The sequence below is a fragment of the Mesoplodon bidens genome (assembly GCF_964165515.1).
Source record: "Mesoplodon bidens genome assembly, chromosome: 16".
NCBI classification, from domain to species: Eukaryota; Metazoa; Chordata; class Mammalia; order Artiodactyla; family Ziphiidae; genus Mesoplodon; species Mesoplodon bidens.
The window spans coordinates 57,004,511-57,076,599 of record NC_138173.1 but is presented as its reverse complement, the minus strand read 5'-3'; the positions used below and the strand labels follow the sequence as shown (position 1 = coordinate 57,076,599).

The window sequence follows — 72,089 nt, the reverse complement described above, 5'->3', positions numbered from 1 at the left end:
TGGGCTATCTTGGGTGTGTAGTTTGAGAAATAAATGTAGAAATCCAAAAAGACTAGTGTGTTTGCTTTTTTGAAAGCCTTGATATCTGATTATCCTTTTGATTTATTTCCTTTTTCTAAAAATAGAGTGCATATGTAAGCATCCAGAGGACTAAGAGTTCTGGTATATTGAAATTTTACTGTATCGTTTCTGAGCAGAGATGTGCAGAAGCTTACTTGCCTCAAACAAGAAAAATCTAGTTGTTGGAAGGTACAAAAAATTTCTAGTAACTGTCCAAATACATTTGCTCTTTCATTAGATTAAATGAATTATGAGTATATATGAAATATAGATAACAGTAACTGTTTTTTTATTGACAGAATATATAAAAGCAGATATGCAGGACACTGTATAATTTTAGACTGTCAGTTTATAGTCTGAGAAGAACATCACAGCTTTATTTCCACACTAAATATAAAAGGAGATATGTTTTGAAGGAAATTAAAAGTGCTACTCTAGTGAACATAAGAATGATAAGAAAGGAAAACAGCCTTATTGCTTCCATGGAGAACGTTTTAGTTGTCTGGATAGAAGATCAAAACAACCACAGTGTTCTCTTAAGCCAAAGCCTAATCCAGAGCAAGAACCTAATTCTCTTCAATTCTAAGAAGGCTGAGAGAGGTGAGGAAGCTGCAGAAAAAAGTTTGAAGCTAGCAGAGGTTGGCTCATCAGATATAAGGAAAGAAGCCGTCTCCATAACATAAAAGTACAACATGAAGCAGCAAGTGCTGATGCAGAAGCTGCAGCAAGTTATATAGAATATCTAGCGAAGATCATTAGTGAAGGTGGCTACACTAAACAACGCATTTTCATTGTAAATTAAACAGCCTTATATTGGAAGAAAATGTCATCTAAGACTTTCATAACTAGAGAGGAGAAGTCAATGCTTGGCTCCAGGCTGTGTTAGGGGCTAATGCAGCTGGTGATTTTAAGTTGAAGCCGGAGTTCATTTACCATTCCAAAAATCCTAGGGCCTCTAAGAATTATGCTCAATCTACTCTGCCTGTGCTCTATAAATGGAACAACAAAGCCTGGATGACAGCACATCCAGTAAACATGGTTTACTGGATGTTTTAAGCCCACTGTTGAGAACTAATGCTTAGAAAAAAAGAAAAAAAGATTGCTTTCAAAATATGACTGCTCACTGACAATGCACCTGGTCATGCAAGAGCTCTGATGGAGATGAACAATGAGATTAATGTTGTTTTCATGCCTGCTAATATAACATCCATTCTGCAGCCCATAGGTCTAGGAGTAATTTAGACTTTCAAGTCTTATTATTTAAGAGCTACATTTTGTAAAGCTAACACTACCATAGATAGTGATTCCTCTGATGGATCTGGGAAAAGTATATTGAAAACCTTCTGGAAAGGATTCACCTTTCTAGATGCCATTAAGATCATCCGTGATTCGTGGGAAGAGGTCAAAGCATCAACATTAATAGGAATTTGGAAGAAGTTGATTCCATCCCTCATGGATAACTTTGATGGGTTCAAGACTTCAGTGAAAGAAGTACCTGAAGCTGTGGTAGAAATAGCAGGACAACTAGAATTAGGAGTAGGGCCTGAAGATGTGACTGAATGGCTGCAATCTCATGATAAAACTCTAATGAATGAAGAGTTGCTTTTTATGGGTGAGTAAAAAAGTGGTTTCTTGAGATGGAATTTACTCCTGTTGAAGAAAGATGCTGTGAAGACTGTTGAAATGACAACAAAGGATTTAGAATATAACAAACTTAGTTAATAAAGCAGTGGCAGGGTTTGAGAGGATTGACTCCAATTTTGAAAGAAGTTCTACTGTGGGTAAAATGCTATCAAACAGCATTGCATGCTACAGAGAGATCATTCATGAAAGGAAGAGTCAATTGACGTGGCAGACGTCATTGGCGTCTTGCATTAAGAAACTGTCACAGCCCCCCCAGCCTTCAGCAACCACCACCCTGATCAGTCAGCAGCCATCAGCATCAAGGCAAGACCCTCCGCCAGCAAAAAGATGACAACCCGCTGAAGGCTCAGATGAAAGTTAGCATTTTGTAATTAAGGTGTGCACACTTTTTTCCCGGACATAATGCTATTGCACACTTAATAGACTACAGTGCAGTGTAAACATAACTTTTACATGCACTGGGAAACCAGCAAATCCATGTGACTAGCTTTGTTGGGATATTCACTTTATTGTGGTGGTCTGGAGCTGAACTCACAGTATCTCTGAGGCATGCCTGTAACATTAAACGTTAAAAATATAACATTATGTTTTTAGTAAGGAAAAACCAACTGGTGTGTAAGTGCAACTTATAGCAATGTTCATAGATCAATAGAACCAAGTAAGGTTTATTGGGAGCACATGGGCTTTCTCCATTGGGCAGAAATGGGCCATTTCTTCTGCCAGGAGACTACTTCTACCTGACTTATATCAAGTGGATCAGAAAGAGAACAAGAATTTCTAAAAGAATTATATTACACATTCTTTTACTTCCTTTCTATTGAATGAAGAAATGAAAGGCATTGTTGCTTCCAGTTCATTTACACATCAATATTACTTTTTATGGGATCTCTCCATAAATGAAAAGTTAACAGAGTTACAACAACAGCTGATAGCCTCTGGCAGGGAGAGAATAGAAAAACACTTGAGAAAAGATGATGCATATAAGAGAGGAAAAGAACCAGATATTTTAGATGGACATGAAGATAAGAAGAAACAAGTTGTACTTCAAGTTACAGTTTGTTGTTCTACAAAAAGCACCAAGACTATCAAGTGGACTATCAAGACTATATTAGTCTCTATATAATATTGAAACAGCCTAGCCTCTAAAATCACGTCCACCAACACACACTGAGTTTAATGGGTGTGGAAGTGAGGGGCAGGGCACCAACTTTCATTCATTCAACATTCATTCATTCATTCAAGAAGTATTTTGGAGTATTTATCTGTGTATTAATACTGCCAGATGCTAGTGTGGGCGTTTTTCTTGTTACTCTTGCCTTTTTTGCATTAGATTGTCCCTACTCACTGTTTATTTTCTTCCATCCTTTCAAATCCACATTCAATGAAGAAAAAAGGAATTTCCAAAAAATACTAATCCTGGAAATTAATGTACATGCCTGAAACGACTCCATTGATAAAACAAAACAATAACAACAACATCTCTCTTGCTTTTAAATTAGTGATTAGAGACAAGTTTTCATAGATACCTGGCTTCTTGGTTGAATTATGAATGTCTTTGACTACAGGTACACTCACATTGCTTAGGACAGTAAGTGCTAGGTGTGAACCAAGATGATGAAAAATGAGTAGTACCTGGAGTGGATGCTGCTTGTTTGCTATTTTAGGGTAAAGATTACACAGATATCCACTTTTCAAAGAACTCTTTTTTTAATTACGGAAAAATCTTTTTAAAAAAATATGAAATCAGAATTAGAGGAAGGAAAGTGACTTCTGAGATGTGATTCTTTGAAGAAAGAAAATAATTACTAACCAAAAAAATACACTGATAGAAATACTACGTCTAGAAATTGCAGAACTAGTAACTCAATGACACAAAGTTCTATTACCCTATAGTGGGAAGAAGAACAGTGTGGTGAAGGGAGAAGTGTATTACAAATCTATAGACATGTGCTCTTTACTCTTGGACTTGGATTTGACTTCTCTTTTCCTTGTTAATTTTCTACAAACAGCATTTGCTGCTCCTGAATATTTCTCGGACACTTCCACTGTTCCATGACTTTACACATGCAATTCCTATGCATGGAATATCCTTCTCACCCTGCCAGCAATTCTAGTGAGTCTTCCCCAAATTCCCTAGGCAGGAATAGAACCTCTCTCCATTGTGTGTTCCCACTGCAGTGTCCATAACTCCAACTCTTAGTGCTTTTTATGCTAGACTTTATTTCTTTGTTATCTCCTTTAGTCCATGAGTTTCTGATGCAAACACCTTGTCTTACTTATGGGATCTAGCCCACTGTTCCATAAATACTGTGAGAAGGATGGATGAATGTTAAGCTAAAGACTGACATGTACCCCATCTCCATGGGATTTGAGTGGATTTCAAATACCTAGCAGAGAAAATTGTACATTTATGATTCTAGGAATACAAACTTTAAAAAAAAAATTCAAAGTCATCTATTTGCCTTGTTTCCACTTTAATTATTGTTACTATTACTATTACCTCCTATTGAGAAAATACTGAAAGAAAACATGCCAAGGCACATTGAAGCAGTAACACATAATTTTGAGTACAATGATTGTGGGGTATCAGTGAGCATTATTAATATTTTGCACAATGAGGTAATTAATGATTTTTCTTTCATTCAGTATGTTTTTCTTAATGACAGTGCTTTCTTTTTACATTCAGAAAATAATGAAAGTTTACTTTAAAAGTCAATGTGTGATTAATAATAAAATGGCTATTCACACAAATATATTGAGTTAAGAAGGAAAGATTCCTATGGGTTGTTTCTGTTGCAGTTTCATAAAAGAGAAGGAACTGGAAGGTATAATGGAAAAGTAAACATAAAAGTTCTGATATATGGAAGTGAATACACAGCTTTTTGTAATACACAACTTTTAAACCATGGCATCAAATGAGGCCAGCTCACTTTTGCCAGCAATAAGAAAGTTAACTGAGCCAAGTACAGGAAACAGTAGGAGCCTTGCTCGCTGCTTTCCAGTACCTGGGAGCCCCCTGCTGTCCACAAAAAGACACTGCAACCTCTCCCCAGGCTTATAGGGCAGTGTTCGGCACCTAACGTGCAACCTTAAAAACTTACTTTTACCATTTCATATGCCAGATCGTCATTATCATATGCTTTTATCATCCTTATTCTAAATCAACCAAGTCCTCTTTCTGGGTTTTCAATTTTTCTTAATGGTGCCACCATGATCTTTTACCACCATCCGGGCTCAAACTCTCCCTCCTGCTGCTGCTTCTCTTCTTTTTCAGCAGTATCATTACCATGTATTGAGCTTCTGCTGTGTCTGGCACTGTGCTAAACTCTTCACATGCATTACATATCATTTAATCTCACAATAGCCCTTACGAGGCAGGCAATTATGTTCCTTTTAGTGAAACATAATTTAACAAAAAAACAAAAGATTTCCTTTTAGTGAAAGGAAAACTGAGGCTTAGGATGGTTAAGTAACTTGCCTTACATTTTTGAATGCTTAAACTGTTTTACTAGCAAAATGCATTAGTAAATACATGCTGGTTGAATATAGATTGAACAATTATTCACTTTGTTGAAATTTAACCTAACATCTTTTAAAGGATAATTTCCAACAAAGGACTAGCACACACACTTGAGGAGCATTGTGATTTGCCTTTTTTTTTTTTATTTCTATAAAATATACATTTCAATACACTTGGGTATGCTAAGCTAATTCTCCTTCCTCCATCCCCAAATGACCTTCCCATTCCCATCACGCATACCAGCATGGCTCCAGATGTCTCACACCTAGGCAGGAAGAAGGGATGGGGGATAAGAAAGAAGGGAACAAGTGACGGACAAAGACGGTCTGAGCCTCTCATGTAGCAGACCTCACATAACTTTCCTGGCAGCTGATACAGGTTTGTTTTAGAGGCAGAAACCAACCTGAGAACACCTCACTGATTCTAAGGCTGCTCAAATGTATTATAATGAAATTGCTAGTATTGAGTCTAGCTCTTCCATCTGTGGTTGTCTATTTTAAAGCACCTTTGGTTAAAACTGTATACCTAACTTTTGTTTTCTTATAGACTGACTCCAAAGAAAGAAGACTTGGATGAAGAGAATATTGGACAAGGACCCAGTATACATTTGAAAACTGTATTTGTTTGATGCTTATTATTGAGAAATAACTTCTTGGTGAGTGTGTTGTTGGAATGGGGGCTGGAAGGTAGAACTGAATGTTCCACAAGTTGTAACTTGACTTGAAGCTTAGAGTCAAATATCATATGGTCATTTTTTATCAAAAAAATACATGAAAAACAGCGTGAGCTTTGGGTGATGTTTACTGCTCAGTAGTGATACCTATTCATCATTGAAACCCCATCTACTTCCAGAAAGAGGCAGCTTATGAAGTTGGTGAGTTTCCACCAATAGCACTGTGAGAAATCTCTGATGGTAGTTCAGTGGGTTCTAGGAAAATACAAGGAGGGAGGAAAACTAATGCAAACTGAATGAGGGTCGGGAACTTAGAAGAATTGTGAAGAAAAGTCAAGGCCAGAAGAGTAAGCAGAGGCCAATCATGAAGGCTCTTCTCTACCAAACCAGGAGAGTAACATAAATAAGCAGTATGCAGAAAATGCTTTAATTAATAATCAGAAACCAACTGTGTTTGCCACTTTATTTTTTATTGAAGTATAGTTGATTTACAATGCTGTGTTAGTTTCTGGTGTACAGCAAAGTGATTCAGTTATACATATATATATTCATTTTCATATTATTTTCCATTATGGTTTATTCCAAGATGTTAAATATAGTTCCCTGGGCTATACAATAGGACCTTGTTGTTTATCCATTCTATGTATAATGGATCTTGTTTGGATTTTGATTTTGTTTGCCACTTTGAATAATCCTCAAACCGGCAAGTAGCAAGATAAAAGTATCTCCCAGTGGTCAGAAATGTCTTACTTTCCTAAACGTCCATATTGTGTCCTGATCATGCACGATCAGAAACCTAAGTTTCCACAGGTTCAAGGACCCCCCATCTTCAAAGAATACTAAAGCTGTTTTTATCTGCTCTGCCTGTTAATGTACTTCACCAAGGAGAAGGAAATTGGCTGATATATTTTCAAAAGATCTTCAACAAGGATTTTTGAGTTTTCTAGTTAATTCTAAGTTAACAAAAAATGTTTCAAGGTATCTGGCTACCTTATTTTTCTAGAAGGAGTTCATCAAGGTTTTATTTCAGTGATTCAAGGCTTTAAGCTGAAGCAGTAAATATTCATCTAAGCTAGAATAATGGGGAAGATTCTTCATTACAGGTTTCAGTGATCAAATAATTAGGAAGAAAATGTTATTAAAAAAGAAGTCAAGGTACAGCATGGTGAATATAGTAATAATATTATATATTTGAAAGTTCCTAAGAGAGTAGATCTTTTTTTAATTGAAGTACAGTTGATATACAATATTATATTAGTTTCAGGTGTACAACAGAGTGATTCAACATTTTTATAGATCATACTCCATTTAAAGTTACTACAGAATCATGTCTATATTTCCCTGTGCTGTATAATATATCTTTATTGCTTGTTTATTTTATGCGTAGTAGTTTGCATCCTAGTCCCCTACCCCAGGGGACCCAACCCCTAGGCCATGGACCAATAGCAGTCTGCAGCCTGTTAGGAACTGGGCCGCACAGCAGGAGGTGAGCGGTGAGTGAGTGAAGTGTCATCTGCCGCTCCCCACCTCTCCCCATCGCTCGCATTCCCGCCTGAGCCATCCTCCCACCCCGGCCCGTGGAAAAATTGTCTTCCACAAAACTGGTCCCTGGTGCCAAAATGGTTGGGGACCACTGCCCTGCCCCTCTCTTGTCCCTCTCCTCTCCCCTCTCCCCACTCCCCACTAATAAGTACTAGTTTGTCCTCTGTATCTGTGAGTCTGTTTCTGTTTTGTTACATTCATTCATTTGTTTTATTTTTACTTATTTATTTATTTTTTTAGAAGATGTTGGGGGTAGGAGTTTATTTATTTATTTATTTATTTTTGCTGTGTTGGGTCTTCGTTTCTGTGCGAGGGCTTTCTCTAGTTGTGGCAAGCAGGGGCCACTCTTCATCGCAGTGCACGGGCCTCTCACTATTGCGGCCTCTCTTGTTGCAGAGCACAGGCTCCAGACACGCAGGCTCAGTAGTTGTGGCTCACGGGCCTAGTTGCTCCGCGGCATGTGGGATCTTCCCAGACCAGGGATCAAACCCGTGTCCCCTGCATTGGCAGGCAGATTCTCAACCACTGAGCCACCAGGGAAGTCCCCTGTTTTATTTTTTTAAATTCCACATATAAGTGATAACAGAGACCATTTATATTTCTCTGACTTGTATCAGTAGCATAATATCCTCTAGGTCCATCCATGTTGTTGAAAATGGCAGAATTTCATTCTTTCTTATGACTGAGTAATATTGCATTGTGTGCACGCGTGTGTGTGTATATATACATATATACACACATATACATATACAGAAGTTCTCATCACAAGAAAAAAACTGTAACTAGACTTACTGTGGTGACCATTTTGCAATATATACAAATATCAAATCATTTCGTACATCCGAAACGAATACAATGTTATATATTAATTATACCTCAATTAAAAAAAAGAAAAATTTTTTAAAGTGCAATTTTGCCCCCAGTGCACATTTTGCAATGTCATTTTTGATTGGCACAACTGGGAGGAATGAAGTACTACTGGCATCTAGTGAGTTAGAAGCTGGGGTGCTGCTAAACATCCTACAAAGCACAAGACGATCTCCCACAACAAAGAATTCTGCAGCCCAAAATATCAAAGTGCTGCCATTGAGAAATCCAAGAATGTGTCAGGATTTTTTTTTTTGAACCAAGCCATTCTTAGTCAACATTTAAATAATTTTTTATTATTGTAAGTAACACTGGAATGAAAATCATGGTAGTTCCTATTTGCTGAGGCTGTTTTGTGGTCTGCGTGATAATTTATATTAAGTTGCATCAATATAAGCATCTTGGGGTGTGTGTGCGTGTGTGCATCTGTGTGTAGGCTTGTACGCGAGGGCATAATGCAAATTATCCCTAATCCGCATCCTAGGGACAGTTAAATAGCACTTGAAATGTCCTAAAAAAGATCAACATTTTTAGAGTAGATTATCTGGTACTTAAAGTAGTCTTATTGATATCTACACCAGAGGGTGTGTTAATTAGCATAAGTGACATTAAAAAAATTTTTCCTTGGTCTAATGAGTCATGTTTCCTATAAGTGACTGATAAGGAGTAAGTTAGAAGACACACTGCTCTTGGATGCCAGAAGTGTAGGAATAGGACACAGCCAGGAATCCAATGCCATCAGTAAAGTATTTCAGGTCAAGGTTCCCTTTGATCACTAGTCCCTCCATCCATGACAGACTTTGAAGTCTGTTGGACTCTACACTCACAGTCCTGCCTTCAGGCCATTGTCATGTTAGCCTTTCAAGCAAGTGCTGGTGACCATACATAAAACAAAGAGCTGGCCTCTCCGAGAAGATTGTAGATGGAATGTGTTCAAACTGGTTTGGGGGAAGTATAACTGACATTCAAACCATGATTTCCCTGATATTGTTGGTTGGCACAAAATTACTTTGAAACACACACAGACACAAAGGTAGAACCCAAAAGACTGCTCTTTGTGAAAAAACTGGGCATAGGCAAGGTCATCAGACAGATTTTGCGTTGATCTAGACTCTGCCTTCCTAGATTCATGTCTTGGGGCAAGCTCCTGCTCTGAGCCTCAGTTTCCCTCGTAAAATGAGGATTATATCACCAATCTCAGTAAGTACATTAACTGCGTAGCAGAATAGCTGGCACATTGTGAGCATGCTACAGATGTTTGTATTATTTGCATGTCTTTATACCCAACTCTACTTCATTACTTAGGACAAATTTCTAGAAATGCAATTTCTGGTCAGTATATCACCTTTGAATGTAACGTGATCACCAGTGTTTTCTCAATAAAGCACTCATTGCTTCAGCGATTTAATGATTTTTTCTTTTTTTTTTCCTTCATTTTGTTCTTTTAGGAGAAGAAAAGGCCAGTCTGGTTTGTTCTTCTCTTTTGATGGGAGTCAACTCTTCTATTTGACTTCAAGAATGTATTTTGGGAGGCTGGTATTCCCAGTTGCCTGTCACCCTCCCAGTATTCAAGTACAACCACTCCCACCTGGTGCCCTTCTGCCAGCTTCCTAGGATAGTTCTAGAAAATCTCACACCAAGCCTTGCCCATAGCAGGATTAGAGTTCCTGGGACTAAGAGAAGTGGATCCTCAGAAACGAAACATTATTTGCCTTTTATAACTAGAAAGACAAGACACATTATACAGTTCTTGAAAGTCACGAAGCTAGTAATGAAAATGTTAAGGTATGTAAGTGTATAATAATGTGTCAGTGTAGGTTCATCCATTGTAACAGATGTACTCCTCTAGTAAGGGACAATGATAGTGCGGGAGGCTGTGCATATGTGGGGTAGTGGGGGGGGTAAAGCATATATGGCACCTCTCTGTACCTCCTGCTCCATTTGCTGTGAACCTAAAACTTCTCTAAGAGCTAAAATCTATTTTTTATAAAAGTGAGCAATACTACCTCCATCACAGGCTTTGGGAAAAATTGAATGCGATTAAATATGGGCAAAACTCTTAGCATAACGCCAAGCATGTAACTGCTCAAGCAGTGTTTATCACTGTTGTAAGAGAAAACATAAACGATGGCAGGAATTGCTTTAATCTCTACATCTGTTTCCCCATAATAATAATGAAACCATCTATATACTTGTTTTTAAAAAAAAAAAAAGAAGGGGAAGGAGAGGGCACCACGTGGAGTACTTGGTACTAGAACTCACACGCCCTGCCTTTAAATGCCTCTATCCTGTAACTAGTGTTCTTCATTCAGTAGACATTTGTGGCCTCCCTGCAATGTCTAAGACACCCTGCCCGGTACTTGGGAATACAAAGATGAGTGAGACCTAACCAGCCCACAAGGCAAACGCGTATGGGTAATCAAGAGTCACAGGGAGGGGCGTCTATATTAGGTCAACTACATGTTCAGAGACTAATCATTTTAAAATATCAAGGGAGAAAAGATCTGATTCAAGTAACTTAGTAAGAAAGGGGGAGAAAGCTCTGATACTTTACTAAGAGATATAAAAGAAGACAAGTGCATGGCCATCAGCACTCCCTAAATTAATCCGTAAAGTCGATGTAATCCAATTAAAATATGCCCAGTGGATTGGGTTATTTTTAACTAAACCAGTTTTCAAGTTCAAATGGAATCATAAACCTGTGAAATGTCTAGAAAAAATTAAAACAAGCATTGAGATAAGTTTAGCTTTTATTAAATATACACTGTATTCCATTAAAAAAAAAAGGCTGAAGCCACATGGATGTAGCCATGTGGATTTATGCACTGTCTTGATTGTCTTGATTAATCTTTAAAGCAGACTTCCTAGTTTGTTTTCTCTTTTTACCCTAGGGGCATTGCAACATAGTATGATTTGGAATGGATGGAAAATATGCCTCTCTGACTTCCCTGGTGGCTCAGTGGATAAGAATCTGTCTGCAAATGCAGGGGACATGGGTTCGAGCCCTGGTTAGGGAAGATCCCACATGCTGCGGAGCAACTAAGCCCGTGCGCCACAACTACTGAGCCTGCGCTCTAGAGCCCGCGAGCCATGACTACTGAGCCTGCGTGCCGCACCTACTGAAGCCTGAGCGTCTAGAGCCCATGCTCCACAGCAAGAGAAGCCACCGCAATGAGAAGCCCACACACTTCAACGAAGAGTAGCCCCCACTTGCCACAACTAGAGAAAGCCCACGTGCAGCAACGAAGACCCAACGCAGCCAAAATTAAATAAAATTAAATCTTTAAAAAAAAAAAAGAAAAGAAAAATATGCCTCTCTCTTCCCCCTTCCCACTCCTCCCCCTCCTCCTTCCTCTAATGTAGAAGTATTATTTTGAACTTGGGCATGTTATCCAGAAGATCGGCTTGAGGATCTGGACTCTGACCATCAATAAATGTTCCCCAGTTTGAAGACTGTTAACTTAGATGAAAAAGAGGCTGCTGTGCCAAGCAAAGGGATTTTCAATTTATCCCATTTACAAAGGTTTCTGAAACCCCACACTATTGACATTTTGGAAATTGGGGGAAATTCTCTGTTGTTTGGGGAGGTCATCCTCTGCACCGCAGTAAAGAATGTTCAGCAGCATCCCTAGACTTTAACCACTAGATGTCAGTAGCAGCGCTCCACCCCCTCCGGTTGCAACAACCAAAATGCCTCCAGATATTGCCAGATTTCCCCTGGGGGACAGGATCGCCCCTAGTTGAGCATCACTGCCCTAGACAAAAGGTAAGTCATTGAAGGGCTTGAAGCAATAAGACACAACCAAAATTGCAAGATTATTTTTATTGCTTTTAGAAGTGATTGCAATGTTAATATGGGGGAAGGCCTAATAAACTTTTTATAGACCTGGTGAAAAAGGAGGAATCTTTGGGGACATTTGCCTGTCCAATATCAAAACACACTCTAAAGCTTTGTTATTTAAACTGTGGTACTTGTGTAGGAATTGATAAAGAGATCTAAGAAATGGAGCAAACAGTCCAGAAATAGACTAATGTTAGAAAGAAGAGTGAAATAAGCACTCTCACACAATATGATGGTGTCATATGGTGTAAATTAGTACAATCCTTGGAAAGCTATTTGTTTATATGTATCAAGTTGAGAAAATTTTTTATATCTTTTGGGACTGTATACACTTGTCAGAATACTGTGAACTTGTTAAGAATTATGTTTATGGGGCTTCCCTGGTGGCGCAGTGGTTGAGAGTCCGCCTGCCACTGCAGGGGACACGGGTTCGTGCCCTGGTCTGGGAGGACCCCACATGCCATGGAGTGGCTGGGCCCGTGAGCCATGGCCGCTGAGCCTGCGCGTCCGGAGCCTGTGCTCCGCAACGGGAGAGGCCACAATAGTGAGAGGCCTGCGTACCGCAAAAAAAAAAAAAAAAAAGAATTATCTTTATCAAGAGTGTGTTATAACATGCAAGCATGCTTATGTTATACTAAGTGAATAAATATATAGATGACAATATGCATATATACATATATATTGAATACAGAATACAATATACATTTTGAATGTATCTTCAATGTAGGCACAATTAAGTTAAAAAACAATATAAGTTTAAGAGGGTGTAGAATAACAGTGCTTTTCTCTAAGTAGTAAACGTTTCACAGGCTACTTTTCTGCTTTTGATTTCTATTTATTTTAATTTTTTTCTGTAATAAGCAAATAATTTCCCCTTATTAATTAAGGGAAAATTTTGCAAAATATTTGAAATAAATTGTAATTTAAAATTGAATGAAAAAAATTAAATAAAAATAGCCCAGTGTAATTTTTTGGCTTTCATTGAATGTATCTTTTGACAATTTACCATTACTACCATAGCCTGCTTGGAGAGACATTAGTTTTCTGTTGGAAAAACCCCATGTTTACTGACAATTGAAAATTGAAAAATATATAACACACAGTTTACTTCAGCCTGATTATGAGTCAGTGTTTTGAGGATGCTGGTGATGTGCATTAATTTTAGACTGAATTTGTCTTCTTTTCCCTCACATGCATGGCATCCTATCCTAGGAGGAGCGTCCTGATGGTTTAATTCATCTTCCATTGTCATTCTTGACAGTATTCATCATGAAATGGAGACATACTGCTGCAGCTCAGGGTAAGAAAAAGTCTAAATTGAAATTTGTTCGTTTTGAAGTTAAGTCTAGTAATAGTTATGAGTTTAAAACTTTCTTTATCTGGATCTCAACTCTATTCATCCACCTTGCTAGATGTAGAATGCAATTCCTCTTCTTTATTTGACGTTCATATTTTTTTTCAACCCATGTCATTTATTTTTATGTTTGGCATCTGGTTAGATTAATTTTTTTCATTTACTCTCAGATGTGTTAATGCTTACACATAACTATTATTTCCTGCCTTGACATAGTACAATTTATACCTAATTAATGAAATATCCTACCTAGGCTAAATGATATTCATAGAGAATTATAATAAAAGTATCAGAGAAATGAAATATATCAAGAGTTATTTTTAGCAAGTGAATCAAGATAAATTTTAGTCATGAAAAGCATTATTTTATATATCCACCTCATCCTTAATAATACTGTCTGATTCCTATTACTATTCAACATGTCACTACAATGTCTCTTAATTAATATAATAAATTTTTTCTACTGGAATTCATAATCTCAAGTAGTTATTAGAAAGACAAAATTTGATTCCATAGTCCAGAACCATAAATATCTACTGAAAGATGCTTAGTAATTAAAATAACTCCTAGAAGAATATCTTTGGCTTTTAGCTTTTCTGTTTAAGTAGAAATGTTCCCATTCTGGTGAAAATGTTTAAAATATAAAATAGAGCCTTTTATAATGCTGGCAGTGGAAGAAAGACTCACAATTAATAAGTTTAGGTATCATGTTTAGAGAGAGATGCTGTACAAAAGGAAATTTATGTGATCCTCAAACTGATTCCATAAAATAGGAGCCACATTTTTGCTTTCTGATTTGATAAACCGAAAGAGTCACCTGTTAATTTGCAATAAGAAATAGAACCATCAAGCCAATTAGAATGTTCTTATCAGTTAATTTGTCATTTTCCAAGAAGAAAAAAGTCTCACCAGGAAACCAAACTATCAGATTTTTTCTACCCCACACGGCAGCCTTGTAGTGAGGTTTTAAGAGTCCAGTAAATGACACTACTTTCTTCCAACTCTTGAGCTTGGCGCCCACTAAGAGACAGGATTACTGACAAAAACTTTATTGGAGGACAAGGCTTGGAAGTGCAGCCACGATGATCTTTCTTAAACTGCACTTTTCAGTGCTCACAAGCACCCTATAAGGTAGTCACTATTACTCCCCTCATTTCATAGATGAGGAAACTGAAGCAGAGAGAAGTCAGGAAATCTGCTCATGTTCAAAGATGTACCAGTTGGTGGGCTGTAAATGTGAAGCCAGGCATTTTGACTCTAGAACCTACATTTAAAACTACTGTCTGCCTCACTTCACAATCTTTTCTTGGTGTGACGGGGTTTCCATTGGCTTGAGAACAGAGGTACAAGCATTAAGTTCTTCCATCGCGCCACAGAGTCTCAGACATTTTGACAGTTGACATTTCCTCTGAGAGAGTCACTTTCATTCAGTGGTAACAACTCAAGCCAGAAATTAAGAGAGCCACGAGGTCTAAATTGACCACGTTACGACCATAGCCATCTGTGACTCTGGCTACATGTTTGTACAGGTTCCTTTCCCTTAATCTGGACTGAACCCTCCTCCCTTGTGTACCTCACAGCTCTCAACCCTTCAAGACTCAGTTTAAGAGGATCCAGGGCTTCCCTGGTGGCACAGTGGTTGAGAGTCCCCCTGCCGATGCAGGGGACACGGGTTCGTGCCCCGGTCCGGGAAGATCCCACACGCCGTGGAACGGCTAGGCCCGTGAGCCGTGGCCGCTGAGCCTGCGCATCCAGAGCCTGTGCTCTGCAACAGGAGAAACCACAACAGTGAGAGGCCCGCGTACCACAAAAAAAAAAAAAAAAAAAAAAGAGGATCCAATTGCCTATTTTTTAAAGCATGCTCTGATCCTCTTGGGAGATGAAATGTGTCACACCATCCACTTGACTCCATAGAACTCCAGGAACTTCCCTCATCGAGCACTCACTACATGTATTTTAGACGATATACCTACTTGCCTACATATAAGCTCCATGGAGATAATACTGGCATTTTGTTTATCTTGCTCTTCCTAGGATTTAGCCAGTTATGAACCTTAAAAGAATGTAGGCTCTATAATAAATGTTGTAGAATCATAAAATCTAGTCCAGTCTTTTTCTGTTTGAATTCCTTCTACAGCTCTACAATTCTCGTGTATCTCTTGCAAGCTAAGTGTGGGCTTAGGGTTTGGAGATTAGGTATTTTGCTTTGGGTATGAGAAAACTTAGGAACTGAAAAGCAACTAAAATTCAGGTGTAAGATAGTTTTACAAATTTTTATAGAAAAAGTAATGTAGTCTAGCTGTAGAAAAATATAAAAATCATAAAACACAACTTTAATTGCATCACCTTGCTTTAACATCAATATATTCCTCTAATCTTAGCAGCTGTTGTTAAGCCATTAAAAAATAGAAAAGGGAGAGTAATATAGAAAGTATCAATAAAATATTTTAGTTTTTTTTTTTTTTTGCGGTATGTGGGCCTCTCATTGTTGTGGTCTCTCCCGTTGCGAAGCACAGGCTCCGGACGCGCAGGCTCAGCAGCCATGGCTCACGGGCCCAACCGCTCCGCGGCATGTGGGATCTTCCCGGACTGGGGCACGAACCCGTGTCCCCTGCATCGGCAGGCGGACTCTCAACCACTGCGCCACCAGGGAAGCCCTCAATAAAATATTTTAGTTAAAATGATATATTAAAAAGAGAACAGGAAATGTAAAATGTTACCACACCTGAAACAAGAATAAGGAATGTTAGATTTAAATCAGCAAAAAAGTATTGAGTGGTAACTAAAGATAAGACAAATACAGTAATAGTGATGCAACTCCCTTTGTGACCTCAGAATCCTCGTCTCTCAGATGGTGACCAACAGATAATTCTATTCATTCATTCACTCATTCATCAAAGGACTCGGCACAGTAGCACATACTGGTTAGCCCCTAATAGATCAAACAGACCTGCAGAACACATTTTATCCTTTATCTGGTAAGTTCACCCAACAAAAAAATTCCAACTGCCTACTAAGTAAAAACAAATTAAGCGTGATCCTGGCCCTGCATAGTAATATCTTGTCAACCTTGGGGTCTACCTCCCTGAAAAGTCTTACTTAATCAAACTGTAGGTTGGCACAAATTAAGGTCTCAGAGTTAAAATGATTTAAATGTCATTAAATATATTTTTAAAAGAATAAATAAATATTCCAAAAGAAATCTTCTTCTAAAACAAATCAGATTCATAGAATTAAAACCCAGTTATATTGGATAACCCTTCATATTAATTGCCTTCTTCTGTGGTTCAGGATACATTGCTGGGGTATTGTTTTCTTAAGGCAAAATTGATTTCCCCACAGTTTTAATATGGTGCAGGTCTTTCAGGTCTTCGTATTTTTGAACTAGTCCTTACTGGCTTGAAATGTAATGCTATTAACACTTGCATTCTTTCTGTTTTGTTTCAACATGCTCCATAACACCTGCTTTGTCATAAATCACAGTGCTTGAGTCTTCCTGATCTTGATTCCATAGATAGAAAGGGTGTAGCATCCACACACACACAAATTCTCTCTCTGTAATATCCTCATAAATACATACCTGTGATCTCCAAGAGTGGGGAGCTAAATTTGGGTTCATTAACAAGACTGAACCAAACCACATATTTTTTTTTAATCAGGGTTGTTTATATATACAAGACCCCATTATGTCTGTAAAAAAAAAATTGTCCAAAACCTGGTATGGTACAGAACCCTATTTTGTTATATTATTCCAAGCCTTCGTCTGGGAAGAAATTAGCCCTCCTGATAAAATGCATAAACAATTTTAGGGCTTAAAGGGTTTAATACTGAGAAACCAGTCATCTACCCTCCCAGCTGACTCTCACTTGGTGATTGTTATGAAACATTATTTTCTATAGTTCAACAAATATTAGACAGCCATCCTCTTTTCCTATAAGTGTTCTTGCCAAGAGTGAATCTTTGAACTGGCCTTCTAGAGGCCTTTTTGCTTGCATCAAGCTCATAATTAAATCCTTCAAAACCTTTTTTATTAACGTCTCAGAACCTCCATTAGCAAGTCAGAGTTTACAGAAGATTCTTCTAGTAAGGAAGAGAGCAAAATAAGTTGATAATTACAGTGCAGTATAATAAATTCCACTTCGTAGGTATACCCAGCGTGCCATGAGGATGGAGCAAAACTGTTGAAAGCAGACTGGGACCAGCTTACCACAAGAGAAATTGAAGGTAGGAGAATTTTTGTGAATATTTTATGAACAAGTTTTCATTCAGTGTGTTTATTTTGTTTAATTATTAGTTTTAAGACAGCTACCATTTCCTATCTGTTTTTGCTAAAAGTACATTGTTTTATCCACATTACAGCTCAAACAAGTTTTATTGGAATATCTGGGAATTTAACCACCATGATAATATCATTACTAGGGGAAAATAGGTTACAAATTCTAACCAAAATAATCCCAAATTGACATATGATACACAACCAATTGGTAAATCAAGATTTCTTGATAATCTATGTGGGTGAATACAAAAAGATGAAATAATTCTTAGGTAAGTTCAGCTTGATTTAGCTCTGAAAGATCATTCTCAGAAAGCTTTTTTCTGGTTATTGAGTTGGAGTCCCAGATATCTTGACAATAGGAAGAAGAATTTCAGCTGGTGGATATGATGATAACCTTAGTCACAGCAGTTAAATCTTCTGTTACAGATCAATCCCTTGGCTTTCTGGGGTATGAATTAGTCTTTTGTTAGAAAAGTGTACATCAATGCTAAAGTTGAGTCCATGTAAATATACACATGGTAACAGAATCAATCCAACTGCTCTAACTATATATTGACTCTGTCCTTGGTGCTGGCTGGTTAATATTTATATGCTTCATTGTTTATTGTTAATGACTTGGATAAAGTTATACCCCCAAAATTTCCAGATGACACTGTTAACAAAATCAAAACTAAAAAATATCTCCATGTACTAAGATGAACCAAAAATACACCAATAAGAAATTAACTAAGGATAAATGTAAGAAACAATTGCACAAATATAGGAAGATGTGACTTAGCAGCAGCAGGTATAATAATAATTTTTTTAAAATCAGAAGGGCTTTTATTGACAGTAAGCTTAGTGTGGGTTAGAAGTGGTCCAAAAAACTAATATGAACTCAACCTATTTTCAAATCCAATTAACATTCAGTCAGTTCTTATTTTTCACTATGTTTGGGTCTTCCGTATCATCATTAAAGATTTATAATGAGAGAGGGGATCAATAAGGTTTATTCTGTGAAGGTTGGACCCCATCTGGAAAACCGTGCTATGTTTAGAACAAAAGGGAACAGTTTTGTATGTTGGAGTTGCATGTTTGGGCTTGCAAGTTTTTAGTGAAATAAATTTTCCACAGAAAATTTTTAACAGAGTATATATTATAGAAAGTTTTTAATCGAGAATTTCACATTTACCATTTGTTTTGAATTCTAAAATGTGAAATTGTAATATAAAGGAAAGAACTCATGGAACATTGTTCAATTTTTACCATCTGAAGAGTGCTCTTGAAAAGTATCTCTTAATCTCGGTCACTTCAGCCTGGCAGTCTAATGACTGGATCAACAATCTCTGATATTAGCTAATAACTAATTCTTGTCTGCATCATATCTCTGTTAAAAAAACATTCAGTTCGGGCTTCCCTGGTGGCACAGTGGTTGAGAGTCCGCCTGCCGATGCAGGGGACACGGGTTCGTGCCCCGGTCCGGGAGGATCCCACATGCTGCAGAGCGGCTGGGCCTGTGAGCCATGGCCGCTGAGCCTGCGCGTCCGGAGCCTGTGCTCCGCCATGGGAGAGGCCACAGCAGTGAGAGGCCCACGTACTGCAAAAACAAAACAAAACAAAACAAAAAAAACATTCACTTCATCCCATAGAGACATCATCTTAAAGTAAAACAGAATGAGAATCACCTAATTAAATCAATGTGCAAAATGCAGTCTTGGGCAAAACCAATCTCAGCACAGCAGTGAAAGTTTTTTCATCAGAGAGAAGGAGTTTCATTCTACCGTGAATTTAGGACAAACTCTACAGTGCATGGAATTCCATGAACTATTAATTTAACAGATAAGAACTAACTCCCAGATGTTTCTTGCTATTTAAAGTGAAAGATTCATTTGCCTCTGAGCTACACTCAGAAAACTAGGTAGTAAAAGGCTCCTCAACTGAAATGAGCTAAGAAAATTACGTCAAAGTCAATTTGCTTTCCTACTTGGAAACTTCTGATTTCTGAGATGAAGAAAATGAGTATAATTTTCTATAAATGTATGGATTCAACTCTATGAATGCAAGCACCAATAATACATCTTAATGGAAACGTGGGAAGTTATTGCTGGCATCCTCCACTTCCCCATTAGAAAACCAAAAGTCGCCTCCTGCTATCCCATATTTCATGAAGCAGACTACTTGGTCTCTGTGGCCTGTATTTAAAACAAGAGTAATAAATGCAATCTGGGATGGGTTGAACAATTTAAAGGAGACATTGGGATTTTGATCCTATCTTTGGACTCAGGCAAAGAGTTGTTTTATTTCCCTTTCTTAGAAGGACCTGCAGGATGCAGCAGAGACCACTGGCAAAACTAAATTTCCAAAAGTTAAGTAAGTTATTAGCTGACAGTTGAACCCATGGGCTAGGGAGTCACACAGACCTCTGTTCAAAGAGTGCGTCTGCCACTTACTAGCAGATACTAAACCTCCCTAAGTCTTAGTTTCTCCATCTGTGAAATGGGATAAAAAATATTACCTAGGGCTTCCCTGGTGGCGCAGTGGTTGAGAGTCCGCCTGCCGATGCAGGGGACACGGGTTTGTGCCCTGGTCTGGGAAGATCCCACATGCCGCGGAGCGGCTGGGCCCGTGAGCCATGGCTGCTGAGCCTGCGCGTCCGGAGCCTGTGCTTCGCAACGGGAGAGGCCACAACAATGAGAGGCCCACATACCGCAAAAAAAAAATATATATATATATATTACCTAGAGCATAATAAATAATATCTGTGCAAATATAATATAATATTTATTTCTAGAAATTAAATGGTACCATGCCTAGTTTCACTCACCACCTATCAAAATGCCTTTAATATAGCAAATGCTCAAGAAATAGCAGTGATTACCCATATCATTATTATAATTATTGGCAAGAATTACCAACATTAGCCCAGCAGTTAAAAGTACAGTCTACATGGGACTTCCATGGTGCTGCAGTGCTTAAGAATCCGCCTGCCAGTGAGGGGGACACAGGTTCAAACCCTGGTCCAGGAAGATCCCACATGCTGTGGAGCAACTAAACCCATGCGCCACAACTACTGAGCCTGTGCTCTAGAGCCCACGAGCCACAACTACTGAAGCCCGTGCACCTAGAGCCTGTGCTCCACAATGAGAGAAGCCACCGCAATGAGAAGCCCACGCACTGCAATGAAGAGTAGCCCTGGCTCACCGCAACTAGAGAAAGCCCACCTACAGCAACGAAGACCCACCGCAGCCAAAAAAAAAAAAAAAGTACAGTCTTCAAAGCTAGACTTTCAGGGTTTAAATATAACTTCTGAGACTTCCCTGAAGGTCCAGCGGTTAAGACTCCGCACTCCCAATGCAGGGGGCCCAGGTTCGATCCCTGGTCAGGGAACTAGATACCCTATGCCACAACTAAGAGTCCACATGCTGCAGCGAAGATCCTGCATGTGTTAACGAAGATCCCACATGCTGCAACTAAGACCTGGCGCAGCCAAGTGAATAAATAAATAAAACTTTTTAAATAAATAAATAAGTATATATAAAAATAAATAAATATAAATTCTACCCTTTCCTAGTGATCTTGGATATTACTAAGCCTCTCTGCTGTCAATTTTCACCATTCAGCAAATGGTTCTGGAACAACTGGATACTGTATCCACATGCCAAAAAAAAAAAAAAGTTAAGTTAGACAGACCTCACAGTCTCCACAAAAATTAACTCAAAATGGATCACAGACTTAAATGCAAAACACAAAACTATGAAACTCCTGGAAGATAACATAGAAGAAAATTAAATGACCTTAGGTTTGCTGATGACTTTTTAAAGATTTATTTATTATTTTATTTAGTTAGTTAGTTTTTAAATTTTTGGCTGCGTCGGGTCTTAGTTGTGGCATACCAGATCTTCGTTGAGGCATGTGGGATCTTTCTTTGCAGTGCGTGGGCTTCTCTCTAGTTGTGGCATGTGGGTTTTCTCTTCTCTGTCTGTGGCACGCAGGTGCCAGGGCACATGGGCTCTGTAGTTGTGGCGCTCGGGTTCCAGAGCGCGTGGGCTCTGTAGTTTGTGGCACATGGGTTCTAGTTGAGGCGCATGAGCTCAATAGTTGTGGTGCGCAGGCTTAGTTGCCCCGTGGCTTGTGGGATCTTAGTTCCCCGACCAGGGATCGAACCCGTGTCCCCTGCATTCTAAGGCATATTCTTCACCACTGGACCACCAGGGAAGTCTGGTGATGACTTTTTAGATAAAGCAACAAAGCACAATCCATAAAAGAAATAATCGATAAGCTGGACTTCATTAAAATTAAAAATTTCTGCTCTGCAAAAGATATTATTAAGAAAATAAAGAAGACTAGGAGAAAATGCTAGCAAAATACATATCTGATAAAGGGCTTTTATCCAAAACATACAAAGAACTTTAAACTCAAAAATAAGAAAACAACTCAATTAGAAAATGAGCCAAAGACCTTAACAGATACCTCACCAAAGATATATAGATGGCAAATAAGCATATGAAAAAATGCTCCACATCATATGTCATCAGGAAAATGCAAATTAAAACACCAGTGAGACACCACTACACACCTATTAGAATGGCCAAAATCTACAACATTGACCTCACCAAATGCTGGTGAGGATGTGGATCAACAGGAACTTTCATTGCTGATAGGAATGCAAAATGGTACACCCACTTTGGAAGACAGTTTGGCAACTTCTTACAAAACTAAACACATTCTACCATATGATCCAGAAATCCTACTCCCCTGGTATTTACTCAAAAGAGTTAAAAACTTATGTCTATACAGAAACTTGTACACATGTTAAACTAATGGTTATTACCAATAATTATTTAACTGGAGTTGCAAATCATACTAAAATTGCCTCTAAGATTTAATTTTAAATTCTTTACGTCTCCGTTCAGTGAGTCCTTTTTTTTTTTTTTTGCGGTACGCGGGCCTCTCACTGTTGTGGCCTCTCCTGTTGCGGAGCACAGGCTCCAGATGCGCAGGCTCAGCGGCCATGGCTCACAGGCCTAGCCGCTCCGCGGCATGTGGGATCTTCCCGGATCCGGGGCATGAACCCGTGTCCCCTGCATCAGCAGGTGGACTCTCAACCACTGTGCCACCACGGAAGCCCCAGTGAGTCCTTTTGTTCCCAGATCCGTAGGTGGAGCTGTCTCTTCCAGATTTCAAGCTCAGATCAGTTTTTTAAGTTGTTTCACTCTTCTGATTCTAAGTCAGTGGTCCTCAATCTGGAGACTTTTTGGGTTGTCACATAAAGAGGAGGAGGGAGATGTTACTAGTAGACAGAGGCCAGAGATGCTGCTAAATATCCTGGATACCGGACAGCTGCCACAAATGGCACAATGATAATTATGCCAAGTTTGAGAAACCGTGCCCTAACACCTTCAGTCTCTTAGACGTCTTTTGTGTAGTTTTCTCCTCAGCCCACCTTCCATGTGTTCCTCTAAATCCCTAGGGTAACACATGATTATAATGGCAGTGCAATGGTTTTTACAATAAGATCAGTTGTGTCTCAGACAAAAACCAGTATTCTTAGAATATGCAAATTAGTTGTGAGGGTAAAGTATTTTGTCAAAGGAAGGTAAATATAAGTTGCTATCTCCCACAGAAATGAGTTTATTTTGTTCACTTTCAGCCTTCCATTGAAAAGAAGTATTTGTCAAAGCCAGCCTACTCATTATTCTCCATCCTTAAGAAGTGTTTCAGTGATGCATCTGACAACTTATACTCAGATTTTCTTTTGGATGTAATAGTTGTACTATAATAAAGATGAAGCCTATTGTAAGAATCTTCCAAAAGGTAGAATTCAATCATGTAACTCATTAGTTCTTCACACAAACATGTTGCATCAAAGACAGATACGTGTTTTTAAATATTTTATGATGATAAAAATCTAAAAAATGTAAAGAAACAATGCCAAACTAGATATGACATCTTTAATAGCACAGAATATTATTTGAAAGCAGTAGCTTCAAATATATTAGTATTAATCTATTCTTTCATTTCAAGAAGCATGTATTAGTTTAAATTCTATTCAAGTCTTTGAATATCCTAGTTCAAAATATATACATGGTCTATATAGCAAACCAATCAATAAATTACTTAAGAAACCTCTTAAGAAATTTGTACTTTGGAATAAGTGTAACCTCTGATAGAGGGCTCATCCTCTAACTGACTCCACTTCAGCCAAGTGGATCTCCTTTCTGTTCCTTGAAACTTCCAGGGAACCTCTTGTCTCAGAGCCTTTGTACTTTCTGTTCCCTCTCCCAGACACTTCTTCCCTAGGGACTCACAGGGCTCATCCTCTGGTTTCCTTCAGATCTTCACATAAATACCATTTTCTCAGGGAGACTTCCTTCACCCCCTCAATACTCTCTACTCCCATCCTGTACACTATTTTTCTCCATGGCAGTTGTCACCTTCTAATGTACTATATATTTTACTCATTTGTTGTATTAAGTACTCAGCAAATATGTGTTGTGTTCATTTAGTAAATAAAAGGAAGGAAAGGTGGGGATGCCAATAACATGGTTTTGCTGGAGTGGACTTAGTAGGCATGGTCTGTCTCTGGAGCTCTAATGCTGGTGGACGCTTCTAACACCCGTCCATAGCTAAGGTAGTGTGATTCTGGAACAAAGTGTACCAACAATGCCTTCCTGAGTCCCCAGCTTCCTGACAGTTGCAGAGGTGGCCCTTTCTTTAGAAGGTGGCTCTCAGTTGATATTCTGGAGTCTCTCCTGGAGACCCAGAGAGAGTCAGCTCTTCTTCACAATCTATCTCATTCATCTTAGTTTACCCAAATGTTTCCTATTATCTACAACTGAGCCCTGACTATACCCCCATTTTACATCAAGAAAACTGATCACCAGGAACACTAAATGACAGCAATAAGTCAAGCCTGAGTTTATATGATCCCACAAACTAAATGAACAATTCTAGATTCCTCTTCCAATGACTCAGAAACACCTACACAGTTCTAGAAATTTCTCCTCCTAATCCCTCAGAAAGATAGATTTCTGGAACTGATGAAAAAATATATTCTTTCCAGCCCAACCCTCTGCCTGGAATAGTTTGCACCTGGTACGGATGACTGTTAAGACTGCTCCCAAGAGGCAAGAAAATCTTGCATCTCAGTATTTGAGCATTTTGCATAATATATTCTGTATGATATTTTTGTGCAATTTTCAAGATATGTTGTACCGGGAAACTCAAATTAAGTCACAAAAATCGGCTGTTTGGTTATAAACCATCCATTGTGGGCTTACAGTGCATATTATGGATTCAAATCTTCTTTCAACTAAAAATGGCTTGTTTTCCTTTTCTGATTACTCAGTTGATGACTTGTGTGATTTCGGACAATCAGAGCCTGAGAATCTGGCTGTTGCTTCCTGTCTTTTGCACATTCTGTTGAAGCAGCTAAACTCTGTGTCTAGTTGGGTTTTTTTTTTTTTTTGTACATCTGTGGAGTTTGTTTTTGAAACTGAAAACATTTTTCAAAGAGAAAACCATCTCAGAAAAACATCATAGAGGGAAAATCCTCTCCATTATTTGTATAATATTATATAGGCAAGCCAAGGACAGGCTACTCCTCTGAAAAGACAAACCTGGTAAGAGGAGATTCCATAATATAGAAAGCAGATGAAGCTGAAGGGATCAGAGGATGAAAAGGACCAACATATTTTCAGGGGTATGAAAGTTAGTAATACAAAGCTATTAAATAACCTGTGAGTTAATTATATTGCACTTTTTTTTTCTTTATATATTGCACTTTTAACACACTGTGGGTTTTTTTCCATTTATTTAAAGAGTTATTCCATGAATTTTTAAGAATTGGTTCATTGGTTCCCAGGGAATTCCTGAGTGGTCCAGTGGTTAGGACTCGGCGCTTTCACTGCCAAGGGCCCAGGTTCAATCCCTGGTTGGGGAACTAAGAACCCACAAGTCACATGGTGTGGCCAAAAAAAAAAAAAAAAAAAGAATTGGGTCCCAAAACGTACAGAAGGAACTGTCCCTTCCAAAGTTGTAAGTTAGATCATGAGAAATTGTCAATATTATTGAAAGTTATTTTTAAAAAGAGAGTTTCTCTCTTGGTTGTCAAAGTCAGTACATTTCCCACTACTCAGATGGAAATCAGACCTTTACCACAAAGAGAATGCTCCTTAAGAATGGCGGTCTCATAGCATCTAACATAATAGCTTATTAGGTTTAAAAGAAAGAAGAAGAGAGAAAGAGGGAAAGAGAGAATAAATACCTTGACTACCATCAATAAAAATTATATCTTTAAAAAAGGTTTTATATTAGAGAATTCTGTCACAAAACACCGTTAGATAAAATATTATCCTAAACATATGATATTGTAAGTATAAATAAATAGGGTAACTCCCAGAATGTACCAGGTGGACTCAGGGCAGAGGAACTACAGCGAGCGTGCAGGGGTTGGAGAAAGCTTCTCCTTTGTGAAGAGTCAGGTATGAGCATTATGGAAAAGAAAACCCTAGGAAGGAGAAGTCTCATATTTGAGTCTATAGGATTTGCTAAAGGGCCCGGAGTATACATTTTTTTTATTAATCATTAAATTCCACAGCCTGACACATTGCCACACACATGATGGTTCAATAAATATTTGTCAAGCAGTTTGATACCAATGATGTCTGTTGAGCACGTACGTAGATGTCAACTCCTTTCTTACTGCTTCTTGTCTTAAATGGTGAAATGATACCTAGAGCAACAGGCATCATGTTCCAACCATGAAGCCAGTATTCCAAGGATGATAGGACAGGAAATGTAAAAAATGTTGGTCTTTGAGGTTATCAAGGAGCTGTTTCCTCCAGATGTTTTGTTATGTGAGTACTTAAATGTTTTATTCCCCCCTTTTTTTTTCCTTTTGAGTGCAAATTTATATTTGGGTTTTTTTCCCTCTTTTTATTGAAGTATAGTTGCTGTACAATATTACATGTTACAGGTGTACAATATAGTGATTCACAAATTTTAAGGGTTATACTTCCTTTATAGTTATTATAGTTTTATAATATATTATAAAATATTGACTCTATTCTCTATGTTGTACAGTATATCCTTGTAGCTTATTTTATACCTAACAGTTTGTGCCCCTTAATTCCCTACCCCTATGTTGCCCTTCCCCTCTTCCCTCTCCCCATTGGTAAGCACTAATTTGTTCTCTATATTTGTGAGTCTGCTTCTTTTTTGTTATATTCACTATTTTGTTGTATTTTTTAGATTCCACATATAAGTGATATCACACAGTATTTATCTTTCTCTGAGTTATTTCACTAAGCATAAAGTCCATCCATGTTGCTTCAAATGGCAAAATTACATTCTTTTTTATGGCTGAGTAGTATTCCATTGTGTGTGTGTGTGTGTGTGTGTGTGTGTGTGTGTGACATCTTTTTATCCATTCATCTGTTGATGGACACTTAGGTTGCTTCCATATCTTTTTATAGCAACTATAAAATAGTGCTGCTATGAACATTGGGGTGCATATATCTTTTTGAAATACTGTTTTTGGTTTTTTTGGATGTATACCCAGGAGTGGAATTTCTGGGTCATATGGTAGTTCTATTTTTTGTCTTTTAAGAAACCTCCATACTGTTTTTCACAGTGGCTGCACCAATTTACATTCCTACCAACATCATACAAGTTTTCCTTCTCCACATTCTCACCAACATTTGTTATTTGTAGACTTTTTTATGATAGCCATTCTGACAGGGATGATTTGATATCTCATTGTGATTTTGATTTGTATTTCCCTGCTAATTAGCGATGTTGAGCACCTTTTCATGTGCCTGTTAGCCATCTACATTTCTTCTTTGGAAAAATATCTATTCAGTTCTTCTGCCCAATTTTTAATTGGGTTGTTTGTTTTTTTGATGTTGAGCTGTATGAGCAGCGGAGGTAAAAGACCTGTACTCAGAAAACTGTAAGACACTGATAAAGGAAATTGAAGACGATACAAATAGATAGAAAGACATACCATGCTCTTGCACTGGAAAAATCAGTATTATTCAAATGACCATACCACCCAAGGCAATCTACAGATTCAGTGCAATCCCTATCAAAATACCAATGGCATTTTTCACAGAACTAGAACAAATAATTTTAAAATTTGTATGGAAACACAGAAGACCCCGAATAGCCAAAACAATCTTGAGAAAGCAGAACAGATCTGAAGAAATCACACTTCCTGGCTTCAGACTATACTAGAAAACTACAGCAATCAAAACAGTATGGTACTGGAACAAAAACAAACACATAGATCAATGGAACAGGATAGAGAGCCCCCAAAAATAAACCCACATACTTATGGTCAATTAATCTACGGCTAAGGAGGCAAGAATACACAATGGAGAAAAGACAGACCCTTCAACATGTGAGCTGGGAAAATGGGACAGCTACATGTAAAAGAATGAAATTAGAACATTCTATACCACCATATACAAAAATAAATTCAAAATGGATTAAAGACCTAAATGTAAGACCAGATACTATAAACTCCTAGAGGAAAACATAGGCAGAACACTCTTTGACATAAATTGTAGCAATATTTTTTTGGATCCATCTCTTAAAGCAAAGGAAATAAAAACAAAAATAAACAAATGGGACCTAATTAAATTTAAAAGCTTTTATGCAACAAAGGAAACCATCAGCAAAATGAAAAGACAAAATACTGAATGGGGAGAAAATATTTGCAAATGATATGACCCATAAGGGATTAATATCCAACATAAATGTTTTATTCTTTGTCCCTGAAACCACTGTTATTTATTACTTGTAGAAAAAAAAAAGGTTATTTATTACGTGCAGAAAAAAGCATTCTTCATTGATACACCCCTAAAAGGAAAACTGTATCTTTTTTCCAGGTCCTGAAAAATAGGCCTGGTCTGATTTCACAGCAGCACCCCCAGATAAACAAACAAACAAACAAACAAAATCACCTGTTTGCTGATATCTGCAATTCTTCATGCAACAGAACACTTTATCTAGAACATGTGATATTGACTCATACTTAATTGTATAGCACCTGCTTTTGGCATTGTCTTTGGGTCTGCTCCAGGAGAGAATTTCCTGTTTTAGGAATTTCTGGGCTCGCAAATTCAGATAACCCTCAACATATCTATTTTTCAGTTATTACAGGTTTCCTGGTTCAACCATTGCTAAGCTTTTGTTCTCAAACTAATCACTCTGCTTCTTTGTATTACATAAATAACCACCTCTAAAACTTTCCCTCATAAACCATAAACCTGGGTTCTTCCCTCAAATAGTCATAGATCACCATCTGTGCCAGTTATCAATTTATTGTCTCTGAGCTCCAAGTTCACCTTTGTTTTGCTTTGTGATACAGGAGCTGGACCATGCAAATATTTCCCCTTGTCAGCTAGTGCAATGTTAGGTTTTGTCAGCAGGGGGCGTGGAACAGAAAGCAGCATATGGGACACCCAGTGGCACTCATGCACCAACAAGTTTAGCCAGCACCATGCAGAATCTCACTGGCAGCTCAGAAGGTGACTTACCAGTGAGCTTCACCAGCATTCCAGAGGGCTGATTCCCAACTAGATTTACTAGGGCCCCAACAGATGGTTTCCAGCCAGACCTGGCTGGTGGCACTTCAGTAAATTCTCTGTTATTAAGTAGGCCACAGCCACACTCTCTCCAACAGGGTCTGGATATCAGTGTTGGCCTCCTTCCAAGTCTTTTCCTTCCATGGGTATTAGACTCAGCTGTAGAATTAGTAGCTCCTCCCTACCTCTGCTATTCTTGTGTTCTGTTGAGTTCACTTTATTGCTAAGCTGTAATCTCCTGTTATTTAGTTTACTATTAATTATTTATCCCTTAGTAGTTACTCCCTGCTATTAGTTCATTATTAGATAATAATTCTTTATATTGAAATGTTCCACTCAATTAACTGAGCGATTTCTGTCTCCTGGCTAGACCCTGACTGACACATCTTCTTTAGGTCATTCATAGAAATTCTGCATGGGCTATCTTTTTTTGACAAAAATGGCAGGAGTCTACTGACTTCCAAAATAAATCAACCTATCAGTTGTAATGTTAAACATGTAAGGCCAAGTTTCCAAGCCTGGTAATCCAGTACATTAAAATTAAATAGTATATATTATTTTGCAAAGGTCCAGGAATCAGGAAAGATTCAAAGACATTGAATTTCTGTTGTGGTAGCCTTCCTTAAACCCATTAACATTTATTTTAATTGTAGTTCCAAGGTAATATTTCAAATAGTCTGAGAACGAAATTGCACATGTAAATACTTCAATGTTTAGGGAAGTATTTGCGTATTAGAAATGGACTCTAGTATTGCCTACAATTCAAGGATTTGAAATTTTTTATCTGTACTAATAATGAGCCTATAGGCAAACTAAATTTTTTAAAAGCTATACTTTCAACCCACACAACTGAATATCAGAACATTTGAGATTTTTAGGTTCTGTGCTGTCCTTTGTCAAGAATGACCCAAGTAGAGAAAATATTTACAAATAATATACCTGATAAGAGTCATGTCTATAATACATTAAGAATTCATACAATTCAACAACAAAAGGTAAACAACCCAATTCAAAGTGGACAAAATATTTGAATAGACATTCTCCAAAGAGGAGACATAAATGGCCAACAAGCATATGAAAAAATGCTCAATGCCATTAAAGAAATACAAATCAAAACCACAATGAGATACCATTTCACACCCACTTGGATGGATGGAATTAAGAAATAATAATAACAGGGCTTCCCTGGTAGCGCAGTGGTTGAGAGTCCGCCTGTCGATGCAGGGGATGCGGGTTCGTGCCCCGGTCCGGGAAGATCCCACATGCCGCAGAGCGGCTGGGCCCATGAGCCATGGCTGCTGAGCCTGCGTGTCCGGAGCCTGCGCTCCGCAGTGGGAGAGGCCACAACAGTGAGAGGCCCGCGTACCGTAAAAAAAAAAAAAAAAAAGAAAACAAAGAAATAATAATAACAGAAAATAACTAGTCATGGTGAGGATCTAGAGAACTTGGAACCCTCATACATTGCTGGTAGGAATACAAAATAGCACAGACACTGGATAAAGAGTTTGGCTATTACTCAGTAATTACCATATGACTCAGTAATTCCACTCCTAGGTATAAACCCCAAAGAATTGAAAACAGGTGTTCAAACAAATATCTGTATGCAAATGTTCATAGCAACACTATTCACAGTAGCCAAAAGGTGGAAACAACCCAAATGTCCATCAACTGATGAATGGTTAAACAAATGTGGTATATCCATACAATGGAATATTATATATCCAGGAAAGGGATGAAGTACAGCTATACACTATATTGTGGATGAACCTAGAAAACATTATGCTAAGTTAAAGAACTAGGCACAGAAGGTCACATATTGTATAATTCCATTTATATAAAATATCCAGGGCTTCCCCGGTGGCGCAGTGGTTGAGAGTCTGCCTGCCGATGCAGGGGACACAGGTTCATGCCCCGGTCTGGGAAGATCCCACATGCCGCGGAGCGGCTAGGCCCGTGAGCCATGGCCGCTGAGCCTGTGCTCCACAGTGGGAGAGGCCACAACAGTGAGAGGCCCGTGTACCGCAAAAAAAAAATATCCAGAACAGGAAAATCCAGAGATTAGTGGTGTCCAGGGGCTGGAGGAGGATGGAATAGGGAGAGATAGCTGAATGGGTATAAGTTTTCCTTTTTGGGTGATAAGAATGTTCTAGAATTAGATAGTAGTGATAGTTGCACAACATTGTAAATATACTAATGCCACTGAACTGTATACTTTAAAGTGGTTAAAATGGTGAATTCTGTATTATATATATTTTACTGCAATGAAAACATTATGGAAGGGAAGGAACTGGAGGTAGAAAACATGAACAATTCTTTAAAGAAATTTTGCTGTAAAGGGTAGTTGAGAAGTGGTGCTGTAGCTGGAAGGGGATGTAGAGTGAAAGGAAAGTTTTTAAAATATTGAAAATAGTGTTATAGAACAATTATCAAATAGGTCCTTGGTGAATGGTAATGTGGTGCATGGTTACCAGACAGACATAGAGGGTGGCAGCGTTGGATTAATAGCCATTGATCTGTGAGAACCTAAACAGAAGATACCATGACCCACCTTTGCCTCTGATACTCGTGGTCTCACTGTGCGAAAGAAATGAATGATGACAGTCGGGAAGCAAGATAAAATATGGAAGACCATAGAGACTAAATGATGTGTTGCTTAAAATATTAATTAGATTTCACCTCAGTTCATCTTTCCAAGTGAGATAGTGGATACAGCTCATTGATTTTGTGCTACCAGTAAGATGTATGAATGAGAAATCCCATTTCCAATTGATTAATCATTGCCAAATAGAACAGATGAATAACTTGGAGAATTGGATGGTTACATATAAATATACTTTATAAATTCCAAATGTTCTAGAATAAATGCTCGTTAAAAAACCTGTGAGGGCTTCCCTGGTGGCGCAGTGGTTGAGAGTCCGCCTGCCGATGCAGGGGACACGGGTTCGTGCCCTGATCCGGGAAGATTCCACATGCCGCGGAGCGGCTGGGCCCGGGAGCCATGGCCGCTGAGCCTGTGTGTCCGGAGCCTGTGCTCCACAACGGGAGAGGCCACAACAGTGAGAGGCCCACGTACCGCAAAAAACAAAAACAAAAACAAAAAAAACCTGTGAATCTTGGGAAATTTGCTTATTTAAGATTAAAATTATTCTTCATGTCTTGATTTCATTTAAAAAAATTTTTTAATGTTTTGTTTTGGAAAATTTCAAACATATGCAGAGGTAGAGAGAGTGATTTCCTCATGTACACTTCACCCACCTTCAACAATTGTCAACTCACTGCTAATCCTGTTTCTATCCCCTCACCCACTCCTCTTTCCACTTCTTGAGGATTATTTTATAATACATCCCAAACATCTTATGATTTAACCTGTGAATATTTTAGGATGAAACTCTAAAGGATAATGGCACTCTTTAAAAATATAACCACAATACCATTTCACACCTAAAATAAACAATTCCTTGGTATCATCTGTTTGAACCCTACCTTCCATTAGCTAGTGGATAAAGAGTTTGTCCAGTTGGAAAACGCTGCTCTTTTTAAGAAATCTAGGAATGCCCACATAACACTGAGCAAGACATATTAACCTGGCCACACCTAGATGCATAGGAGGTTGGTAAATGTAATCTTTTAGCTGGGTGCCATATGCCAATCTAAAGAAAAAGGGAAAGATATTGGGAAGTAATATGCAGTTTTTGCCGTGGAACTCAATATAGAATAAAGATCAACAGTGAAGGAGAAAATCAGTAGATCTCAGGAGAAATGATTGTTGAATGTGCTGAGGAAAATAAGTATGTCATTAGACATCCAAATATCACTAATAGTAACTACAATAATGTTAAAAGAATAACTACTAGTTACTGAGCTCAAACAATGTGCCAAGCACCATTCTAGATGCTCTAGATATGTCATCTCGTGTAATGAACACCACAGCCACGAAGGTGTAGATATAAGGAGCCTGATTTTACAGATGGAAAAACTGAGCCTCATGAAGTTAAGCAACTCGCTCAAGGTCACACAGCTACTAAATGGGAAGAGCCATGATGCAAACCCAGGTCTACCTGGTTCCAAAGTCTGTTCTCTAAAAATCCTTTCCGCTTGATGTGGTCCACATACCAACAGCTTCTGAATTGCCTGGAAGCTTGTTAAAGGAAGAAAAAAAAAAAAAAAAGCAAATTCTTGGGCCCCATCCCAAGCAGCTGAATGCAAATCTGCAATTTAACAGAATACCGAGATGAGTTTTAAACCCATTAAAATTGGAAAAATCACTCTCTTCCACCCTACTATGAATATACCAGGCCTCACTGATAATAAGACATCAACTCTAGTCTTAGGGAAAGAATTTTGATCTATTTTGTTTCAGTGTGAGTTTCTGCAATAATATTAATTCCTCACAATTAGCAGATAGGGGAATGATTTCCAAATGACACGGAAGTTACAGTAGTTCAGATGTGATTTCTTTTTTCCCTAACACGTTAATTTTTTGCCCCCATCAAGTTAATGCAAAGCCTGTTGACACAGGACTGTACATGATGCCTATTTCCTTCCACCCGGCTCTTGGCTCCATTGAGCCCCGCACTGTGCCTTTCAAGTGTTTACTGCAGGAGTTTCCCTTATCTCATAACCTAGCAACTTCTAGCTTCTCTTTCTTTACACCTTTTCCATCAAGCTACTTTCACCAACTTTTTAAGTACTTTATCTGCTATATTACTTCCTTGATTAGTGGTAATTTAACATCTTGGAAGTTTGCAAGGATTTTTGACTAAGATGTTACCATTTTTTTTTTTTTTTGCGGTACGCGGGCCTCTCACTGTTGTGGCCTCTCCCGTTGCGGAGCACAGGCTCCGGATGCGCAGGCTCAGCGGCCATGGCTCACGGGCCCAGCCGCTCCGCGGCACATGGGATCCTCCCGGACCGGGGCACGAACCCGTATCCCCTGCATCGGCAGGCGGACTCTCAACCACTGCGCCACCAGGGAGGCCCTCTGCATTGGTTTTAAGAGCTCTACCCCAGCCCTATTTTCCTGCAGTTTGCCCTATTTTTTTTTTTTTTTTTTTTTTTGCGGTACGCGGGCCTCTCACTGTTGTGGCCTCTCCCGTTGCGGAGCACAGGCTCCGGATGCGCAGGCTCAGCGGCCATGGCTCCCGGGACCAGCCGCTCCGCGGCGTGTGGGATCTTCCCGGATTGGGGCACGAACCCGTGTCCCCTGCATCAGCAGGCGGACTCTAGTCCACTGCGCCACCAGGGAAGCCCTGCCCTACTATTTTTAATAAGCAATTTGCAGGATGAAAAGAACAATGTATATTACGTTATAACAAAAACACCTGCATTCTGAAATGACTGGAGGGGTTCAGGGGAAACACTATCCATGTGCTTTTGGGTAAGCACCCATTATTGTCAAAGATGCCTCATTATTACAGACGAGATCATGGGCTTCAAATTAGAGGAAATGCATCAAAATAGTCAATGACAAAAACATCCAGCTAAGGAGTTAAAAGTGCTCCCAGCATGGAAATGTTGTTAGCATAATGAAAGTTTCTGAGAAAAGTCAAAGTGATTATTGTAGACCCTGACCCAGCTTCTGCCTCTGCAGCTTCCACTGGCCTCAACCTCAGTCGTTGACAAATTCACATTCCCATCAGGCCCAGAGAACTGCCGCATCCCTGAGGCCACTCCTGGCCCCTAGTGATTTTTCTTTGCTGACACCTACCTGTCTGAACAGACCGTGCAGCCTTGACAGGGATGTTTGCAGCCCCTCTCCAGAGCAGAATCCTGATTCAAAATGACATGCCTGAAGCTGAGCATGTGACTATGAAATGAAATCTACCATTTCTATGATTTATAAAACGCTCTCTCACACATGCCGTTATCACTAACTTATTTAATATCTAGAATATTAAGAATTGAATACCAATGTTTTATCCTTAATCCCGCCGCTTCTTACATATAATGCATCTGATTATAACATTTTTGACTATGACTGTTGCCCTTAAAATGTGTTCCCTTTTTGATCAAAATATTACCATCCTTTTTAGGGATAAAAAAATATTGTTGACAGTAGAAGAAAAGCAAGAATCTACAATTTTTTTCAGTCATTTTCTGTCCATTTTTCTCTATTTAGCCCAAAATCTGAAAGGGGCTAGTCACTCTTTCTGGACTTTTCTTTAATGAACTTTAGAAACCACAGGCAACAAATATTTTATACTTTGATTTTCTTTATTTAAATAATTTTTAAATTCTGGTGCAACATACTTAATACTCATCCATTATTAATATTGAAATACTCCTGAAAATCTATCCATTTGCCTTATTCCTCCCTTAATCTCACCCCTCGTACTTACGATATATTTTTTATGTCATAGAGCATTATGTTTTGAAAGGTTAGCAATTCAGAGAAACAAATCTCTGAAATTGTGTTTAAATCTTAAACAACTCTATTACTATGTGTTGATCATCTATTTCTGTAACAGTTTTTATCTCGTGAAAAGTCTCAGTTGTGTGAATGTGTGTGTGTGTTCCTGAAATAAGACACAGAAAGAACACAGCTGCTTTATAAACATGCTTAAGACAGAGGCAGCATCCAGTTCTTCAGACAGTGATTATCCCAAATCATACAAGTCATCAGCTGAGGAAGCAGGAAGGAAAAGCAGAGTATTCCAACCGGAGGAAGATTAGATCTGCAATTTAAAATCTGTCCTGCCACGGTTTCAGTCAAACAAATTCACAATTATTAACATTGCAAATTTTACATTGCAAAATTGGCACACTCACCAAATAAGTATTTCCAGGTAAAGGAGAGATTAACTGCAGCTAAGTTCTGTAGCAAGAAAAATTAACTAGCTCAACATTGTGTATAAGGAAATGAATGAATATGTTGATAGGATGGGACTTCAAGCCAGAACAGAATATATATACCTTGTTCAAAAGAATCCAAGCCACAGATTTAGGGAATTAGGGTTGTATGTGAAGAAAACATTAAAGAAATCCATAAAAGGGAAAGCGGGCTCCAGTGGAGAGCTACTGGGTAAGAATAAATGGTTCAAGAGAAAAGAAGGGATAGAGTAGCTTGGGAGTTCAGTGCTGGAGAGAGAGAGAGAGAGGTTACAATGGTACTCAAATAAGAATTACAAAATGGGCATAGCGCAAAGTACACTGAAGAAAGGCATTCGGAGTATGCAGGTATTGACTGATGTTCCTAAAAGCTGAATATCTGATAAGTATGTGCCATACCTTGCCAGCTATTTCATTACTCAGAAGCTAGAAGGTTCAAGAGTAATAGTCACAATTTACTGCGTAATTACTCAGTTTCAGCCACTATGCTAAGTATTTCACATAGATGAGCTTATTTAATTCTTTCATCAGTCATAAAGAGTATGGCCTCCATTGTTGTGGATAAAGAAATCAAAACCCAAGAAGTTAAGTATAATAAATTGCATATGGTAAAACAGCTGAGAAGTAGAAGAGATGGATTTGAACCCAAAGCCCATATTCATAACCATCCTTCAAAGATAGAGGGAAAAAAGTCTTAGATTAAAAAAAAGTAAGCTGTTGATTTAAACGTTAGATTTGTTATTAGAAATTAGTAAAACAGAATCGTTTTTATTCAAATTAAGAGGAAATGTATGTGGTCCCACTGACAAAAACTCTAAAAACTAATGTAAGATAGAAAAACAGGAAGTGGCAATGCATATTCATCTGACCATATTTTGAATATTTTGAAATGGAGACAGATTTAAACTGAAATTTAATATTAACAATGAAGAAGGATTCACCATGCAATGTAGTCTTATCCATGTAATCCTTAACCTGACTCAAGACTCTTCCCAGACGATTAGTTTTAGATCACTTTGTAGCTGATACGCTTAAATTATTTCAAAGTAATAATTTTGAATTAAATCGTTCACTGGCAGAAATTGAATTTTTCTGTTGTAAAGAGTTTGTTAATGAATGAGTGTGTGTTTTTGTTTGTTTGGTTGGGTTTTTTTGGTGGGGGAGTGGGTTTTTGTCTTTTTTTTTTTTTTTTGGAGATGATGACACAATTGCCAGAATTGAGTTTATGAAAAGCCACACCAGCAGGAAGGATTTAAATGTTTTAAACATTTAATCTGTATTGGTTGAGGGAAATCACAATGAAAATAATAAAAGTGCTTGCACCCCTTCCCTACTTAGCTTGGGATTTCAACAACTATCCTTAATGGCAGCCTCTTAAAGTCCCCATTAAAAAAACAAACAAACAAAAAATTGCCCAACTAAAATAGGATAGTCACTTGATGAAGCTTTGAGTTCCAGCTGCCATGACCACTTAGCTAATGGACTCCAGCCTGTGAGTTAAACCCTGCCCCAAGCAAAAATCAGGTGACCCAGAATAAGTGCAGCACAAAGCTGCCCACTTTCTTATCCACCTGTTGCTACAACATAGGAAGGTTAAAAGTGAGTTGTGTTGTAGAGTGTTAAAACCCTCGAAGGGTCCAGGGCAGTTGAAAAACTAGCATACAACTGGGCTGGATTAAAACTGCTTAGTAATAAAAATAACTTAGATTACTTGTAACATGCCATGCACCATTCCAAATGCTTCTAATCGTGTTAATCGTGTTGCCTCGCAACAATCCTCAGGTGAGAAACCGAAACCACAGAGAGGCTGTTACTCATGGTCATAAAGGCAGAAATTGGCAGGGCTGTTTTGTAAAGCCCTTAAGTTTGGGGCGGGATGGGGACCTTTTTTTTTGACATTAGTAGTGTTATCCTAAATATCAGTAATACAGAGGATCAGGGAAGACTCTTGTGGAAGTGACTTTTGAGCTAAGAGTGTAAGATTAAGAATTAGACAAAAGGAGACGGGATGGAAATGCAAGACTATTCTAAGGACAGAGAACAGTGAGTGCAAAACTCTTGAGCTCTCTTGGTGCGTTTGACGACTGGAGCACGGTGAGGAAGAGAGGGGCAAGAGGGGCAGGAGACAGGGGCTGGATCATTATATTATCTTAAGCACTTTGGGTAATAGCACATAGGCAGATACTATCTCACTATATAGTCATTATATCCCAGACCCTAGCTATCATAGTATGTGGTTCAGAGAAGACCGTCTATAAATATAGGTTGACTGAATGAATGAACCCCTACACTTTAGAGAACTTATTTAAGGGCTTTATGTTACATTCGTTGCTACAGAACTATTTAAATGAATTTTTATGTAAGGGGCATACAAAACTACACAGGTTTTTTTTTTCCTTTAAAACAAGCCCAAGAATAAAGTTACATCCAATCAGCGCTTCCTTGGCAAGCAAAGCGCGCGCGCCGCTTGCCAGTTCCGCGACGCTAGAAGACCCTCTAGCAAGAGAATCACCTTTACGCTTGCTCAGTTCGGGGCTGCTCAACCAGAGGGCGGGTTCCAAAGAAAAGGAAATGGTCGCTGCGCCTGCGTTGCTCCTTCTGGGTCTTAGGCTGGCTGCGCAGGCGCACAGGTACCATTTTGACCGTAAACATCCTGCCGATTTGAACCGAGGATTTGGGCGGCAGGAAGAGCCGCGGCGTAACGGCAGCCATCTTGTTTGTTTGAGTGAATCGGGAAGGAGGCGGCGGCCGTGGCGGCGGCGGGAGCTGCTCCGAAGCTACACCTCACAAGGGCTCCCCCCCTTTCCCCGCCCCCTCCCCCGACCCTTTTCCCCTCCCCAGGCCACCCAGCCCGCCCAACTCCCGGCGGAAAACAAGGTAAGATAGTCGGCCGACCCCTTCTTTTCTTCCGGCTCTCTTCCCCCCACCCGTTCCCTGCCCTCTTGCCGTCGGGGAGCCGGACTCCCGAGGTGGGGGCGGGAGGGCGAGGGAGACGTCGGCACTGCCTGCGCCCCGGGTCGGGGCAGTGCTGCCACCCTCCGAGCTCCCGAACCGCAGCGCCGCCCGCCCAGGCCCCTTGCCCAGGTGCCCACCCTCGGCCGGGACCCGCGCAGCCTGGGCCCGCATCATCGTCTATTGGGTAGCAAATGGTTCAGGTCTATTCCAAGGCCAAAGAAGCAGTTACTCGGTCGGTCTCTCGGTGAGACGCGGCTCCCCGAGGAGGTAGAAGAAACCCCGGGCCGCGGAGGGCGAGGAGGAGGTTTGAACGAGCGCGCTCTGGGCACCGGGCCGCCTACTCTTCGGGTGAAAATGGCTGTCTGGGAAGACGCGGGATTCGGGGCGGGAGACGGCGGCGGCGGGCTGGCCGCCCGCGACGCCAGCTCCGAGGGGCCGCAGCCGTCCGCCGAGCGCGGGTGCGGGGTAAGAGACACGCGGGCCCTGCCACTGCGGCCACGGTGAGGCCGGAGGACGGGGCGGGCCCCTCGCCAGGGACCGGTGTTGCTCCCCCTTCCCCCCCCTTTTTTTTTTTAAGGAAAATGGTTACGCTGGAGATAGCAAATATTGGCCAGACCCATAGAAAACGCGATCAAGGGAAGTTGCCTCTGATTCTTAGGAAATTAGCATAATTGGTTTTCCTCCCTGGCTTTCCTAGCGATTGAGGATATTGAGTGTTGTATTGGGGGGGGAGGGGGCGTTTCTGACAAATGCCTGGTGTCTCTTTCCTCGCTGAGAAAGGCTTTGAGAATGATCTGCTGTGATAGTGTGGGGTGACACTGTCGAGCTATGCTGCTGCCAGACTTAGCGGCCTTCTTCAGATTTGAAAGAGGGAAACGCTGGAAGGTTTGGCCACCTTACGATTTGTTAGGCTTTCAGTGTTCAAAAACGCGCTTGAGTTTTTCAGGGTTTCTGGTAAAGGCTACTGTTCATCGGCTTCCCTTCGCAAGCGAAAGTGAACATCTGCTCTCCGTATATTGTTTAGAATGATGATTGAATTCCAGAAACAAATTCCCATTTTCTTCCAACGAATGTAAATGCCAGGGAGCTGTGTGGTTGTGCGGAAGACAGGCTGGAAAAGCTTTCCTAAGTTGTAGAGTCATTAAATTTCTTTGTTTCATGTTGGAAGCAACTAATCCATTACTTTTTAAAAGGCATTGGTAAGGACGTATGCCATACCCAGTGATTACCTTAGTACCAGTTTGTAGACGACGTGATAGGTGTGCGTACCTCAGTGGACATAGTGCCTTTTTATATACAAGTCAGAATGACGTTGGTAGAGCGCAGCCTTTACCTTTCTTGTGTCTATGGAGGCAACACATGAGTACAATCTAGGGTTAACTTTTCTTAGGGATGAGAATTTCTTCCCTGGTGAGTTCCTATTTATTGGAACATAAGGATTCTGAGAAGTTTTATCTTTTATAGTTTGGTACAGAAGGGAAATTTCTAATATCAGAAATGAAGATTTTGTGTTTTTTGTTTAAATGTTGTGATGTCAGAATTGTTAGGCATGATCATGGTAGCTGGTATGTGCTCTGTGGGAGATTTTTTTTCCAAAGTAACTATCTGTGTCTACAGTGGCATTGTGTTGGGTATGGTGTTCTGTTTAATTCTCATAAGACTGTTCGGGAAACATCCCCATTTTATAGATGAGAAGGCTAAGCCTCAGATGTTAATTCACTTTTAACCCTTACAAAACAACTGTGGAGGGAGCTGAGTTTGAACCTAGGGCTGTCTGATTGTAAAACTCTCCTTCAAAGAACATTAGTATCAAAAGGGAGGGGAGCTCTAGGGTGCGGGGTTGGAAATACCTTCGGTCCCTGAGACACTCCCCAAGCACCCCCAAAGAGATGGTTCCATTCTTATCTGAGTTCGATGTTGATGTTTTCTAAGGTTAGTAATCACTGAATTTCCACCTTCCAGTTTTTTATAGTTAGGAAAAGTGGACTACACAGATTAAGCAGTTTAACATGCTAGTTACTGCCAAAGCACTCCCAAAATAATTGTTTTTACTTTGAGTAGATGACGTTTGTGCATTCCATAAGTTAAAAAAGAAAAAAGAAAGTCCAACAACAGTACAGAAGGGTCGTCCTCACTTTCTCACTGGACCCAGGTTCCAAAGGTGACCGGTGTCATCAGTTTTATTTGCACTCCATAGGTATTTTTTGCTCATGCAAATGCATGTTTGTATACATGTATAGAGAGAGCTCTCTTTTATCATTGTTTAAGAGTGCATGGGAATTCTATTGTATGATTGTATTAATTTGCTAAAAGTCACTTATTAAGGGCTAAGTAGGTTATTTCTAATACTTTGCTATTAAAGGTCATGCTGGCAAGGCAACATAGTGTTTAGTTAGACTTGTGGGCTCTGAAGTTCAAGTTCCACTTGCATTAAATACTGGTGACCTTTGCCACATTCCTTATCCTCTCTTTTTCCTGGTTTGTAAAATGGGCCAGCATTTATCTTCTAAGACTATCACAAAGAGGATGGACACATAAAATACTTAGAGCTTAGTAAGTTTTTGTTTTTTTTTAAATTGTTGTTATTATACATCCTCAAGTATACTTTTGGTTTATTACTGGAAGTGCAGTTTCTTGCTGGAAAGTATGAGATGTTGCCACATTGCCCTTCAAAGAGGTCATAGCAATTGATGCAGCCAGTATCCTGCCCTGCTTTTTAACAGATGAGTGAAATATTATAATGGTTTAACATCATTGTAGAAACATGAGCTGTAATTTGACTTTGGTTTTTTAGAAACATCTTAAAAGAAATTGCCGTTTTTGCGTTCCTGAATATGTTCTAAATTATCAGTCTGTTATTTCACATCAGATTTAAATTACTTTTTAGGATCAATTTTTAAAAGTTGTTTGCTGCTTTAGAAAAAATTGATTGAGCAATCATGAAACTGGTAAGCTATGCTTTTTGACCAAATGCAGACTTTCTGCTAAGATCTTTTGTAAAGAATTAGCAAAATTTAGAATCTTTAAAACTTTCAACCAGTCTTCTTTAAAGATTGGTTAACGGTTTGGTATTACTAAGGGAAAAAAATGGTTTAAAAGGCAACAATGATTACACTTTATTCTTATTTAGGTACAAGCCAGTAGTTGATCCACTGCTATACATCAGGCTTCCTTTAGTTATTAAGGTGATTTCCTCTTGCTAATTGTTTCCCAGATTAATTTTAGCACCACTCTGCTTTAGTTACTCGCCATCCAATGCCAAGAAAGCATCCGTTTAGGAATCTCTGCCTGGGCATAGCTGGGATATTTTAGGCATGGTACTCTTGACTAGCAGCTGAAGTGCTGGCCATGAACTGCTGACACCTGTTGAGACTTGCCAGTTTCAATTTCTAAAATTTCCAGAATTTTTTACATGTATCAATTATGAGATCACTTGGTTTATTTCATTTCCTTATTCATTAAACACTTATTTAGTAGTTGACACGCAGCAGGGAGTATTCTAGGAGCTAAATAGTAAGAGTTTTTTTACTCGTTTGGAACATGACTATCTTCTATAGTGATACTTGGAGCTTATGTGTATGACAGTGATTGTATTTCTGAGAACACACAGCTATATTGGATTTCTACAAAATCCTGTAGATTGTATTTATAATGCTGTAGAGGCAGCTTAATTTTTATGCTAACAAACTTTAAGGCTTGAAGTAGAAGCACTGCAACATAGGAGGCTCTCTTTGATTATGGGAAGCAAATTTTGATCTGCTAAGTGGAATAGAAGGTGCACTTGAGGTGTTGTTATTTAATGCTTTTACCTTAGAGCATTTGATCCGGATTCTTCCTAGTTTAGTATTCCTTAGTTCTTTTCTTAACTCCACATTTGAGAGAAAAAAGTTCACATCATTAGGCAGTTGATGAAGCCTATTTTATTTTTTTCTTCAGAGAAAATTTTCCTAGTGTGAATTAATGATCCCCTGGAAGCATCTGGTTCAGAGATTGAAAATTCCATTAAGTGATGGAAACTGGAGATGAGGCAAACCTGACTGAATTACTCTTGCACCACCCTCCCAAACATTTTTGACAGGCATAAAATCTCTTGCTTGGGATACATTAACTAATATGTATGTATTTTCTGTACCTTATTGGAAGGAATGAGCATAGTTTTTAATTGAAAGTACAATAAGCAAACTTCTTGTTTAAAATTTACAGTCCCTTTGTAAGAATATGAAAATACAAGTTAACCTACTCTGGATCTTTTTTCTTAAGCTAATTCAAAAGAAATTTTGCATTCCCAATAGCAGTGTATGAGAAATGCAGCATCTCTGTATCCCCACCAGCATTTGCTTCCTGTTGCCATTATGTTTTATTTTAGCTCCTATAAGAGGTGTGCAGTGATATCTTATTGGGTCTTAATTTGCATTTTCCTAATGACTAGTGATGCTGAGCATCTTTCTTGTTTTTAATTTGCCATCGGTATATTCTCTTCCTTGAAATGTCCTTTTTTTTTGCCCATTTCTAGTTGGATTTTTTTTTTTAACTCTTTGGTTTTGAGAGTTCTTTATATATTCTGGATCCAGGTCCTTTTCAGATATATGGTTTGCAGATATTTTTTCCCATCTTCTGTCTTGTCTTTGCATCCTCAGTGAGTTCCTTCATGTTAGGTTCTTTTCCTTTATAGGACATGTGTTTGGTACAATGTCTAAAAATTCTTACCAAGCTTTAGGTATCAAAGGTGTTCCCTTGTGGTTTTCTCCTTAAAATTTTATAGTTTTACATTTAAGTCTGTGATTTATTTTGACTTAATTTTTATATAATGTGTGAGGTTTGGGTTGAGGTCTTTTTTTTTTTTTTTTTTTTTTTTTGCCTATGGGTGATGTCTGATCACTCAAGCGCCATTTGTCAAAGACTAAAAGACTACCTTCCTCCTTTGAATTGCTTCTGCATCTTTGTGAAAATCAGTTGGACTTAATTGTGTGGATCTATTTCTGGGTTCTCTGTTCCATTGATCTGTCATTGATCTGTGTGTCTCTCTTCACACAGTATTGACTGTTGTAGCTATATAATAAGTCTTAAAATTGGGTAGACTGATTCTTCCCACTTTATTTTTCTTTTTCAAAATACTTTTAGCTATTCTGGGTGTTTTGCCTTCCCTTATGAGTTTTAGAAAAATCTTGTCAGTAGCTATTAACCTCATTCGAGTTTTGATAGGAGCAGTGTTAAAGTTCCTTTAAAAGTTAAAGGAACACTTACCATGCTGTCCAATAACACCGCAGAACATTTATCTTGGAAAAATGAAAAATTAACATTCACCAAGTCTGTGTACACTAATATTTACAGCAGCTTTATTTGAAATAGCCAAAAAGTGGAAACAACCAAATGTCCTTCAATAGGTAAATGGCTAAGCAAGTTGTGGTACTATAACCACCCCCATGGAATGCTACTCAGCAATGAAAGGGAACATACTGTTAAGACATGCAGCAAACACTTGGATGAATTTGTATCATGATGCTGAATCCAAGAAGCTGTTCCAAAAAGTCACATACTGTATGATTCCATTTATATAACATTCTCAAAATGATAAAATCTGAGAAAAGAACTGAGCGGTGGTTGCCAGGACTTCGGAATGGTAGGGAGCAAGGGATAGGTGTGACATAAGTTTTAAAAGTTTTTAAATCTTAATTAGTTTTCATGTGTTTTGGGTGTGCTTGAGTTTCTTTCTGTAAAAGCATGACTTACCTTTTTTTAGTGTTACGGACATTTTAGAAAAAATTCATTTGGCAAAATAGATTTTCTAAAGTTTTCTGTGGAAAAGGGAAAATACATGATATAAGGGAAATTATCTTTTTACACCGTTCACATGCTCTCCAAACTGGAGTTTTTCAGGCTGCCTTTTTTTTTTCTTAGGTATTAATACATTAGCTTACTAAAAGGAAAATAAAAGAATAACATACTTGTGTTTCTACTAAGACTATTTCAGTCATGAGATAAATTGTATACTGTATCATTGTCCTGAATTTAGTAATCAAGTGCTTTTCAGATTCCTGAGTTGAGAAAACTATACAATGCTTCATCTTTTTAAGGCTCAGCTTTTCTAAACTGCTTACCTGTAAAATGGGGCCAGCCCACTTACTTATCTGCTTGGTGAAATATGAAATGCTTGTCATGAGGTAGCAATTATTATATAATGCATTTAGCTAAGAATCTCAGTTTTTAATGGGGTTCTAAACATGGAAATTTCCTCATTGATTAATATCTGTGCCTGAGTGTTTTTCTTCTTGGACATTCTTTTCTTGTCATGAAGAATATATTTTCTGGCTTTGGGCCAGAAGCAGACTTACTTTTACAGTTAGTAATCAGGATAGGAATGGAATTAACACTTGATGGAACTTCAAAAAGAATAAGAGTTTTCTGAAGACCGTTTTACTTAAAGGAAAAAAAACAAACTAGCACTTTTATTTTAAGATGATAGTAGGGCATGGAAGTGACTTGACTTGTCCCCTTTCCTTTCAGCTTAGTGTGTGGGGGGATCTTTTCTTACCTTCTCAAAATTAAACAATAGATTGTTTTTTATATGCATACTACACTTCACTCAACCCTTTCATAGTTTTCATATTTAGAAGAATAGGAGACTTTTATTTTCAGATTTCTTGTATGTCTTGATAAATAATTCATTTCTTATGTGGTGTTGTTTGCATTAACTTCTTGTCCCCTTCAGGTTTCCTCCTGTTTCATAGTCAACCAGAACAATGTTCTACGCACATTTTGTCCTCAGTAAAAGAGGGCCTCTGGCCAAAATTTGGCTAGCGGCCCACTGGGATAAGAAGCTAACCAAAGCCCATGTGTTTGAGTGTAATTTAGAGAGCAGTGTGGAGAGTATCATCTCGCCAAAGGTATGTTTGATGTTGATATTTTTATTCACTTTGTTGATGGTTCATTGATGTGTGAAATAGAATTCTATAAAAACAGCTTCTTAGGTAGGCACCGATGTATATTGGAGGTAAAGAAAATCCATAGATTAGCCAGAGTTTCAGTTTGATACTCTCTTCTCTTTAAAAATTCTGTTGAGTACACAGATATCTTCATTTGCCTCTTTTAATGGCAGATAAGCATGGTCGGGCAGTACCCAAATATTTTATATTTAACTTTCTAGATGTTTTTATATTAAATATGTGTATAGGTATTCCTGATTGAGGAATTTACAAACTTCTCAAAATAAGGACCCATTAATTAGAAAATGTTGCAGGGGCCAGATCTAACTGTTGATACTTTATCCACGTAGCAAATGGTATCCAGAACACTTGCCCCACCTCAGCTTCACAGGCCTACTTGCCATTTCTTGAAGATACCAGAACTTTTTCCCATCGTAGAACTTTTGTACTAGGCTGTCTTTCCCTAAGTATTACTGTGTTCCTCTAGAATGGAAGCCTCATGAATGTCCTTACCTTATCTGCCTTGCTTACTACTCTGTTTCTAGAGGAGATTTTATTGATATCCTCTGAAACTTCTGAAGCAGTGGTTTCCACCCTTGGATTTCACAAATAGTATGACTTAATATGTGTTTTTTGTGTTGCCAAGGAAAGACCATTCAGACAAACAGACACAATTATAGCTACTTAACATCATGAGCATTTCATTGAGGAACAGACAGGTTGACTTTAAAAATGTATGAAGGGCTAATCTCAAAATAAAGGTATAGTCCTTGAATATAATTTTTATATACTCACACACACACATACATATCACATCTGTGTTTTAAAGGTCCTTTCCTGGGCTTTGTATTTATGCATATGCATACACACATACATGTACCAATTTTCCTATTTTGAAAGCATTCCACATTGCAGCTCCCTGGATCAGCATTGGGAGCTCCTCTTAGGATTAACAGTTTGGACAATGCTGGTACAGTGTGTTAAATAAGAGCAGTTCTTTATTGCTGAAGGAGCAAGGGGATCCCAGGAATAAAGCTGGGGTGTAGCAGAGACTTGTTTAGAAAAGTTATCTGGGAAAATAAATGTTGTACAGGAGAGAAGTGAAAGTTTGTATTTGGAATTAGAGTAAATTATAAAATTTCTATCTGTATATGGAAATTCAGCTGGTTTTAGAGTTACGGTGTAGAATTTATTGGTGTTAAAGATGTTTCTATTATGTTATTTCTAAGACAATACTAGTTAGAAAACTTTACAAACGGGGAAATAAGTGACCCGTAGTTCTACCACCGAGAGAAACCTTTAGTATCTTGCGATGTCTTCTAGACTTTTATGGGTGCGTGTGTTATACACGTAATTTTTCTCCTTTTTTAATGCATGTATAAAAAAACTGCATTGTTGGGCTTCCGTGGTGGCGCAGTGGTTGAGAGTCCGCCTGCCGATGCAGGGGATATGGGTTCGTGCCCCGGTCTGGGAAGATCCCACATGCCGCGGAGCGGCTGGGCCCGTGAGCCATGGGCCATGGCCACTGAGCCTGCGCGTCCGGAGCCTGTGCTCCGCAATGGGAGAGGCCACTACAGTGAGAGGCCCGCGTACCGCAAAAAAAAAAAAAAAAACTGCATTGTAAGTTTTGTAACAGGACTGCATTCAGGAAAAGCTCTGTTCATAACTCTGCCATCATTTTTAATGGTTGCATTGTACATTGTCATAGTCTCTTACCCACAGAACTTAAATACACAGAAAAACCCAGAAACACAACTTGACCAAAATTGAAGTGAGGTCATTTGTGTTTTCATAAATTTACTGTAGAAATACTAATGTGTATGGTTATGGGGAGCTGCTGCAGACACTCTTGGGAACGTTTTAATAAACGGCATGTGCACTGCAATACCTTTATAATATTCAAAAAGCTCTGAATTCCAAAACACATTTGGCCCCTAGGACTTCAAATAAAGGATTATGGACCTGAAATTTATCATTTTGATTGTGTATGATTTATTTTACCAGCTTCTTTTGGAAGGGAGGGAAATAATCCATAGTTTTTCCAAATTTTTTGAATTTAATTCCTCTGGTCTGTATAATGCAACCATTAAAAATTATGATAATGCTATGAACAGCTTTTCCTGGCTGCAGGCTCATTACAAAACAATGTAATACAGTTTTTTGTGTACACATGCACACAAAAATTGTGTTTATACATATATAAAAGCCTAGAAGGCATATTAAAATATTACTAAAGGTTTCTCTAGGTGGTAGGATTACAAGTTTTTGTTTTCCTCTTTTTAAAAAACAGCCGTTTAGTAACTGTTACTTGTAAAATCTTTTGTTCTGTGTCTTTCCTTAATGTTGATGTTTAGGAATATAATTATTGGAGCAGGTGATATACTTATTTTAAGATTTCTGATGTGCATTAACAATTTGCTCTGTGGGGAAATTGCACCAGTGTGCACTGCTGGTCGAATTGTTTGAGAAGATGATATTTTCTTTTTATAGGTATGCTTACTGAGTTAGGTGAATGGAGAAAGGAGAAATTGAACTCTTTTCTTGAAATTGATATGTGTGGCTAATCTTTAACATCCATAAGCAAGTATTGAGGGTGATTTGGCTTAAAAGGATACAAACTTTTTCATAATATGTGCAGAGTACTTTGTACCCCATTAGGGACACTACAACTTTAAAAACCATTTCAAAGTGCGTTTTTACTTGATTGATTGATTTTGTTTTATTGTGATAGAATATATCACAATAGATATCTCCACAGGGTGAACTGACGTGAAAATTTCTATGTCTGCTCTTGTTGTGCAGTTCTTGTGGTGCAATGTTGGTTTACTCGTTTAGAACAAGTGTCAGACAAATTGCTCCTTGCAGCTGCATGCGTTCTCTCTCCACCCTTCCCCTCTCCGTCTCTGGTTGGAACAGCCCCTCTTAAATCCCTGCAGATAAGAGTTTTCCTTGGATGTATAGCCTGTGTTCTTGATTATACCTCCACTCTTAACATGAGCTAGCTCAACAGCAAAAATGCCACACCTCATTTTACCTATTCCGGGACTAAACCCTGAACCAAACTAATCCAGAAAGAGAGACTTGGCCCAAACACCACCTTTTTATTTAATGAGGTGACTACTTTATTATCTGCATTTTTAAGAAATTTACTTTGAGGTAACGTTGATTTATCACATCATATAGGTTTTATATTTCTACTTCTGTATACCCCACAGTGTGCTCACCACCAATAATTTAGTTTCCATCCATTACCATACAGTTGATCCCCTTTAGCCATTTTGCCTTTCCCCCATCCTGTTCTCCTAAGGTAACCACTACTCTCTTCTCTGTATCTCCATGTTTTTGTTTAAACACCACCTTTTAGAAGTTGCTAATTCTGGACAAGATAATGGCATGCCAAGATTGGGGGGTTTTTTCCTCCTTTTTTCTTAGGTGAAGGTGCAGTCAGCAGTAATTTTAAATTTCCTAAGACTACACCATAAAGGGAGATTGTCATTTTCCATTAGGAGCAGTATTGTAATTGGGTATTATTTTTCATATCAGGGATTTATCATCAGATAAGTCCTAGATTTAGTTATAAATTTATTACAGTTTTAGATACTTATGAATTTATAACACTAAACTTCATAATTTTATGCTGTTATGAGATGTGACCATAAATATAGAGCCTGAGAGTTACTGTAAATAGGATTCTAGACTGCTACAGAGAGTACCCATATTAAATAAAACAACACATTGTATTTGTAAGTTATAAGTAACATAGTGTACTAAGGATAATTTAAACTTTACGCAAATATTTAACAGCTTTCTTTGCTACTTAAAAATTTGATGTTTTTATGGTGTGATCTGGAAAACAGTCTGGTAAAGTTGAGCTCATGTTTTCTTGTTCTTTAAAAAAAAATTCTTATTATAACCAGAGGAATGTTGACTCATTCTGTGTAGATTGGGTATTTCCTTCTCTCATTCTTTGCCCGACTACGCTGTCTCATCCCACATACTGGATCCCGTAAGCACTGATCAAGATCTACCTTGATAAAATACAGGCTGAGGAATGTATTTTCTTGTGAAGAAAGATGGATACCGTTATCCTTTATCAGTCAGTAGCTTTCCAGTCACGTCATAAAAACTCAGTGAGAAGTGGCTTAAACAAAAGAAGTTAACAGTCTTATTTAACTAGAAGTTTAGAAATAGGAAGATCTAGGATTGGTTCAGCAGTTCGAAGATGTCATCCAAGGACTCACCTTTCTTAGTTTATTGGCTTCTTGGGCTCATGCAGACGGCCGCGCAGTTACGGGGGTGCTGCAGGCAGCTACAAGCCCCACCTGCTCACAGTGCAGGCAGGGGAGAAGGAAGGGAGGGGGGTGTTCGTTGTTTTGTTTTGTTTTAATCGGGAAAACCTTTCTCAGGAATTCTCTGACCTACTTGACACTTCTCGTTGGCTGAACTGGGGTACGTACCCACTCAAAAACAAGCACCAGCAGAGAAGACTGAGACACTCATCCTTCCAGACTGGGGACATTCACTTCCCAAATAAAATCAGAGTTCAGTTAGCCAGCAAGGAGCAATGACTCTAGATGGGCAACCAAAAGTGCCACATGCTTCTTAATGTGCTAATGACAACAATTCATGGATTGCCTTAATACTTGCTTCATAGCTACCTTCACCTCTGTATCAGTTCATGAATTTCTGCCCGTCTGTTCTTTGGGTATACTCAGGAAATTTACAGGTAAAGGCAGTGAGAAATAAAATGTACATGATTGTGGGGTAACTTCAAATAAATGGTTAAAAGTATGGAGAGAGATAAATTGCCTATGAATTGCACAACATACAAGCTTTGAAGTAGACTCTAAATGCAGAAAATTAACTTTATAAATTGGAGTAATGTTAATTCACAGGTGAAGATGGCACTCCGAACGTCAGGACATCTCTTACTGGGAGTAGTTCGAATCTATCACAGAAAAGCCAAATATCTCCTGGCAGATTGTAATGAAGCGTTCATTAAGATAAAGATGGCTTTTCGGCCAGGTATTGTTGACTTTTTTGTTTTGTTTTTAACTTTGGAGTTAATCGTGTTTAGTTTAAAAACTGCTAAGCAAATATGCTAGATGAGCGTAGTTTGTTTTAATTGCAGTACAGGGAACCCCTTAAAAACAGGGCAGAGCTTAGAGAGGCAGTGTTTCAAGGGAGAAAACCGATTTTATTTTGGTTCTACATGTGGAATTAGGACAGTTACACCTTTTTTGTTAATCCTTTGGAGCTGCCTTTTTCTTTTAACCCCTTTTTCAGCAATCATCAGAGGTTGAAGTGTGGAAAACTAATCGTTCTATGATTTTTAAAAAGCTCAGGAAAGAAAATCTTAGAATTTTAGTTTTTTCCTGAATAATTTTAGTGTAGTCTTAAATTTACTTTTAGCTTAAGTTGTTGAGACTTTATTAAATGTTCTCTATAGTTCTTCGTTGTTTTGTTTTAGGTAATAGTTGATTCTAAATTGGACTCTAGCAACCAAACTTGCATCTGCATAGATAATTACTATTGTATAATTTTTTAAAGCATTGACGAAATTTTATTCTGATTAAAATAATCTCAGTGTGTAGGAGAGATGCCTTATACCGTAATTTCTACTGTTGTTACATTCTTATACTTCCATTTATTTTAATATATAAATAGTGAAATCTTTGAGATCTAAGATTTGGTTAAAAGTAAAATATTTAGGCGGGGGCCATGACATGGTAGGTGGAGGCCGATGATTTCTTATATGTGGCTGCTAAGTGTATTTTGCTTAAATAACATGTTTTGTTTCTTTTTATCTTTTAAAACAATGCATTTTTATATAGACCATTTGAAAAATATAGGGAAAAATGTAAAGAAAATTGAAATAATTTAATCCCACTTTCGTAAAATAACCAGCTTCTCTTCACATTTGGGGTATTCTTTTGCAGTCATTCCTTTTCCTCATAAAGTTCATGCTTATTTAGAAAACTGTTATTAATATTTATTTACTTGTTGATACGTCCTTTTAAAGACTTCTCAGTTTAATGCATAATTAGTGCTTTGACCTCTTGTAACACAAGTAATGTGGCTAATGATTATTAAAAAAACAAAAGTACTTGAGCTTCAGTGGTATTTTGCAAATATTATCAACCCTTCTGGAATATAACCTTAAGAAATTATACTGACTTTTTTTTTTAACATCTTTATTGGAGTATAATTGCTTTACAGTGGTGTGTTAGTTTCTGCTTTATAACAAAGTGAATTAGTTATACATATACATATGTCCCCATATCTCTTCCCTTTTGTGTCTTCCTCCCTCCCTATACTGACGTTTTACCTTCCTTGACCCCTTGATAATCTTCGGTGTAGCCAGGTCTTCAAGCTTACCGTTTCTTTTCCAGGTGTTGTTGACCTGCCTGAGGAAAATCGAGAAGCTGCTTACAATGCTATTACTTTACCTGAAGAATTTCATGATTTTGATCAGCCACTGCCTGACTTAGAGTATGTCTCTCTCTCTGTCTCTTCTTCTCCTTCTTCTTTTTTTTTTTTTTTTTTGACTTGGTGTACAAAAAACATTATTGGCTTACAAATGCATAGTTTTCTTGGGATGTTTTGACATTGCGTTAACATGTAGCTAGAATGCACGTGCTTTCATTTAGGGTAGTATATAAATATGAAACACATAACCTAGAAGTGTTTCTTCTATAAGATCATGTAGAAGATGCCAGCTTTAACACAGCTAAGAGAATTCTGATTTGCTTAGGCAATTGTGTAAACTGAACAGCAGTCTAGCTGTTTGCTTTACATAATGATATCAGTAAACTAGAACTGTTGCTTCATGATTTTTTTCAGAGGTATATACTAAAGTCATCTACCAGTTTATCATCTTGGCCAAGCTGTAGTCAGCCACAATTTTTGTTCTTTTCTTTTTTTAATAAACATATGAGATAACTTTCTATAAAGAGCAAGAAAGGGTCATTGTCACACAACATTTAAGAAGAGAAAGTTGTACAGAGATGGCCATTACAGCAGAATACTGTGGTGGTATGTTGTTTCCCTCTTCTCAAGTCTTCAGAATTCAGCTCTGATTACCATGACAGGGAATGTGACTGTCACTTTCCAAGGGAGTGAGTAGCACAGCTATCCGAGAAACTCTCTATACCAATCCCCATTTCTTTTTTGATAAATTTGTCTGCTTTTTTAAAAAATGATCTTTGACTTTTAATTGTAGGAGTAAGTTTATGATTTATTTTGAATTTATTGTGTTAATTAGTGCTAGGCACTATTTGGCTGCTTTACTTTTTCCTCCCTTTCTTTATACTTCTATTTTATTTTTTAAAAATTTTTATGGTGGAATTTTTTAACATAGCTAAACAGTAGAGAGATTAGTAAATATTATGAACCCCCGGTACTGATCATCCAGCTTCTTTTCATTATCAATATATTGCCAGTTTTATTTCATGTGTACAATCGACCCTTAGACAGGTTTCACCTGGGAGGGTCTACTTACGTGCAGATTTTTTTTCACTAAATACATGCTACAGTACTACACAATCTGAGGTTGGTTGAATTAGTGGATGCAGAACCACAGGTACCGAGGGCTGACTGTAAAGTTATATGTGGATTTTTGACTTCAGGGGGAGGGGTGGGTAGGTGCCCCTAAATCCCACGTTGCTCAAGGTTTCAGCTGTATTTCCCCAATTGACCTTCTAACTATGGATTATTTTAAAGCAAATAACAAATATTTTATCTCATCTGTAAATACCTTGGAATGTATCTCTTTAGAGGCAAGGAATTTTTAAAACAAAGACATAACAATATCACAGTTTTTTAAAAATTACAATAATTCCTTAATATAATATACAATCAGCAGTCAAATGTCCCCAGTTGACGCATAGGCTCCCCCCGCCCTGCTTTGTTTCAGCTACGGTCTATACAGAAGTTTCCAGCCTGCATTTGGTTGATATGCCTCGTAAGTCTCTCTTAAGAACCTGTAACAGAGCTACATGTTTTTTGTATGTGTGTCCTTGCCATTTATTGGCTGAACAAACCTGGTGATTTGTTCGGAAGTACTTACATTCTGAATTTGGTCGATGGTATTCCACATTTGTACTAAACAGTCTCAGAAAAGCCAGTTAACTTCAGTGTTCACATAGCCTGTAAGTTGCAGGGCCCTGATGAAAACCCATGCCTATCTAGCCCATGCATCTCTAAGTTTTTGCTCTGTATACCATGTTGCCTTATGTAGTGATTTCAGCATATTATATTTTCCTCGCTGGTCATTAACAGTTTTAAAATTTAAATACAAATGAACTTCCACATCACTTAGATTCTTGGATTGTATTTATTTAATATTAAATATTTAGGCTCCATAGGTTGTATGTATGGTTCTTCTTCTTGCTTATATAAAGAATTGAGATGTGTTTTCCCTTATAAATACATTACAATGAGACTTGAGACTACAATGTATTTGAAATTCTTTTAAAGTGACATCGATGTGGCCCAGCAGTTCAGCCTGAACCAGAGTAGAGTGGAAGAGATAACCATGAGAGAAGAAGTTGGAAACATCAGTATTCTACAAGAAAATGATTTTGGTAATAGAGAAACAAATCATTAGCCACTACCTATAATGTTAAAATTATGTTACTTAATATATTTAGGGTAACCTAAATTTGGATCTTATATTTGAATTTTCTCATTATGCCCCAGAATCAGTTTATGAAATATAATAGATGCTAAAGATTTAAAGTTTAAACTAGATGTTTTAATATTCAAAGATAAATAAGACTTCAGTAAGCAAATGTGACATTATAATTAAATCATTAGTCATTTTCTTTTGATTCGGTGATGTTTCTAACTTTTTTCAACTAATGACCAACTAAAATTTGTTTAGGTGACTTTGGAATGGATGATCGTGAAATAATGAGAGAAGGTAGCGCTTTCGAGGATGATGACATGTTAGTGAGCACTGGTGCTTCTAACCTCCTGTTAGAGCCTGAACAGAGCACCAGCAATCTGAATGAGAAGATTAACCATTTAGAGTATGAAGACCAATATAAGGATGACAACTTTGGAGAAGGAAATGATGGTGGTATATTAGGTAAGTCACAGCAAGGTGATTATTCTAACATAATTTATTTAGTTGCAGGGTCTTAGAGCAGTTGCTAATTCTTAGTCTTGAGCATCTCTCTAGGTATATATGTGTGACTTGTCACCAGTTGGTTCAGTAACAGTTTTCTGTAAACCTGTAGCCTAAAAGTGTTTTAACAATACCTAATTTTGTTTAAAACTGCTTGTCTTGGAGTTTTAAGTTTTACTAATTTTTCGAAGTGCTCTATTTGTGTTTAAGTAAATGTTTTAAAATTAAGAGATTTTTTTCAGATATTAAGTGTTTTATACTTTTGTATACTACCTTGAAGAGAACAGATGCATATTGAATACAGATTTAAATTTTTTAATTTAATCCATTTTAACATTATTTTTCCAGTGATTGGCTATTGTTCTTTTAGCATTTCTTTTTTAAATTGTAACTAAATTACATTCCCTATTTCAGATGACAAACTTATTAGTAATAATGACGGCGGTATCTTTGACGATCCCCCTGCCCTGTCTGAGGCGGGGGTGATGTTGCCAGAACAGCCTGCACATGATGATATGGATGAGGATGATAATGTATCAAGTAAGCATTTCATGTTCAGTGGTCCTGGGCATGATGTATGGCATCCAAAATGATACTTACTGTAGAAGATCAAAAACTGCAAGTTTCAGCTTTTAATGAACTGTAAATCTCCTTAAAAACAGTGCTTGCGGGCTTCCCTGGTGGCGCAGTGGTTGAGAGTCCGCCTGCCGATGCAGGGGACACGGGTTCGTGTCCCGGTCTGGGAGGATCCCACGTGCCGCGGAGTGGCTGGGTCCGTGAGCCATGGCCGCTGGGCCTTGCGCGTCCGGAGCCTGTGCTCCACAACGGGAGGGGCCACGGTAGTGAGAGGCCCGCGTACCACAAAAAAAAAAACAGTGCTTGTGATTGATTCTCTTTAACCCTGTGCTCCACACACCCCACCCCACCCCCGCTTTTTGGGCAATAGGTCAACTGGAGAGACCTCCTTATAACTAGAAAAGTGTTTTTTCTTTGGAGCCCGTGGGTTTCTTTCAGTTACTCAAAGGGATTTTTTTCCCTCATTTGCTGGATATATATTAAATACCCAAGCCTTTTGTGACCAAATTTCTGCTTTTATAGTGGGTGGGCCTGATAGTCCTGATTCAGTGGATCCTGTCGAACCGATGCCAACTATGACTGATCAGACAACGCTTGTTCCAAATGAGGAAGAAGCATTTGCTTTGGAACCTATTGATATCACTGGTGAGCAAACAAACGTTTTGACTTAGAACTTTTTCTAGTTCTGGCTCATGTCCACTAATCTCATTTTAAATACAACTAAACTTCTTTTCTCCTTTGTTAGTCATCTATTATGGAAACTTTAATTCACTTATAATTCGAATATCTTACAGAGTATCTGTACAGGTTGCTGTGAAATAAAAGTATGGAACAGGCTTTCTGCTAATAAATACCTTAGTCTTTGGAGGTTACAAAAATGCCAACAGGTCACATGTGTAACAGAAAGCATTGCAAGGCATTTTTCAGTAAGGTACAAGATTGACTAATCAGTTATCTTCCCAAATTCTAGATTCTGTGTATGGTTTGGGCTACAATCTGGGAAAATCTAAAAATACTTTTATTTTTAACTGGAAATATCAAAGGTTCTAATATCAGTATTTTTCTTACACTGCTTATTAAAAAACACAGCAAAGCATATTTAATTGGGGGTGCTGCTTCTGAGTAAAAGAGGCAGTATGTAATTCGGATGTGAAACTTTAAAATTTCTAGATGGTGTATGGGTACAATGGGGCAGAATACTTTAAGTCATTTACAGTATAATTCAAGATACTGTTATTCTAAGTAAAACAAGATTAACTTTTTGCGTTTCCTACTTAGAACCTGATCACCAAAAATTCTGATTTGGGCTTCTGGTTTAAAAAGAGTACTTACTGTGTAGCTGTATTTAGGAACTAAAAGTATAAAAATGAACAAGTCTTTATCCTCATGGAACTTAACTAATAGGGGAACATGGGTAATTAAGTAAATTATATACTATATTATTGACAGATATTACAGAGGTCTATAAACAAGGTAAGAGGGACATACACTGCAGTGTTTAAAATAGGATAATTGAGCTTAGCTAGCTGTTACAAAACCTTGAACTTTTTAATTTCAAGGAAGGGAACTCAGGAGCTGGAGGACAGAGGCTGTCACTGTATAACATCTTTTTGAATCTTGAATTTTGAACCACATGAATATTTTAAAAACCTATGGGGTATATAACATGTATGACAATGAAATCTTGAGGAATTTATTTAATACCATGAGCTTTTCTGTATCTTAAGAAATTGAGATAACGTTACCTCTTTGTAAGAGTTTAGTAAGGATTAGAAATGAGGATACAGAAAGTGTATAGGATGGAGTTCCAGGTTCATCTGACTGGGTTTGGGCTTGTTTCACTTTATCAAGCTGCTTGTGCAGCTGCAGCTGCCATATATGCATTGTAACTTTTCCAATAAAAATCATAGTAGTCGCAACCTTTTATGGAGTCCTCAATCTATGTCAGACATCATACTAAATATTTTACAATCCCCTATAAGTGGTTGGCCATATTTCAAATGAGAAAATGAAGAGGTTAGCAAAATGAAGTTAACTTTTCTTGATTGTCACTCACTTAGTAAGTGGCACAACCTAGGACTTGAGCCCAACTCTGAGTCAAGTGTGATGTGTTTACAATATAAAGCTACATGGGCAAAAGTGAATTGGCTCTTGCCATTATTTTGCTCATTGTGTGCTAAAAGTCAATATTCATTCATTCAGCAAATTTTTATTGAACACCTATTGTGTGCTAGCCTCTATATGGTACTTGGGAAACATCACTTAAAACAGATTCTACCCTCATGAAAGCTTAACTTCTCTTCTAGGTGTTTAGAAAAGCAGAAATATAATGAGACCAAATCTGGTAGTTGTATGTTTCATGCTGGCCTCAGAAAAAATGACCTTATTTTCTTATATCACGCCAGTCAAAGAAACAAAAGCCAAGAGGAAGAGGAAGCTAATTGTTGACAGTGTCAAAGAGTTGGATAGCAAGACAATTAGAGCCCAGCTTAGTGATTACTCTGATATTGTTACTACTTTGGATCTGGCACCACCCACCAAGAAATTGATGATGTGGAAAGAGACCGGGGGAGTGGAAAAACTTTTCTCTTTACCTGCTCAGCCTTTGTGGAATAACAGACTACTGAAGGTAATATAGTTTGCAGAATTTTAAATTTCATATAGATTTTGATCATTTTTAAAAATAAACTTTAAAAACTTTTGTTTGAATCATTTTTGATCAGGTATTTTTCAGTGATATAGCATCTTCTCTTTTTTTTCCTCCCTTAGACAACAGTATACTGAACATAAACCTGATCTGAAAGATCATGATAAGTGACACCTGCATTTTCTAAAAGATGTAGAATTAATCTTCACTGTTCTAAAAAGCCACTGATGTTTTTAATAATAGTTCTCTCTCCTCAACTTGCTATGATACATTACCAGTTCTGTTGCCTTAGTGTGTACTGTGGTTCCAGTCTGCAATCTTTAGATGTTGCTTTCTGGCTAAAACAAGGGGTGGTTCTACTTTTCCCACAGTACAGAAATCTGGCTTTATGAGAATTTTTTTTCACTTACAGGCCCTTTCTGCTCACTTTAGGTTCCAGACTATTCTAAAGCAAAGTTCTGAGGCATCATAGAACCAATTGATTTTTACTATAAAGTGTTTAAAGCAGCAAGGCTTTGGTAAAACTGCTGTATGTTGGAAGCACAATCGTAGAATCATTTGGAAGAAGGTCTTTAAGTGGTTGTTTGTTTTTTTGACTCAGTGGTCTCATTGTTAGGGATTTTTCTTAAGGACTAATTCAAAGTATGGAAAAAACCACTTCTATAAAGATGTTCATTATTATTTACAGTTAAATTTTTTAAAAGAAACTTAAAATATTGAATCATTCAAGTGTGGCATGTATATACTCGCACATGTATATTTACTTCCACTCAGTGGAATATTCAATCATTAAAAATACTAGAAATGATAATGAAATTACCATACAGTATTAAGTGAATAAAGGCACTATGCAAAGCTGTTGGGTATGATTTGTTAGATTGTTTTAAGTGTATGAATATGAAAATAAACTGCAGGTAAATAAATTTAGAACTTTAGTGTTATCTCCAAGTTATGAGACAATGGTTAAAAATTTCATTCTCAACTTTTCTAAAATTGCTGCAAGTGAAATAATTTTTACATAGAGGATTTCAAATTATAAAGTAGAATGAAGCATGAATATGATATAACATTAAGTAGAAATCATGCTAAATTATATATACGCTGATAGTTAAAACATACTTATGGAAAATAAGTAATGCCATTGGTAGGTTTTCGGTTCATGTGATTTGTAGTAGAGATTTTATAATTATTTTATTTTTTTTAATAGCTGTTTACACGCTGTCTTACACCACTAGTACCAGAAGATCTTAGAAAAAGGAGGAAAGGAGGAGAGGCTGATAATTTGGATGAATTCCTCAAAGAATTCGAAAATCCGGAGGTTCCCAGAGAGGACCAGCAGCAGCAGCAGCAGCAGCAGCGCGATGTTATCGGTCTGTTATCCCTGATAAAATCCAAGTGAACATTTGGCTTAGAACGTACCTATATGTCGCCAGAGAAAACGAAATCAGGAACAAAGACGTATTCTCCAATTTTTGGACAGGGAAATACATGCCTTATATTCTCTGATTCCTTTGTTAGATGGGAAGTTTTCTGTTTTCAGAAAGGTATACGGTGTAGGACTTGGCCGAGTGATAGTCTGCTAAAGGATTGTCCTGCCTTGGGCTGGAGGTGGGACATGTCCTTTTAAAAACCTCTTCCCACCTTTAAATGTATTATAAATTTAGTAACCTTTGTGGAGGTAAAATTTTATGCAGCCTTCTTCGTTAGGGAAAGCCTTAGCATATTAGTATTAAATGGTTCTAAAATGTTGTTGAGGACTGTATGACCGTAGTCCCCTCTTCATATGATCGATTGCAGATGAGCCCATTTTGGAAGAGCCGAGCCGCCTCCAAGAGTCAATGGAGGCCAGCAGAACCAACCTGGATGAGTCAGCCATGCCTCCACCACCACCTCAGGGAGTTAAGCGAAAAGTGGGACAGATGGACCCAGAACCCATGATCCCTGTAAGCACAGCTCTCCAAGGTGTTTGGGGGGTGGGTGTGCGGGCAATGTTTTAGATCCCTAGTAATAGCAAGTGTTATTTAAGGAGACCTTTTGAAGTGTCTTGGTTTGGGCAGAAAATAGTAAGGAATGGGTCCAGAAAGAATGACAGCTGAGGATCAGAACACAGTGTGCTGTGAGTGGGAGGTGTTCTTAGGAGTTCTTGGTTTTTCTGACTGACTGTTAGATAGAGTCTTAGGAGTTCTTGGTTTTTCTGACTCTTAGATAGAGTCTTGCTTCACAGTGGCCTAAAGTGAGCATCCTTGGCTAATGTGGAATCCTTGACTCTGAACTTGGTTCTGGTTTTTATTTTACTTCTCAAAGATTAGCCCGTGGTGAATCTGACAGACAGTCTAGATAGAGTAAGTAAAGCAGCATCTGAAACCCGTTAAGTACGTTGTGAGTAAAATGAAACAAACTTCCTGCTAATAGATAACTTTGTCAGCAAGGTGGAACATTTTTTCTCTGGTTTTATTGAGATATAATTGACATATATAAATTGTATTTGTTTCGGGTGTACAATATATAATGATTTGATAGATGTATATATTGTGAAATGATTACCATGATAAGTTTAGTTAACATCCATCACCTCACAGAATTAGATTTTTTTTCTTGTCGTCACGAGAACTTTTAAGATCTACTCTTAGCACCTTTCAAGTACATAGTATGTAGTTGAACCTCCTCATCCATGGATGTATACTGAGGGCTGTCTGCAGTACATTGTTTTATGTAAAAGACTTGAGCATCTGTAAATTTTAGTATTCAGAGGGGATCCTGAAACCCTGCAGATACCGAGGGACAGCTGTATTGTTAATTGTAATCATCATACTGTGTATTAGATCCCCAAAACTGACTGTGACCAACATCTGCTCATTTCCCCCCACCCCCTAGTAACCATTCTACTCTCTGCTTCTGTGAGTGTGAGCTTTTTAAGATACTTAAGATTCCACATGTAAGTGATACATCTATCATACCGGATTCAGCTTTCTCCGATTTATTTCACTCAGCATAACGCCCTCAGGGTCCATCCATGTTGTCACAAAAGGCAGAATTTCCTTCTTATGGTGAATATTTCATTGTGCATGTATATCATATTTTCTTTATCCATTTGTGTGTTGATGGATACTTAGGTTGTTTCCACAGCTTAGCTATTATAAATAATGCTGCAGTGAATATGGAAGTACAGATGTGTTTTCCAGATAGTAATTTTATTTCCTTTGGATAAATAGTGGCTGCAGCAATATACATTCCCACCAACAGCGCAAGAGGGTTCCCCTTTTCTCCTCATCCTTGCCAACACTTGTTCTCTCTCGTTTTTTGGGTGATGCTTTATTGTGGTTTTTGTTTACGTGCCCCTGATTAGAGATGTTGAGCCCCTTGTCATGTACCTGTTGGCCATCAGTACTGCTCTCTTCGGGAAAATGTCTGTTCAGCTCCTCTGCCCGTTTTAATCAGTTTGTTTTGCTCTTGAATTGTGTTGCATTCTTTATATATTTTGGATATTAATCTCATAAATGATTTGCAGATATATTAGTTTGATGAAGTCCTACTTGTTTTTGCTTTTGGTGTCAAATCCAAAAAGTCGTCAGGACCAATGAGCTTATCACCAATGTTTTCTTCTAGGAGTTTTATGCTTTCAGGTCTTAGATTCAAGTCTTTAATCCATTTTAGTCTTTTGCATGTGTCTGTCCAGTTTTCCCAACACCATTTATTGAAGAGATTGTCCTTTCCTCATTGTATGCTGCTTTGTGCTAAATTAATTGACCATATATATGCATAGGTTTATTCCTAGACTCTCTATTCTCTTCCGGGTTCTGGTTTATTCTTTATAAATATTCCTGTATATCGTTAATACTACGCAGTTTTAGGCTCTCTTATTAAGAAATCAGAATATACTCGTCCAGTTGCTGAAAAAAGGTAAAGCAACGTCCTGCTACTTCATTTAGACGGGCTACCATTAAGTTCACTTAGTGTTCCTATCCTGAGTATAAAGGAAGGAGGTGGTCTGGTTTAAGGCTTCCCAAGCTTAAGTCTATAGAATAAATTAATTCTGGGCAAGGGAGGCTTTTTGGTACCTTAGGCTCTTGGTTCAGCCTCCATCATGAAGACATTGGCAAAAGAATATCCTTTGCCAATTCTAACAACTGGTTCTCTATGCCCTCTGACGGTAAGGAGTTGGAACAACTAATTAGTGGGTTACTCTAGTACCACTCTCCAGGTAATTGTTCCCTTGTCACTCTTTTAATGTTCTCATGTGTTAGTATTAAGTCCGAGAAGAAAGAAGTTCAAGAAATGGACCCAGGAAAATAGTCTCCTCATTCCTAATATTTGCGGCTGGAAGAGCACAAAGGCTCTTATTTCTGAGTTGCAGTAGCCTTATACAGCAATGGTCGACAGTACCAGGCTAATTAATGTTCAAGCCTTTTTGCATTGCCCAGGAGTCAGTGGGTTCTGTTTAGTCCTAAAATGCTAATTCAGAAAGTGTTGAGGGTTTTTTGTTTGCAAATTCCTCTCATAGACTGAAACAAAACACTTTTGTTCTAGGATAATAAGATAATGAATGGATTAATTTCCTTTGTAAAGTACTTTAATGTTGTGGCTTTACAGTAAAAGAACAAGATGTGTAATCAGGTTTTGATCATGAGGAAGTGTGAAGATAGATGAAGTATTTCTTTCCATTTTGAAAACTGCAGCAACTACATGTTTGCATAGTTAAGAGAAGCTACCCTTAAAATGTGCATCTTAAATTGCCTTATCTTTATTGCTTTAAGCCTCAGCAGGTAGAGCAGATGGAAATACCTCCTGTAGAGCTGCCCCCAGAAGAGCCTCCAAATATTTGTCAATTAATTCCAGAGTTAGAACTTTTACCAGAAAAAGAAAAGGAGAAAGAGAAGGAGAAAGAAGATGATGAAGAGGAGGAGGTAAGGAAACGTTGTAAAAAAAGACCTGATGAATAAATCCCCATTCTAGGTTTAGTGAAAATCGTCAACCAGCTCTTACTAGTTTTCATCTTGGAGCTGAGTTCATTGTGGTTGAGCATCAGAGTGACGAAAAATATTTGAATATAAGCACAACTTAGCCAAATTCTTAAGTGATCTAGACCATCATTAAGAACTTGAGATGTTGTGCTGTGTTCGCTCTCATTTGGTCCCTTGGGGGCTTTTCAAGGACATGGGGCTTGCCCTTTCACTGATTTCTTCTAAATTGTTTGTAAGCTGCTTTTGTTATCGTGTGGTCAGCTATTATCATCTGCCTCTAATACAATTTGTGTGGATTTTGCTTTTTCATTAGACTGGAGTGGTTTGTGACTTGGCTAAAATAGATTGATTTTTATTTTGACTTTGGGAATGGCTTTTCCTAACGCGTTTTCCTGGGGCATACTTTGGCTGTTCAAGTTTTTTCTTTCCCTCTTTTCCTGGATCTTTAAGGTTGTATATTAGAATATGTATTCTTCTATTTGATGTTCTGTCAAATATTTAAAAGTTTCTTCCAGTTTTCATTACCATCTGGTCGTGTTTGTAATTTATGCCAGCATAGATTTCACAGCCAGTTAGTGCTCAACATGAGCCTTACACTGTTTTAAAGTCAGAATGTAGCCCCAAAGCTCTTCCAGCCTGTGTGCTAGAGTATCTCAGCCTTAGTGTTCAATTAGCATTTAAAATTATACTTTCTAATATATGTTAAGCTGTTACTAACTCCTGGTTCTTTGGATGTGGTGATAGTTGCAGCATAGCCTGAAAGCATCTCACTCGGCTGTTGCCCCATGCCGACTTAAGACAGTCTTGTAGGTGGCAGGTGACTGGCAGCCAGGCCACTCCAGTTAAATATATACTATAAGTTATAGCCCATTTCTTTTAAAACACTGTATGGAACAGTATTACTTACTCATCTTTGCTAGTCTGCAGGCTCTTTGGGTAGTGGTCCACAGTGAGATTAGGAATTTTCTGGAATACCATCGTCCAGAAAATCATGCTACCAAAAAAATACATAAATATACATTCAGTTAAAATAAACAGTATGCTTAGTGACATAGTTGGTTTATTTCCTTGCTTAAGTTTCTTACCTTAGCAAGGGCCAGTAACGCATAGCTCGCCAACCAGCGATAGTCCGTGGACCAGACTGTGTAGATCACACATCTATAGGCCAGTACAGAGTCATATATTCAGCTAACTGCTTGCAGGTACATTCAGCTAACTGCTTGCAGGTACAGAGGATTTTCTTTTGTAATTTAAGAAGGATGTCGAACTAGATGCTAAGTGATTTTTCCATTAGTCAAAATACACACAATTTAGAGCTTTCAGGAGATACGGAAATGCTTCATTTTGTAGCAGTTTTGTCAGTTTTTTGTTTTTGTGCGGGGGTCATTTTCACTCAGGATGAAGATGCCTCAGGGGGTGATCAGGATCAAGAGGAAAGAAGATGGAACAAAAGGACTCAGCAGATGCTTCATGGTCTTCAGGTAAAGTCTTAGAGAAAAAATTTCATCAAAGGCTTCTGACAGTGTTTCCTTAAAAAAAAAAAAAAAAAAAAATTACATGCTCTAACCAGAAAGTCTACCTTTTGTGAAACTTTTTCCAAAACCGCACACCTTGAACTATTTTAATACATAAGCTGTTGGGCTAAGAGTAAGCCTGGAAAGCATCCAGGTGAACACTTTCCCGTGGTTACCCTGCAAAGCAGAGCTCCTTTGTGTGTGTACATCTTACTTTTTGGTTGAGCTAATTTAATGGGTTGAATCATTAAATTTGTCAAATCATCATTGTACAGTGTCATTTATCCTTGGGCCTTAATGTGTCAGATACAGAGGAGATATCTTGAGTGTCTATGAAATAACCAGGCAAGGTGCTCAGGTCTCCTAAAATAAATTCAAAGGATAGTTGACAGTTTTCAGAACTGTAAGTGCTAGATTTTACTATTTTATCAATTAGATGAAATTGGTAGATGAATTGATTAGATTTTATTAATTAGAAAAAATGAGTCATCTATATTAGGTTGTCCCAACAAATGTTAACTTTGTCCCCTTGCCTTTTTTAATGTGAGAAACACTCTCGTACGGTTCCAAAATCTACTCCTAGCCCCCAACAGAATATACAGTGTACTTTTTTCAGTATCCAAAAGTAGTATCCTTTTAAAATTACTACTTTATTGTATAGATTATTTTCATTTAATTCTTTCTTTTATTTCAGCGAGCTCTCGCTAAAACTGGAGCTGAATCTATCAGTTTGCTTGAGTTGTGTCGAAACACGAACAGAAAGCAAGCTGCAGCAAAGTTCTACAGCTTCTTGGTTCTTAAAAAGCAGCAAGCTATTGAGCTGACACAGGAGGAACCATACAGTGATATCGTTGCAACACCTGGACCAAGGTTCCACATTATTTGAGCAGCTAGAAGCATTATAGCTAGTGTTCATTTCACTAGTGTGTACAAATTGCCCCCATGTGTAGGGCACACAGAACCCTTCAAGAAAGTTTAGATTTTTGTGTGTACAAAGTCCCTGCCTCTTTCTTCATGTTTTCCGGTATTTTAAATTTGTCCATTTCATCTTTAAGGGAAACTGCTTATATGGTGTTTGTGTTCTGATGGAGAAAACAAGTACCCCAAGTTTATTTTAACAGTCCAGAACAGATTTGTGCAATATTGGCGCATATAATAATGTTGAGTAGCAGTGGAAAGTCAGGGTTTTTATCTTAGTTCTCCATTACTGCATTGTAAAGGAGAACTTTTCAGGAAAAAATGCCTGACAGACAGTTAATAACTGTAGTGTGAATCGTCTTTTCCCATCAGCACCTGGCAGTCTTCTTTGTAATCATTGTGCTTTAGGGAATGGTGCCCAAAGCAGAGATTGTCCTCTTAAGTTTTAAAGTATAATTCCACACTTGATCTTGGGGTTGTGTGAAATTGTACTGTAACTAATCCCTTTCAGCTACAAAAAAATAGGACTTGGTTTAAAGTGCCCTATTTTGTAAATCATTCCATTTGAAACTTTTTAATGCATCTTACTATCCTGAAATCTGTTGTTTTAGTGAGGCTCTAAAATGAGCAGAAATAGACTTTTTAGAGTAGAATGAATATAAAGAGCATTTATAACTTTCCAGGAGCTATAAATCAAAGTTTTAAAAAGATGTTTGGATATATTTGAATATTCAGATCATGAAAATAGAAATTGCTATGCCAACTGAAAGGACAGACTGATGGGAAATCGTACAACTGGTTGACTTAACCTTTAAGCAGACAGACAGTGCTGTAAAAACTAATGGCTTCTCTGATATTTATTATGTTTTAGTACTGATCATTTTTTCCAGTGCTTGCACACTCCTGTGTTTGGAACTCTAATAGCTTTGCAACAGAAATCCAGTATCTGGTTTCCTATAATTTAAGTGAAGAAAAACACATCCAAATAAAGGCTTTAATATTAACAGATCAGATAGCACCAGAAATTATGTGGCTGTTACGATGATCAATACATACATGTCTTAACATTTTAGGACAAAAGTACACACGGAAAGTTCTAGCTTTTAAGTGTTGGCACTTTTGTGGAAAAACAAAAATCACTCAGATTTCAGCGTGTACCCAATAATTTTAAATTATGTGAGATGTTTTAAATTTGTGAACTCGTAATTACTGTTTTGATGATTCAGGTTCTTGAGAATGGTAATTGTATAAAATTGCTGTTGCCGCTTTATTTTCAATATGATGTGCCTGTAAACCATGGTTTTTTCTCCCTTTGTATAAAGACATTGTAGATAATTGAATGTTTGATTATAGAAAGGTCATTAGTTTCTTGTTACACATTTTGTTAGTCTGGTTTTTGTTGCTTATCAGGTTTAATATTGTTCTTGAAAATAGTTGATGCTATGTTATGTATAACTTTTCTAATAAAAGTTGTGTTATAAGCTGTAAATTTTGAGGTATTGGTATTCAGTTGGTGGCACTCCCCAAGAAAACATTGCTTCATCTTTTTTGCCTTATCTTGAATAATTATCCATACAAATTAGTAAGGGAACTTTTCAAGAGGTCTTAGAGTAAAAAATAAATCCTTACAATGTATATTAGAATGTATTAAGATTAAAATGAGCCCAGTAAATGGCTGGTGCTGAGGAATCTTTGGGACATAGATACTGTAACTGCTAAGTACATAACAAATTATGACATGCCTTTGGGTTCTTGGTGCCCTAAACAATTGTAGCCCATGGGCAATGTCCTGGAGATTTTCTGGGTCCATCTGAGAAGCCTACTTTAGCCAGGGCTTTCAGTAGGTAACTTGGAATGTATCCCACCTTTGCATTCAAGCATCTGACTTGTCCTGCCACCAGCTGTGAGCTTTAAGACATTCAAGACTTTATGGTTTAAGTAAGCCCTGCTGTATCTTCTGCATAAATAGTTTAAAACTGTTTATAATAGAAAGACCAATGTTTACTAAACACCAATTAGCCTCAAACCTGAAGATGCTTTAATTTGGGGCTCACCACCTGTGGTAAAGACAGCCTAGTAAAGAATTACACTCTAATATGGAAGTAATGGGAGCCTAGAATACAGCATGCCGAAGTACCTGCAGATAGTCCAACGAGAAAAAGCTTTTGCTAAGATTTGAAAGATAACTCATTGGAGTAATGGTTTTACTTCAGGTATAGCAGAACCATGAGTATTCAACTTGGGACTAAAAAGCCTAGGTAGAGATGTGAGAGTGGAATCCTGCCCCTTGACTTCCTTCCTCAACTTAGAGCTAACAAAAGGGTGCAGTAGGGTTTTCCTGGTGGCACAGTGGTTCACCTGCCGATGCAGGGGACACAGGTTCAAGCCCTGCTCCGGGAAGATCCTGCATGCCACGGAGCTACTAAGCCCGTGTGCCCCAACTACTGAACCTGCACTCCAGAGCCCACGTGCCACAACTACTGAAGCCCGCATGCCTAGGGCCCATGCTCTGCAACGAGAAGCCACCGCAATGAGAAGCACATGCACCACAATGAAGAGTTGCCCCCGCTCCCGGCAACTAGAGAAGGCCCACGCACAGCAACGAAGACCCAACACAGCCAAAAATAAATTAATTAATTTTTAGAAAGGGGGGTTGCAGTAGAGCAATGGGCCAGGGGTGTAGAAACTCAGCTTCAAAATCTTAATTTCCTTATGGAGCCTAAAGCTCAAGAAGCTTTATTCTCTATCTGGGCCAGATCATGTACAAGCAGAGGCTCTCAACCTTGCTGCCCTTTGTGGTCACCCGAGGGGCTTTAAAAAATACTGGATGTCTGGGTCCTATTTCCTGCAGAATGTTTTTCTGGATTGCTAATGCCCGCTGAATACAAAATAACTGAATGGATGGAAGGAAATAAAGTAATAGATGTCCCACAGCAATCTTTGAGTAAACATTAGTGCTCCTGCAAGGCATATCTTATTTACTGTGTGGTTTGCAGTAATGCCTGACATGCTGCCACCAGCCCCAGAATTTGAGAAAAATCAGTCAAGTGAAAAGTAAACTGGTATTTACAGTTAAATAGCCCAGGGTTGCCTTGAGACTCTGTTTACTCAACTATCAATCTGGATGGTTGGTACAGAACTTGCAGAGTGTTTGTGAAGGGTCCCTAAAAGTGGGCACTCAAATAAATGGTGGCTATTGTAAAAATGTTTAAAGCAAGGGATTCATATTAGAAAATGGAGTTTTCGCGATATGAATCTGATAGATTGGGATGCAAAAGAGAAAGGATTATGAAGAGACTAAAGTTCTTTGTAAACACTAGGGGATCTGAGTAAGATGCCAGAAGGAACCTAGAAGATGGTCTCTCTCTGAACATTCCCTCCCTTTCAACACATTACCTTCCTTCTGCCTTCAGTGCCCTATGACATGAGCAATCCTGGCTGCAAAGATGGTGACATAAGAGGCTCCTGAACTCCCCTCCTCCCATGGACATACCAAATGTACAGCTGCACATGGAGCAATTTCCTTTGAAAGGAATCCAGAAGCCCTAAGCGACTCCTATACATTGGGTAAAACCAGAACATAACCCACATCAAAGTGGTAGGAAAGGCTGAGACATGCTTGACATAAACCTCACCCCCAGCACAGCAATATATAATCAGGAGAGAACTCCAACTTCTCCCTGAAGAGTGGAGGACTTGGACCCCACATTCACCACCACAACTTTTAAGACCCCCCACCCAAGGGACAGGCCCCCAAAATACCTAATTCTAAAAGCCAATGGGGCTTGCATCCGGGAGACCCACAAGACTAGCAAATGTTTTTAACAGGTGTGCGAGCACTTGCCGCAGCTACCCTGCCAGGGGTCAATGCAAAGGGAGCAAAGAAAGGCTCTTATTTGTGTACTTTAAAAGCTGACTCCTAAGGGTCAGGTTTCTAATTGCGCTCACTTACAGGGGCTGACTGCAATCCTCCTCAGACTAGGGAAACCAGCAGATGCCTCCCCTGCCCTCTCCGTCTAGCTTGCTTCAAGTCACCAGTATATCCCTGAAAGGAGCTTTTACAAGTGTCTTATGCCCCAGCTTTTACGGCTGCTGCCTGAGGGAAAGACCCCTGGATCACCTGACTCTGATAGCCAACAGGGTTCACAAGTTGACATTCACAAGTCCCATAGGACTGTAGCAAACAACAAAGGAGTTCTTAGACTCAGGAGCACGCACGCACACACTCACACACCCCACTGCCATAGACCCAGGCCCAAATCAGAGGGAGCAGGCAAAATGCCCACCTGGAAGGTCTAAGTACTTCACCAGCTGCTGCCTAAAGGTCCAGCTTCCAACCAGCCTGTATCTATGTGCTGATCGCAGTCCTCCCCTTTGGGGCATTGTCATATCTGGATACACCCTCAACTACTGAGAGCCAATAAGAACAAAGAAAGCAGCTTGGACAATCACAAAGGCTTGAGAAACAACTAGGAGCATGGGCCAGGCTTATTGCAGAGGCTCATCTCTTATATAAGACCACTTTGTCAAGACTGGGAGAGGTGACTGTTTTGTCTAAGCACAGAAACAAACACAGTCAAAGAAAATGAAGAAACAGAGAAATACGTTACAAACAAAAGAACAAGACAAATATCCAGAAACAGATCTTAATGAAACAGATATAAGTGATTACCCAACAGACATTTCAAAATAATATATAGATGTTCACTGAAGTCAGGAAAACATTGCATGAACAAAGTGAGAATTTCCATAAAGAGAAAAAATATTTTAAAGTACCAAATAGAAATCACAGAGTGTAAGAATACAGTAACTGTACTGAAAAATTCAATAGAGGGGTTCAACAGCAGACTAGTCAAGCAGAAGGAAGAATCAGCAAACTCAAATCCAGGGAGTAGAATTCATCTGGGCTGGGGCACAGAAAGAGAAAGAGACAATAGTGTAAGGGACTTAACGGGAAATCATTAAGAGGATCAATATACATATTATAGGGGTCCCAAAGAGAGAGAGAGAGGCAGAAAGCTTGTTCAAAGAAGTCATGGCTGGAAACTTCCCTAAACTGGTCCCACTGGACTGTATACATTTGAATACTTTAAAAGCTGCTGCCTGAGTTTCTGGCTTCCAGTCAGCCTAAATCCAGATGCTGACTGAGATTCTCCTCTTTGGGACACTTACAGGTCTTGGCACACTCTCAACTACTGGGAGCCACTAAAAATAAATCTTGGACAATCACAAAAGTTTGAAAGACAACAAAGAGCTAGACAGGGTTAAACGATAAGGTTCCTGTCCTACATGAGGCCACTCCTTCAAGACTAGGAGAAGTGACTCTCTCACCTAATGCACAGAAACCAACACAGAAAGTCAAGGAAAATGAAGAAAAAGAGAACTATGTTCAAAATGAAAGAACAAGATAAAATCTCAGGAAAATATCCTTAGTGAGACAAAAATAAGTGATTTATCTGATAAAGAGTTTAAAGTAATGGTCATAAAGGTGCTCACTGAACTCAGGAGAAGAATGGATGAACCCAGTGAGAACTTCAAAAAACAAAAAAGACAGAAAATGCTGTATAAAAAAGTACCAAACATAAGTCATATTAATGAAGAATACAATAACTGAACTGGAAAAAATGTACTAGACTATAGTACATTAACAGCAGACTATATGAAGCACAAAAACTCACCCAATCAGAGCAGGAAAAAAAAGAGAAAAAAAAAATTAAAGTAGTTTAAGGGACTTGTGGGACAACATCAAGCAGACCAACATTTGTATTATAGAGGTCTCAGAAGGGAAGAGAAAGAAAAAGTAACAGAAAATGTATTTGGAAAAGTAATGGCTGAAAATTTTCCTAACCTAGTAGTGAAGGTTAAAAGACAAAAGTTTTAGTAAAAAACAATTATAACTACAATAATTAAGGGATACAAAAGATAAAAAGATGTAAAATGTGACATCAAAAATATAAAATTTGGAGGTGGGGGAGAGAATAAAAATGCAGAGCTTTAGAATGCACTCAAACTTGTTATCAAATTAAAATAGACTGCTATAGATATAAGGTGTTATATGTAAGGCTCATGGTAACCACAAAGCAAAAGTCTATAGCAGATACACAAAAGATAAAGAGAAAGGAATTGAAGCATACTACCAAAGAAAGTCAAACCACAAAGGAAGAGAATAAGAGAAAAAAGAAAGGAACAGAGGAACTACAAAACAACCAGAAAACAATTACCACACAATAAACACACAGATATCAATAATTTCTTCAAATGTAAATGGACTAAATTCTCCAGTAAAAAGA

At 38.2% G+C, this 72,089-nt stretch overlaps 1 protein-coding gene across 1 annotated transcript; it reads left to right on the top strand.

The window, feature by feature from the left end:
* Window positions 1-38,836: 38,836 nt before the first annotated feature.
* On the top strand, window positions 38,837-67,288 carry RAD21 (RAD21 cohesin complex component). Its single transcript, XM_081258991.1, has 14 exons — window positions 38,837-39,052; window positions 45,840-46,014; window positions 50,949-51,078; window positions 52,446-52,545; window positions 54,532-54,638; window positions 54,938-55,144; window positions 55,598-55,723; window positions 56,282-56,404; window positions 58,165-58,388; window positions 59,614-59,776; window positions 60,204-60,349; window positions 63,161-63,310; window positions 64,765-64,848; window positions 65,576-67,288. The coding sequence occupies exons 2-14, from the start codon at window positions 45,871-45,873 to the stop codon at window positions 65,765-65,767; spliced, it is 1,896 nt and encodes a 631-aa protein (XP_081115117.1). The 5' UTR covers window positions 38,837-39,052; window positions 45,840-45,870; the 3' UTR covers window positions 65,768-67,288.
* The last annotated feature ends 4,801 nt before the right edge of the window (window positions 67,289-72,089 follow it).

Bases quoted from the DNA above. Each gene is read 5' to 3' on its own strand.
- RAD21 (XM_081258991.1), top strand. From the start codon at position 45,871: ATGTTCTACGCACATTTTGTCCTCAGTAAAAGAGGGCCTCTGGCCAAA. The intron at 55,724-56,281 runs GTAAGCATTTCA...CTGCTTTTATAG, and splicing joins TGAGGATGATAATGTATCAA to TGGGTGGGCCTGATAGTCCT. The intron at 64,849-65,575 runs GTAAAGTCTTAG...CTTTTATTTCAG, and splicing joins AGATGCTTCATGGTCTTCAG to CGAGCTCTCGCTAAAACTGG.